Source organism: Musa acuminata, chromosome BXJ1-5 (assembly GCF_036884655.1).
Source record: "Musa acuminata AAA Group cultivar baxijiao chromosome BXJ1-5, Cavendish_Baxijiao_AAA, whole genome shotgun sequence".
Classification (NCBI taxonomy): Eukaryota; Viridiplantae; Streptophyta; class Magnoliopsida; order Zingiberales; family Musaceae; genus Musa; species Musa acuminata.
In genome coordinates, this window is record NC_088331.1 from 14907049 (window position 1) to 14978626 (window position 71578).

Below are 71578 nucleotides of genomic sequence, written 5' to 3' on the forward strand. Positions count from 1 at the left end.
CAGTAGCTAACTCAACGCAAGGAGTGCAAACACTTCAAGTGCTTCAGAAGTGTGAGCAAAGAGCAGGCGAAGGCCAGTAACCAGCTCGATGCATGAAGTACAACCTCGAGGAGGCGGGCGAAGTCAAGTAACTTTTGCCTTCTTAACTCTTAAGAGAATGGGCGAAACTGAGTACCCCAATTCTCTTATCTATCCAGCAGAGGAGCGCTGCACAAGTTCAAAGACCCTTCGAAGATAATGGAAGACAATAGTTGTCAAATCCTCACCAACGGTGATCAGTGCTACTGAGAGTAGATTGTCCGCCTCATTTCCCAACGAAATACCAATCGAAAGCGGAAGTGATGCGAACCTACTTGGATGTGACAACTAACTGAAAGAAGAGTCAATGAGCAGATTTTGTGGAGGAAGGACCCAAAACTTCAGAAGTTTGCGAGGCGATGCTCGTTAAAGCTCCAACAAGCATCCACCCAGTTCAAGCAGCATGTGGAAATTTTGAGAGACTGGCGCAGTAAGGATGGTCTTTTCCTTCATTTGGTGGATCCGCAGGAATCAACGAGGATCAATACAACTCAGCCAACCCCACACCAGAGTCAGAGTCATTGGCGAGTTGAAGCAGCATGGCGGATCAAAGGTTCGACTACTCAGAAACAGCAGCGGAGAGCAGCTGGGAGCCAGGAGGCGCATTGCAGCTGGAGCAGAAGATTGAAGACTCAGCAAAGGCAAAGAGTTGTAGTGTTCACAAAGGCTTCGACGAGGATGTCGAAGGGATAAGTGGGGGAGAATGTAACAGACAAACTTCTAAACAAGATGTTGGATGTAATGCTTATGTCTGTCCGTTGTCTTTTGGCATATTCATGCCTTGTACAGCAGGTAGAGGGGCGGCCGAAGGCTAAATAATCCCATGTTAGTTGGGTTGGTGGCATCTTTAGGCTTGTAAATAAAGGTTGTGTCATGTGGACGCGTTCGAGAGCTTTTCAGTCTGTAATGGACCATTTTACCCTTTGTTGTCCAACTATTCAGATTTTGTAAAGTATGTTTGTAATTTGCATTGTCTATGAAGTGTTTTTCGGACATGTATGCTTGTGGATCCCGATTGAGGCGTTCTCTTTAACCCGTTCTCTCTTTTGTTGGTCCTAAGGGACAATGGGAGGCTTCGGGGAGGCTGACCTTTGCGGACGGACGCGCGAGGGTGCCGCACGCCTTAGGCAAAACTAGCTAAGGTCGTGACAGTAAGTCAAGACTTCTTCCGGCGAGCTTTCGACGAACTTCCGACGGTCTTCCGATAAACTCTCGCAAACCATTCTGCGGACTCCCGGCAAGCTCCTAGACTTCATGATTTGATCTTGGCGAGTTCCAACGAGCTTCTTCGGCAAGCTCCGATCTTTCTCGGCGAGCTCCGCGAACTTCCAACGAACCTTCTGGCGAGCTTCCGAAAAACCCTTCGGCAAGCTCCCTACTCATTCTCGGCTAGTTCCGGCAGCATTCCCGATGAACCTTCGGACTTCCGTCGAACTCTTGAACTCGCAATGAATCCTTCGTGCTTGACTCCGACACTTTGTTTTGCTTTATGTCTTCATCATTATCGTAGTTAATCCTGCACACACAAGCAAAAACTCTACTCCGATCTAGACAATTATTATAAAGCGAATTGACATTCTGTTGCCCGGCACATCATTGGTTGGCGCTTCGTCCGATTCTTCGGCGCATCGTCCTCTCTTGCGGCTTGTTGCCCAATCGGCGGTTGACCTCCGCAACGCCGATATCCTTGGTGCAATTTCGCTCTTGGCCCGATGCCCGACGTCCAAAGCCTTCTGCCATCCAATATCCTGACGTGATCTCTTCTGGCGCAACGTCAATTCCTCCTGCGTCAACTGTCTAAACCTGATCGAGTAGACCTGCATCGCTCAAAATGCAGTTTAAATCATAAACACATATCAAGTGGTTTCATCATCAAAATACGAGATTCAACATATGCATGCGATGTAGATATATATTAAATATGTATATGTGTGACATGTCATATTTGGAGACCAAATCATAGAAACATCTCTCTCGATAATATTAAGTCAGTAAACATGAGGCAATTAGATTGATCCACGTGGCCTTCTATCGTTATAAGTAGGAACCGATTCCCGGTGTAGGTTGAGTTGGTCGAGTCCCTCGAGACTCACATATATCGCGATTCGCTATCTTGCTTACGACATAGAGATGTCACCGGTGACCTGAGGATATGGTATGCTTGGTCGAGTCCCTCGAGGGTATATCATCAAATCAGACACATCTTGTAACGAAAGTGTTGACTTAATCGAGCATCATGGTTGGTCAAGTCCCTCGAGACCATGATGATTCGGAGGCCGAACAGGACGGGAATCACAAGGAGTTGTGATCGGCAAGAGTTGCCTACCTTTTAGGCTTACTGTGATTGGTTGAGTCCCTCGAGGTTACACTAAGATGCTGATTGAATCCTGATCCCCACTAGAAGTTTGCCAGAGATATCCGTTTCACATGTTGAGGGTGTCGTGTGACTCGTTAGTAAAATAGTGGGAGCATATTAAGATAGAAGTCCATTTCTTGATAGTTTATTTCTTGCAAAATCTGCATGTTATTCATTTCTGCTACATCTTTATTTTCAGAAAATGTCGCTTTCAAATCCCTTACGTGGCATACTTGATGTCAACCGCTTCACTAGTCCAAATTATACGGATTGGCTTCGTAACTTAAGAATTGTTCTCACGGCGGAGAAAATCGTGTATGTCCTTGATATAGTGATGTCTGCGCCCGAAGAAGGGGCAAGCAAGGATGAGATCGCTCGCTACATGAAGTACATTGATGACTCCACTCTTGCTCAGTGCTATATGTTGGGCTTTATGACTCCTGAGTTACAGAGACAACATGAAAAGATTGATGCCAGATCCATTCTCCTATATGTTCGTAAATTGTTTGAGGAACAAGGAAGGACTCAGCGATATGAGATATCCAAGAGCCTCTTCCATACTAGGATGACTGAGGGGACACCGGTTCAGAATCATGTCCTAAAGATGATTGAGTGGATAGAGAAACTCACAGGTCTAAGAATGGTCCTAGAGGATAACTTGTGTGTGGACATTGTGCTTCATTCCCTACTCGACTCCTTTTCATAGTTCATAATGAATTTTAATATGAACAAGCTTGAGGTGACTCTCCCAGAGCTCCTCAATATGTTGAGGGAGGTAGAGAGTACTATTAAGAAAGAGAAGCCAATTCTCTACACTGGTGAGATCAGAAAGAAAAGGAAAGCAAAAAGGTCCCTTAAGAAGGGAAAGGGCAAGGGCAGACCAGGTAAAGCAAAGTTGCTAAGAAAGACCCAGCAAAGGACAAAGGCTAGTGCTTCCACTGTGGTAAAGATGGGCACTGGAAGAGGAACTGCAAAGAGTACCTTGCAGAAAGGGTGAAACAAAAGCTTGATGAAGCTTCAGGTACATTCATGATCAGTCTCCATTTGTCAGACTCTTATGATAACATATGGGTATTGGATACCGGTAGTGCTTATCATATATGCAATTTGTTGCAGGTTCTAGCAAGGCCTAGGAGACTAGAGAGAGACGAGATGGACCTCAAGATGGGTAATGGAGCAAAAGTTACTATAGTAGATATTGGTGAGGTCGCCCTACATCTGTCTGGTGGAGATTTTATTGCATTAGATGCATGTTATTTTGTTCCTTCTTTTATCAAAAACATTATCTCCATTTTATGTTTGACAGTTAGTGGATATAAATTAGTTTTTTAGAACAATGGTTGTTCGATATTATTAGATGATAAGATCATTACGAAAGGAACATTGCATAATGGTTTATTTATGTTAAACACTACTCCACATATCATGAATGTAAATGTGTCCAAGAAGGAACTGGAGAGAGAGCCACTGAGTTGTTGGAACTCATACATAGTGATGTATATGGACCCATGTCAACTCATGCCATTGTTGGTTACTCCTACTTCATTACCTTTACTGATGATTTCTCAATGTATGGATATGTGTACTTAATGAAGTACAAGTCCGAGGCTTTTGAGAAATTCAGAGAGTATAAGAATGAGGTGGAGAACCAGACTGGAAAGAGTATCAAAACTCTTTGATCAGATCGAAGAGGTGAGTACTTAAGTACAGAGTTTACTCAGTTCCTTAAGGACCATGGGATATTATCCCAATGGACACCTCCTTATACACCTCAGCTCAATGGTGTCTCTGAAAGGAGAAATCGTATGCTATTAGACATGGTATGGTCCATGATGAGTTTCGCTGACCTACCCATCTCATTATGGGGATATACCCTAGAAACCGCAGCTTACCTTCTGAACAGAGTTCCAACTAAATCGGTAGTGTCTACACCATATGAGATATGGAAAGGGAAGAAGCCTGATCTTAAGGTTGTTAAGATTTAGAGCTGCCCTGCCCACGTTAAAAGACACAACCCCGATAAGATAGAATCAAGGACAGAGCGATGCAAATTTGTGGGATACCACAAGGAAACTTGTGAGTATTATTTATATCATCTCGAGGACCAAAAGGTCTTTGTAGCTAAGAGAGCAGTGTTCCTTGAGAAGGAACACATTCTTGGTGGAGATAGTGGGAGAACGATAGAGTTGAGCGAGGTTGGAGAACCAAGCTCAAGCACCACTCTACAGCCCGAGTCTGTTTAGGTACTTAATACACAAGTTTCAACTTTACGTAGGTCTGTTAGAGTATCTCATCCTCTTGAGAGATATGTGGGACATATTAGAGGAGAGGATATTGAGGATATTGATCCTCAGACCTACGAGGAGGCTATTATGAGTATAGACTCCAACAAGGTTTGGAACCTAGTTGATACGCTCGAAGGTATTGTATCCATTGGTTGCAAGTGGATCTTTAAGAAAAGGATCGGAGTAGATGGAAAGGTAGAGACCTATAAAGCAAGGTTAGTGGCTAAGGGGTATCGTCAAAGGCAAGGTGTTGACTGCGACGAAACTTTCTCACCCGTAGCAATGCTAAAATCCATCAGAATTCTATTGGCTATTGTAGCACACTATGATTATGAGATCTGACAGATGGATGTAAAAACTGCATTCCTTAATAGGAACCTCGAGGAGGAGGTGTATATGATGCAACCTAAGGGATTCGTGTCCAAGAACTGCCCAGATAAGGTGTGTAGGTTGCTTAGATCCATTTATGGACTAAAGCAAGCTTCCCGAAGTTGGAATATAAGATTTGATGAGGCAATTAGATCTTATGACTTCGTTAAGAACGAAGATGAGCCTTGTGTGTATAGGAAGGTAAGTGGGACCGCTATCACCTTTTTGGTGTTATATGTGGATGACATCCTGATCATTGGGAATGACGTAGGAATGCTATCCACAATAAAGACTTTGTTATCTAGACATTTCTCCATGAAGGACTTAGGGGAAGCATCCTATATATTGGGGATTCGAATCTATAGAGATAGATCCAAAAGGATGCTTGGCTTGTCACAGTCCAGGTACAAAGAAACCATTGTCAAAAGGTTTGGCATGGAAAATTCCAAGAGAGATCTCATACCGATAAGATATGGGATATTGCTTTCTACGAGCATGTCCCCAAAGACTCCAGAAGAAAGGGCGAACATGGATATGATACCTTTTACCTCAGCAATAAGGTCTATCATGTATGCCATGCTATGTACTAGGCTTGATATAGCGCATGCTCTGAGTGTCACGAGCAGGTATCAGGCGGATCCAGGTTTGGAGCACTAAAAAGCAGTAAAGTGTATCCTTAAGTATTTGAGAAAGACTAAGGATCTTTTACTGGTGTATGGAGGTAATAGCCTTAAGGTTGAAGGCTACACGGACTCAAGTTTTAGTCTGATGTCGATGATAGCAAGTCGAATTCAGGGTATGTGTACACCTTGAATGGAGGAGCAGTGTGCTGGAAGAGTTCCAAACAAGATACTACTACTGACTCGACCACAGAGGCGAAGTACATTGCTGCATTAGATGCAGCAAATGAGGGAGTCTGGTTGAAGAAGTTCATCATAGATTTGGGAGTCGTGCCGGATAGCGAGAAGCCAACTTCCTTATATTGCGACAACTATGGGGCGATTACTCAAATAAGAGAACCCGGGTCTCAACAGAAGTGTTCTGAGGAGGTTCCATCTTATCAAAGAGATTGTAACCCGAGGAGATGTAGTAGTGGAAAGAGTTACATTCGAAGATAACATTGCAGATCCACTGACAAAGTCGTTGTCTCAGATTATCTTTGAGTGTCACAAGGGTCTGATGGGGATCAGACACATAGGTGATTGGTTTTAGGTCAAGTGGGAGATTGCTAGTCATAGGTGCCCAACAAGCCAATTACTTGAGTGATGGCACGTGTGACTTGATACAGAATCTTTTTGCTTATTATATTTTGGCATACATCACTTTATAACTATTGCATATATATATATATATATTGTGATGTCCTTAGATTTGGGCAATGGGAATCGGATCGTGATGAGATCACAATAATGAGATCGATTCACCTTTAAACATATATCCTAAATAATCCCGGTCATAGCTTACTCGAGAGGGACATCGTGATAACCGGACAGACTGGTGTGCTGTATACCCGTCCATATGATGGATGCAGCTGGTCTCAAAGCTGCTCGTATAGGGATACTAGGGATACAATACAAGTGCTCATTGGAGAATGAGTTCACTGATTGATCCACTTATAAAATGCTGGATGGTTGATGATGCCTTATTATCAGATAGCGATTCCAAGGATGTCCTGTATGAGTGCTCCACTCTTTGATACCATACTTATAGGTTTGGCTATCCCAAATCTAGTACAATTGGTCATTGGGAGTGGTAGTCGACCTTACGAGGGCTATTGAGTGTCGATAGAGGATCATCCACTCTCGGCGTCATGAGAGGAATATCCCATGTGTTCTTGCTCAGAAAAATCCCTAGCTAGGGTCATTCTGGTTGAGAGAGAAAGAGTTCTCCGGGAGAATCCGATTAGAGCGAGACTCGAGTAGAAACCGTATGGGTCTGACAGCACCATGCTCGATATACGGTCTCTGGGATATTAGATGGATGAGGGACTATAGGTACACGGTAACTAGGGACAGACAGGTCCAATGGATTGGATTTCCCTGTATCGTCTGGGGACTACGGCATAGTGGCCTAGTACGTCCGTAGTCGATGAGTCAAGTGAATTATTATAGAGATAATGATTCACTGAGTTAGAAGTAGTTCTGACAGGTATGACTCACGGCCAGCTCGATATTAGGCCTAGAGGGTCACACACATATGGTAGGCATTGCGATGAGTAGAGGTTCGGATATGAGATATCCGACGGAGCCCTTGTCTTATTGGATGCAGATCCAATACCCACTAGGGGAAGACCCATTAGGGTTTGACAAGGGACCTCTATAAATATGAGGGATTCAGAGTCTCATAGGCTAGAGTCTTTGCTTGCCTCTCCTATTCTCCTCCTCCTCTCCACCTCAGAATAGGTTTGGAGTTTTGAGGAGCGTCATCGCAGCCCTATTGTGTAGATCATCGCTAGAGAGGAGGACGCTTAACCTCCTTCACCCTCTCCTAAAGATCTGCAAGGAAACAGGGATATACGATCTCCCTAGGTAACACAATCTACTCTATATGCAGTTTTAATTGTCGCAGATTTTGCGCACCAATCTTTGCACGACGACGAACATCTCTTTGGGAATCAAGGATTTTGTTTTCTTGTTCTTCCGCTACGCATGTGATGTCGCCCCCAAGATTTCCCTACAGTAATCCCACTAACTTAATTATGGGTCAACTAGGCCCTTAACAGACCCAAATTGGTCCAAATGGAACAGCCCATTCGGCCCCTGAATTCCTAGTCAGTGGTGGCACTGCCTGGGAGATGGTCTCCCGGGAATTTTGGTTGGTGGTACCGCCCCTGTCAGGCGGTGGTACCACCTGAGCTCAGACTTTGAGCGCTGTCAGGCGGTAGTACCACCTAGACTAAGCGATAGTACTACCCAGTGTCAGATGGCAGGCGATAGTACCGCCCAGTAATAGTGGTGGTACCGTCAGGACCCCAAAAATCTGGAAATTGACACTTTTAGGCTCCATTTTTGAACTAATTGGGCCTATAAAAACCCCACCCTTTCCTGCATTAAAGGGTAATGAAAACTTGACATTATCTTGAGTCTTTGAGGCCTTAAAGTGTTGTAAAAGCTAGAGTTCTCCTCTTTCTTTCTAAGTGTTGAGATCATTTAAGAGAGGAGTGAAACCTGTAAGGGTTGTCTCCTAAGCCCGGCAAAAGGGGAAAAGCTGTAAAAAGGTGGTTGGCATTCGCCTATTGAAGGAAAGCCTCTAATGGATGCCGGTGACCTCGTAGGAGGAGGAAGCTGAAAGTGGATGTAGGCCATATTGACCGAACCACTCTAAAATCTCGGTTTGCATTTACTTTAAGCAACTTTCCTTTATAGCAAACTGCCTATCCTCCTTACTATGCCTTAACTACGTCTACATACGCTTTGACGTTAATATTTTCTGAGATCGACTTTAATCGTACAAAGACCTTACAAAACCGACGCTTTTCATTTGTGCACTTTACTTTGCTGCAATTCACCTTAGTCTTCTCTTGCTCTTTCATAAAAGGTTTCAAGTTCAAAGTTCTTTCGGAAAGGATTGAGTTGAAATAATTCTTGTTGACTCGACTTTAATCAAAATAAGTTTTCTAAAATCGTAAAAAGTTTTTCACTGCACTAATTCACCCCCACCCCCCTCTTAGTGCACTCTTGATCCTAACATATCTTATATATTTCAATTGCCTTTCTGTCTCCGTTTCAACTCTAGCATGAAACTCTTTGAAGACATTAATAACATAATCTTTCATCTTCATAGATAAGCCCAAATTTTTCGATAAAAATCATTTATAAAAATAATAAAATAAAGTGCACCACTGATACCATGAATGTTAATAGATTCATCAGGAGTTTTTGTCCTCAAAGGACCACATACATCTGTATAAACACGGTCTAAGACATGCATTTTTTTAGATAAAGCAGAACTAGCAAATGAAACTCTATGTTGTTTACTAGCCAAACAATCAATACAAGGGTTCAAATGTGTACCTTTGAGGCCTGGCAATACATCTCTCTTGGAAAGAGCATGTAGCTCCTTCTCGCTCATGTGTCTTAGTCGCCTATGCTACAACTCCATACTGAAGTCTTTCTCTATAGCATTCAGTTGCTCACCATAAGCTTTGGCCTGCAACCTATATGAAGTGTGACATTTTTTTCCACTAGCCACAATAAGAGAATTCTTACTGAGCTTCCATTGCCCTTTGTGAAATATGCTATCATAGTCTTCATCATCTAGTCTTCTAACTGAAATTAAATTCAGCCTCAAGTCAACCACATGTCTCACATCCTTAAGCACAAACTTATAGCCAAGGTTAGTCTTTATGTGGATATCACCCATGCTAATGATGTCTATCGTACCATAGTTGTCCATCTTGACAATATCAAAATTTCTAAACCTATATGTAGCAAAAAACTCCCTCCATGGTGTAGCATAATAAGAAGCACCTATGTCAATCACCCACTCAAGATCCTGACACACACAAGAAAAAATATTATTAGAAGGAGACAAAATCAAATAATCACCACCTTGTATTATAGTTGTGACAAAATCAAATAATCACAATCCCGCATTGTAGTTGTGATATTATCTTTTGATTCTTTTGACTTCACTTCTTTTCTCTTTTTCTTGCTATTCTTAAGTTGCTTGCATTGGTTCTTGTAATGTCCTTTCTCACTATAGTTATAGTAAATAATATCTTTTCTTAATCTTAACTTACTTCAACCCTTGTGTGAACTACTTCTATCCTTGGACTTTGACATTCCTCTATTCTCTAAGATAAGTGCCTGTGAATCATTTTGAGATGTTGCTGAATTCTTTCTTCTCAACTCCTCATTCAACAAACTGCTTATTACTTAACTCATAGTGACAACACCATCTAGCGCAAAATTACTAAGGGAAACCACTAGTGTCTCCCAACTTTCTAGTAATGAACCGAGAAGTAACAATGCCTGCAACTCATCATCAAGGGACATTTTCATAGAGGATAACTGGTTAGTGATCCTCTGCATTTCATTCAAATGCTCAGCAATAGAAGCACCCTCTTTATATTTTAGGTTTACAAGTTTTCTGATCAAGAAAGCTTTGTTGCTAATTGTTTTTCTTCTATAGAGACTTTCCAACTTTTTCTAAAGAGAATATGCAAAACTTTCAGTAGAAACATGATGAAAGACACTATCATCGAGACATTATCGAATAAACACAACTATTTTTTGGTCTAACCTCTTCCACTCATCATCTGTTATAGTTGCGGGCTTTGCACTATCCCCTTGCAAAAGTCCATACAAATCTTTGCAATACAAGAGATCTTTCATTCTTGGTTTTTATATCATCCAATTGTTTCCATTCAAGCTAATCATGCGAGAAACACTACTGGTCTCCATGTTCAAACACAAAAATTAAATCACTAAAACTCTACTCTGATACTAGTTGATGTGATATAAAAATAAATAAATTTTTACATATGAACAAATACTAGTATGCCATAACACACAGCGAAATTAAATAGAATCACAATCAAATTGAACACCAAGATTTATATGGAAAACCCCTCCAACATGAAGGGTAAAAACCACGGGGCAAACAAGAGATAATCCACTATAAGAATAATGAATATACAAATATCTGTCTTTTGCCCAAAACCCTAACAACAATCACAAGAGAATAACTAGGATACAAGGATTACGTCACTGTGCATAATATCCAAATTCTCCCTAAATAATCACAACAAGAATCTATTATAGATCTGATCTAACTTGAGATGAGAATACTGCCTAGATGATTGAGAACAGTCTCTCTGTGTTGTCCTTGTCTTCTTCTCTTTCCTTTTTTTATTTTTCTGCCCTTTTTTCCTCTTTTGTTGAATCAAGATGCTGCTGCAGTTTTCTCCCTTGCTGCTGTAATTTTTTCTCTCTCTTATTTTTGTAGCCATCATACTCCCTTATTAGATTTAGGGTTTAACTTGAAAGGTGGATAAGCTATAGACCGTTAAAATCCACTATGAACTGAACCTGTGACTGTTAGCCCAACACTTGTGACTTTGCTGGCTTGCTTTATCCTTTTAAAATCTACCGGTCGTTGTAAGAAAAAGAAATCATATAAAAAAAAAGAAAAAAAAACTTCATCCCTTGGTGGCATGTCTTATTGAGGGTTAGTTCGTTTGACTACTTCAGTTGGACAAGAACAAAGCCGACAATTCCCAAGATATTTCTGCAAACAATGTACTACTGTTAATTCTTTCTGAAGACCAAAAATCCGAAAGCAGAAACCATCCTGTCTCCCTTTGTATAATCATCGTCATTGCATCCCTGAACAGTGTTGCAGATCAAGTAAATAAATTAGACCACTAGATGATGATAAGCGTTTTCCTCGTTCTAATCTACAGAGTTTGGATACTTTATTTTTTGAGGAGTTGGTCGATGCATGCAAGCTGAGCTAAACGACGACTCGTAGAAAGTCTCAGGCCATCAGCCCTGTGATTAAGACATCACTATATTCCATTCAAGATACATTTTGTCTTCTCATCGTTTCTTGTCTCGTGAGTTGCAGTAATCCTCAGTGAAGTAATCTTTTTACTCTGCCTACTTGCAATTGATGGAGCTACAGAATCCTGTCGTCCATGAGCTCTCATTTATGGTTCTCACATTAATATCCTGCATATTTGTTCCATACTTGAAAAGAGATGCTGCCTCTCATAATCTGAGCTTTTGTTTCCATGTAATTGATTGATGTGTGATACGAAGAGCACTAGAACCAGGTTTCTGTGGACTCAAAACCAGGCGCTTGTGGGAAAGATGCAGATATGCCTTTCTCCACACTTGATATCATAATACATGTCCGTGGTTTTCTTGTCAGGGAGTTGTTGTTTTAAGATGATCACCAAGCAAAACCAGCGAAGGAAGAAGCTTGTTTCACCACCAGCGCAATCCAAGGATACCGTAGGACAACAATCAGCCTAGATAAAAGAGAAGGGGAACAGAGCGTATATATATTGATACATGTTGACACCCACAGCACATCTCTCTCACTCCTTAGCAACAGGACATGGATCTCCTTTCTTCTCCTGATAAGATTTTCCTTGTATAAATAGATATTATATTCAGAAAATCTCATTAGGTTTTATAATCATATTCTAATTTATCATGGTATTAGAGCACTTGTATTAAAGTAATATTTCTCTTCTCTTCCTCGCTGTCCAACGACAGCTAACTCATCTTCTCTCAGCGGCGCTAACAACGCAACAACATTATACTTGCGAAGTCGATGAGATCCTCCACATCTATCTTGTCGTTGGCATGCTTGCTGTCATATATTCCTCTCCACTGATGAACCTACGGTCCCAATCGCCTAGACGAGGTGGCTTCCTCTCTCTCTCTCTCTTGACTCCTATTATAGAAGTCAGGTTGGCAGAGCCCATCATAGGACTGGAGATCCATCACCACTGCTCCCTCAAACGAATCATCGGTCATAGTCACCTAGATGAGGTAGCTTCCATGACGGGTGTTGGTCACCTGGATGAGGCGACTTCTATTGTGGCCTCTGATAAAAATTAAATGAAGAATATAGAAAGATAGAAATTATAGAAGAAACTATAAAATGTATAAGATGTAATAGCCTAGTTCATTTTGATAGTGAGCTCTTGATAGCTATTTATACACACTCAGTAGGGAGGATATACACATTCAGCATGAAGGATTTTTCTCAACTGCTTAGAGATTTCCTCAACTGCCTTGAGGAAATCTTATCTGCTTATCATGCCCCCACAAGATTGAGCTTCCATCAAGGATGCCGATCTGAGATGAAAGAAGTTTACGGGCGAGAGGCTTTGTGAGTGAGTCTGCTAGTTGATCAGCTGTATGTACATGAGAAACACGGAGTTGATGTCTGACAACTTGATCTCGCATGAAGTGGAAGTCAATGGCTATGTGTTTCATGCGGGAATGGAACACTGGATTAGCACATAAGTAGGTAGCTCCAATATTATCACAATATATTGTAGGAATAACTGTAGAGTTGACGTTGAGTTCCTTGAGCAGATTTGTGACCCAATTGAGTTCAGCAACGGCGATGGCGATGGCACGGTATTCAGCTTCAGTTATAGATCGTGCAACCATCTTTTGTTTTTTAGAACTCCAACTGATTGTAGTAGCTCCAAGGAAGACAATATATCCTGATGTAGATGTTCTATCATCAAAGTTCCCAGCCCAATCAGCATTAGCAAAGGCATGGAGATGGAGTGAAGTATTTTTGCGAAGAAAAATACCATGATTAAGAGTCCCTTTAAGATACCACAAAATTCGTTTGACCGCAGACCAATGCGTAGTAGATGGTCGATGCATGAATTACGATAATTTATTGATGGCAAATGAAATATTTGGACGGGTGAGAGCCAAGTACTGTAAGGAGCCAATGACTTGTCGATATTGAGTCGAATCTATAGCAGGACTTCCATCACATAATTTAAGTGATTCACTGGTAGAGAGAGGAGTTGTAACCTCTTTCACATCCTGCATGTTTGTCTTTGATAATAAATCTTGAATATACTTTCTTTGTGATAGGAAGAGACCTGAAGATGTAAATATTGCTTCCACTCTCAAAAAGTAGCTTAAAGTTCCTATATCTTTTAGGGAGAATCGATCGACCAAGTGCTTTAGAAATGCTTGAGTCTTCAAAGGATCATTTCCTATGACAATAATATCATCCATATATACTAAAAGATATATTATGCTTCCATTGTGCTGGCAAATGAATAACGAGGTATCAGACTTGGAATTGATGAAGCCAATTGAGGTTAAAAACGAGCCAAGCTCGTTCTACCAAGCCCTTGGAGCTTGACGAAGTCCATAAATAGATTTTTGAAGTTTGCAGACATACCTCGGATATTGAGGATGAATGAAACCAGGAGGTTGCTGCATAAAGACATCTTCAGTAAGTGTCCCCTGTAAAAAGGCATTGTTAACATCCAATTGTCGTATGTGCCAGCCCTTTGAGATGGCCAAACTCAGGATAAGATAGATTGTTGTGGGTTTAACAATTAGACTAAATGTCTCTGTGAAGTTGACACCAGGTCGTTGATGAAACCCTTTGGCGACTAGACGTGCTTTATATTTGGCAACGGATCCGTCTGGGTTCCGCTTAATTCGAAAGACCCATTTACACTCGATGATATTTTGTATGTGATGAAAGGGTACTAAGGTCCATGTAGAGTTATGGAGGAGAGCATCATATTCGTCACACATGGCTTTACACTAGTGAGAAGATTTTTGAGCTTGAGTGATTATAGTGGGTTCACTGGCCTCAGTGGAGGAACTTGTTATAGCATGTAAGTCAAGGACTTGACGTGGTTTGAAAATACCACTTTTGAAGCGTATTGTCATTGGATGTCTAAGGGGGATAGAAGTAGTATATTGTGTTGGTGGTATAGCCGAGGGCAAGTCACTGTCATGGATCGGGCCAACCGTCGGCACGACAATGTCACTAGGTCTAGGAGAAAGTAAAGCAAGTGGCAATGTTGCCGAGGGTATTACTTCATTAATAGGGGAAACTTGTGAGGAAGGGAGTGGAGAAATAGAGGGAGTGAGAAGCTGTTGAACTGGAGTAATAGTAGTATGCAGATCTTGAGGGTAAAGACTGGATGGTGTCATTGGAGGTTCGTGTGATGAGATCGAAGGGATATTCCAGTGATGCATGTTTATCGGAGTAGCTTGCATGGTAGGATTATTTTGAAAAGGAAAGACAGACTCCTCAAAAATAATATGACGTGATATAAAGACTTTTTTAGTTTGGGGTTCATAGCATCGAAAAGCATTATGTTCAAGAGAGTAGCCTATAAAAGTGCAAGGCTTAGATCGTGGTGTTAGCTTATGTGACGCATAGGGACGGAGCCATGGATAACATAAACAGCCAGAAACTTTGAGTTTATGAAGGTTTGGAAGCTTGTGGAATAATTTTTCAAATGGTGACTGGTATTGTAAGACTGGAGTGAGCATACGATTAATGAGATAAACTATAGTTTAAAAAGCTACTGACCAAAAAGGTGGTGGCATGGATGCTTGATGTAGAAGGGAGAGACCAGTTTCAACGATATGCCAATGTTTGCGTTCAACAGAGCCAACCAATTGGGGAGTATGTGGGGGTGACTTGAGGTTTTGTTTACAGATTTGAGAAACGAAAATGAGGTTTCTTTTAATGTTAGATGCACACAGAACATTATCGAGTGTAAAAGTTGTGGTAAGTGAACTAAGCATTGAGGAACCAGAATAAGTAATAGGAATTCTTTTACCATCACCGATGATGATATCTTCATTTCCATCATAGTTGTTATGGATGGACAAGTTTTGAAGATCAGAGGTGATGTGATGAGAGGCGCCCGAGTCCACAATCCAATTAGGTTGGGTAGGAGTTGGAGTAGCCATGAAATTTGCCTAAGGCCACTATGATGGAGTAGAGAGTCTGGGGCGAGACCGACAGACTTTCGCAGAGTGTCCGACTTTATCACATAGTTGGCAAATGACTCGTTGGTGGCTTGTGAAGTCAGGATGCGACGGCTGAGGATCATGAAAGTTACCACCTTGATATGGATAAGGGGGGTTTGGTCTGGGCCCCATAGGGCTAGGAGGCAACTTAGCCAAATCGTTGTTGACATGCTTATTATACTGGTTGCTCTTCCTCTTGGATTTTTTATTGACCTGAGCTATAATAGGTGGTCCGGGCAACCTATCATCACGCTTCAAGTACATCTCATATTCAATCAACTTATCATAAAGTTCTTCGAATGATATTGGTGAGTCGCGTGCCCGAAGTGTTGCTATCAGTTTTTTGTACTCACCTCCTAGGCCATTGAGGGTATGGATTAGGACTTCTTCATCACTGAGAGAATGACCTATCAAAGCTAAATCATCGATGATAACTTTGATATTTTGTAGATAATCAGCAATAGTACTTCCCTCTTGTTTCGTTTTCATCAGATTGGAGAGAAGTCCGAGCATGCGAGTACGCGAGCGATTTGCCAAAGTTGTTTGTAACTTGGACCATGCTTCTGCAGCAGTCGTACATGAGGATATTAACGGGGCAATGGATCCAGCAATGGAAGCTTGAATAGCTTGGAGGATGAGGCGATCTTGACGTAACCATAGTTTGTGGGCTAGATTTGGCATTAGACTGGGTTCACCTGGGATGTTGATCATTTCAAGTGGACACTAGAGAGAGCCATCAACGTAACCTAGGAGATCATAGCCAAATAGAATATTAGAAAGTTGTGCCCGCTAAGATGCATAGTTGCTGCCTTTGGATAATTTGAAGGGAATGAGTGCTGCAACATTGATGGTGATAAGACTTTGAGAAGTGCTTAGAGTCCCTGCAGAAATAGGGACAGGAATATCGGAAGAGGAAAATGAAGACAGCCCAAATATTTTGTAATGGTTTAAGTGATCTTTACAAAAGATGTAAAGATATTGGAGGGAGGGAGGAGGAGAAAAGCAAATCGATGCGCTGCAAAGGAGGCTGCAACGATGAACTGCAGAGGAGGCTCCAGCGATACTGTAGAGGAGGCTACAGTGATGCAGCGATGCACTGTGGTGGAGGCTATAGTGATGCACTACAAAGGAGGCTGCGGAGATGGGCGAGGAAGCTGCAGCAATGAGCAAGAAATCTGCAGTGATTAGGTGAAAAGAAAAAAAAAAAAAATCTGCAGTAGTTACAGTTGCAGAGAAATTGTCGCGGCAGATGGAAGCAGCTGCAGATGGAAGCTGTAAAAACTGCAATCGTTCCTGTTGCCGCAGGAAGGCAGTGATGGCTGTGGCGATAAGGATGGCGGCAGCAGCACTTCGCGCTCGAGTGAGATATGGGAACGAGGAGGAGAGGTCGCTGGCCGAGGAGTAGTTGCAAGGACGACGACCACCACGGTAGTGTAGGCGAGGTTCTTGTGAGAGTAGGAGGTGGCCGAGCAGTCTCTGACTCCGGAACAAGAAGCAGCGACATCGGAGGAGAGGTAAGCAGCAGCACTGCCCTTTCCAACTGAATAGAAAAGAGGAGCAGTAGAAGGCTTCGGCAGAGCTACCTACATCCGCAAGGAAGAAGGCTCTGATACCATGATAAAAATTAAACAAATAATATAGAAAGATAGAAATTATAGAAGAAACTATGAAATGTATAAGATGTAATTGCCTAGTTCATTTTGATAGTAAGCTCTTGATAGCTATTTATACACACTCAGCATGGAGGTTATATACATTCAGCATGGACGATTTTTCTCAACTGCTTAGAGATTTTTCCTTAACTGCCTTGAGGAAATCTTATCTGCTTATCAGCCTCTTCCCTTATCCCTCGAGGCTCTTCCTCCAGTAGAGGAGCTCTCTCTTGACACCTTCTTGCGGCTCCTTGTGCATCGGTTCTACCTCTCCACCGTGCTCTTCTTCTCTCTCTTTCCATTCCGAAAAACTTTGACAAACTTCCCTTGCCTCCTCTACTGATCTGCTGCTGTCACTGTAGCCCCTCATTAAGGGCTCTTTATTAGTGAAGCCTCTCTATTATACCTCACTAGTAGAGCTACAGTGGTTCCCTACCTATAGAAGAGTTGCTCCTTCTCCATTGATCTTCCTACTATGACGCCTCTAGCGTGATCGCTCTTCACACAAGCATAATCCCTTTCCCTTAGCGGGGCACTAATATGCATCTCTAACTCTACGTCGAACGCTTATCTCTGCACCAAGTGTAGAGTTGGCCCCCTTGCCTAGTTGCAGAGTACCTTCAACACTAGGATATCATTGATCTGCTACCATCGTTGCCAAAACATCTTCTCCTTTGCTTTTGTTGTGCCTTTCTCCATCACCCTCAATAGCAAGAGTTGTAGGAGATATGGACGAAGTGTCCACTGTTTCTTCTCAGTAGTTGTATAGTAGGAGGCCAAGCACCCGCTGCCTTGTCCTCGGAGATCCACAATCATTCCTTGTCATCTATCATGCCTTCCTCTTCCCCCATTGCAGTAGCTGATAAAATGAGAGAATGAAGAATGAAATTGTACAGGTAAAGAGAAAAGCACGTTTCAATTAGCATCATATGAAGTCTATTTATACATGGTGAAAGAGAATATTTCTTTAACTGAGCAGAGAGATTTCCTTATGCGGTTGAGGAAATCTCATCCGCTATGCAGTTGAGGAAATCTCTTTGTTATTAGAGGAAATCTCTCTGTTATTAGAGGAATTCTCTCGGTTATCATGCCCCCGCAAGATCGAGCTCCTATCAAGGATACCGATCTTGAACCGATATAACAAAAATAGTTTACGGGCTAGAGGCTTCGTGAGTGAGTCTACTAGTTGATTAGCCATATGAACATGAGAGACATGAAATTGATGTCTGACAACTTGATCTCACATGAAGTGAAAGTCGATGGTAATATGTTTCATGCGTGAGTGGAACACTGGATTGACACATAAGTAGGTAGCTCCAACATTATCATAATATATTGTACGGGTATGGGTAGAGCTGACTTTGAGTTCCTTAAGGAGATTTATGACCCAATTGAGTTCAGCAGTAGCGGTAGTAATAGCACAATATTCAGCTTCAGTTATAGACCGGGCCACTATCTTTTGCTTCTTAAAACTCCAACTGATTGGATTAGACTCAAGAAAGATGACATACTTTGATGTGGAGGTTCTATCATCAAAGTTTCCTGCCTAATCAGCATCAGTAAAGGCATGGAGATGAAGTTGAGTGGTTTTACAGCGAAAGAGACCATGATTAAGGGTTCCTTTAAGATACCGCAAAATTCGTTTAACCGCAGACCAATGCATAGCAGAAGGCTGGTGCGTGTATTGAGAAAATTTATTGACTGCAAATGAGATATCTGGACGGGTGAGAGCCAAGTACTGTAAGGAGCCAAGTATTTGTCGGTATTGAGTTGAGTCTGTGATAGGGCTGCCATCACATAATTTGAGTGATTCACTAGTAGAGAGAGGAGTAGCAACTTCTTTCGCATCCTGCATATTTGTCTTTGATAATAAGTCTTGAATATACTTTCTCTGTGAGAGGAGGAGACCTGAGGATGTAAATGTTGCTTCAATTCCCAGAAAATAGCTCAAGGGTCCTAAATCTATGAGGGAGAATCGATTAGCCAATTGCTTTAAAAATGTCTGAATCTCTAAGGGATCATTACCTATAACAATAATATCATCTACATATACTAGTAGATATATTATATTTCCATGTTGTTGTCGGAGGAATAAAGAGGTATCAGACTTGGAGTTGATGAAGCCAATTGATATAAAAAATGATCCAAGTTCAGTATACCAAGCTCTTGGAGCTTGACGGAGTCCATAAATGGCTTTTGGTAATTTGCAGACATGTCTCGGATACTGATGGTGAACAAAGCCAAGGGGTTGCTGCATAAAGATATCTTCAGTTAGAGTCCCCTATAAAAAGGCATTGTTAACGTCCATTTGTCGTAAGTGCCAGCCTCTAGAGATGGCCAAACTTCGAATAAGACGAATTGTTGTGGGTTTAACTACAGGACTAAAAGTCTTTGTGAAGTCAACTCTAAGTCATTGATGAAACCCTTTGGCTACTAATTGTGCTTTATATCGAACAACGGACCCGTCGGGGTTCCGCTTAATTCGAAAGACCCATTTACACCGATGATGTTTTGTGTAGGATGAAAAGGTACAAGAGTCCATGTCGAGTTATGGAGAAGAGCATCATATTCTTCACACATGGCTTTACGCTAGTGAGGAGATTTTTGGGCTTGAGTAATTGTGGTGGGTTCACTAGTCTCGGGAGAGGATTTGGTGATAGCATGCAGGTCAAGAACCTGACATGGTTTAAAGATACCACTTTTTGAGCGTGTTATCATTGGATGTCTAGGAACTGGAAGTTGTGTTATTCGTATGAGTGGTGGAGAGGCATCGATAGGGGTTGAGATATGCTGATATACATCAGTGGCACCAGGTAAAGAAGATTGTTATGATGTTGAGGATATTATATCAGTAGTAGGGGAGGCTTGTGAAGAAGGAAGATGAGAAGGAATGGAGGGAGTGGGAAGCTGTTGAACCGGGAGAACAAAGGAGTGTGGATCTTTAAAAAAAGGACTGAATGGTGTGGAAAGAGGTTCGTTTGAGGGGATCGATGGTATACTCTAGTGATGTATATTTGTTGGAGTGGCCTGCATGGTAAAAGACTCATTGTTTTGAAATGGAAAGGTAGACTCCACAACAACAACATGACGTGAAATAAAGACTTTTTGAGTTTTTGGTTCATAGCACCGAAAGACATTATGTTCAAGAGAATATCCTATAAAGATGAAAGGTTTAAATCGTGGCGCTATCTTGTATGGGGCATAGGGACATAGCCACAGATAACATAAACAACCAAATATTCTGAGTTTTTGAAGGTTTAGGGATTTGAAGAATAATTTTTTAAATGGAGACTGGTATTGGAGAACTGGAGTAAGCAGACGATTAATAAGGTAGACGACAGTTTGAAATATGGCAGACCAAAAGGTTGCTGACATGGAGGCTTGATATAGAAGTGTGAGACTAGTTTCTACGATATGTTGACGTTTGCGTTCAGCAGAGCCAACTAGTTGAGGAGTGTATGGGGGTGACTTAAGGTGTTGGATGCCACAAGTTGAGAGGTAGGAAGTGAGGGCTTGATATTCACCTCCACCATCAGAGTAGACTGTTTTAATTATAGATTGAAAGAAGTTTTCAACCAGCTTTTTAAAGTGGGTGAAGATTGTAGAAACTTCTGATTTATAACGAAGAGGGTATATCCATGTGTACTTAGTAAAATAGTCTATAAAAATAACATAAAATCTAAACTTATCAAAAGAAGTGATGGGAGTAGGTCTCCAAACATCAGTATAGATAATTTCAAATGGTGTAGAACATGATATGGAGGAAATGCCAAAAGGGAGTCTATGACTTTTATTACTAAGACAAGCATCACAAGAAGTAAGAATGCTATTATTTGTAAGAGTAGGAAGATAATAACGAGAAAGTAATTTATTTTAGATAGAGAGAGAGGGATGCGCTAACAAACAGCGAGGAAGAAAGGTGGGGTAGTGCTGGTGAGCTAGCACTAGAGACGCCATAGCAGAAGGGAACAGATGTTGGCACAAAGTGGTAGTGGAGAAGATAGTTTCCACCACCGAGGAGGAAATATTTATCGCACCGATGGCCTGACGATGGAAAAGCAGTGGTAGATAGCCTTTTCTTTTGCCGTTAGAGGTGGAGAAGCAACAGTGATGAGTCAACAGCGAGAAGAGAGCTTGCTCTGGGCAAGCGGCTTTGATACCATGATAAAATGAGAGAATGAAGAATAAAATTGTAAAGGTAAAGAGAAAAGTACGTTTCAATTAGCATCATATGAAGTCTATTTATACATGGTGAAAGAGAATATTTCTTTAACTGAGCAGAGAGATTTCCTCATGTAGTTGAGGAAATCTCATATGCTATGCAGTTGAGGAAATCTCTCGGTTATCAGTAGCCTACACCCACCTCTCCATCAATAGCGATCGCTAGGCCCGATTTGCACAGCGCTCACCGGTGTCCACACAATGACCACCCCCTCATCTGCCAGTGATGGCACCTGCTGCAGCCATCTCATCCTTTAACACGCTACAACCCACACCAAAGCATATCGAGGTGCATCATCAAGGTGTCGCAGCTCTAGTAATTGACACTCCTACCCATAGTCTTTCGCTCCTTGTGCTGCACCCAGATTCAGCGACTGCTACCTAGTATCTGAAGAGACCTACTTTGACTAATCCATCTACATCGTCCTGGGCTTCCTCCTCTATCTCGGCATACCTCCGCAACCATGCCCCAGGAAGAAGCACTGCACCTCGTCGTCACTGTCCACCCTCCTACAACTGACAACTCCCAACTTGCTCCCTCATATACATATCCTCAAAATGTCTTTATCGTCTACCTCTAACACTCCAGTTATTGTTCCCGTAGGGAACCATAGCATTTCTTAATATACAGGCCTGATCACCATCAATGCTGCAACACTCATTCTCTTCAAATTATCTAAAAGCAGCAACTATGCATCTTGGTATGCATAAATTTCTAATCTCCTATTTGGATATGATCTACTAGGCTACATCGATGACTCTCTCCATTGTCCACCAGCAATGATCAACATCTCAAGATAACCCAGTCTAGTACTAAATCTAGCCCACAAACTATAGTTATGCTAAAACCATCTCATCATCCAAGCTATTCAAGTCTTAGTTACTAGGTTCATCGCCCCACTGATATATTTATGTACGACTACTACAGAAGCATGGTACAAGTTATAAACTACCTTAGCAAATCGCTCACATACTCGTATGCTTAGTCTCCTATCAAATTTAATGAAAACAAAACAAGCGGGAAGTGCTATTACTGATTATCTACAAAATATCAAAGTTATCATCGATGACTTGGCTTTTATAGGTCATTCCCTCAGTGATGAAGAAGTTCTAGTCCATACCCTTAATGGCCTAGGAGATGAGTACAAGGAATTGGCAGCAACAATTTGGGCACTTGATTCACCAATATCATTCGAAGAATTTTATGACAAGTTGACTAACTATGAGATATATTTGAAGCACGAGGACAGGTTGCCTAGACTAACCATCACAGCTCAAGTTAAAAATCCAAGAGGAAGAGCAACCAATATAATAAGCACATCAACAAAGGTATGGCTAAACTGCCTCTTGACCCTATGGGTCCCAAACAAACCCCCCTCGTCCACATCATCAACATTTCAATCATAATTATCAAGATGACAACTTCAATAATCATCAGCCTTAGCGTCCTAACCTCACAAGCTAACAAAGAGTTGTTTGCCAACTGTGTGATAAAGTTGGACACTCCGCGAAAGTCTATCAGTCTCAACCCAAACTCCCTGCTCCATCATGGTGGCCTTAAGAAAATCTCATAAGTACTCTAATTAAAAGTCAACCTAATTGGATTGTGGACTTTGGTGCCTCTCATCACATTATCTCTAATCTTCAGAACTTGTCCATCAACAACCACTATGGTGGAAATAAAGATATCATCATCAATGATGGTAAAGTAATTCTCATTACTCATATTAGTTCTATAACGCTTAATTCACTTACCACAACTTTTACACTTAATAGTATTTTGTATGCACCTCACATTAAATGAAATCTCATTTTTATTTCTTAATTCTATAAATAAAATAATATCTCAATTGAATTCTTTTTTAACTTTTTTCTTGTTAAGGATTTGAGTATGGAGCATCCTTAGTCCAAGGCTAGAATAAAGACAATATTTATGAGTGGTCGTTAGCTTCACAAATAACCTAGCCCACTATTCACTCTTTAGTTACAACTCCATTTGATGTGTGGCATTATCGTTTAGTCATCCCTTATCTTTTATCCAACAAAAGATATTTTCTCATTATTCTCTTTCTACTTTTAAAATTAGTAACATTAGAACTAATTGTGATACTTGTCTTAGCAATAAAAGTTATAAACTATCTTTTGGAACATAATCCATATCTTGCTCTAAGTCATTTGAAATTATTTATACCAATGTTTGGGGCCTTATCCCAACCCCTTCTTTTGATAAGTTTAGATTTTATATCATTTTTGTAGACTATTTCACTAAATACGCATGGTTATATTCTTTCCACTATAAATATGAATTTTCAACAATTTTTACCAACTTTAGAAAGTTGGTCGAGAATTTCTTTCAGTCTTCAATTAGAATAGTTTACTTTGATAGCAGAGGTGAATATCAAGCCCTCACATCCTGCCTCTCAGCTTACAGTATATAACACTTCAAGTCACCCCTATATACTTCCTAATTAATTGGCTCTGCCAAATGCAAACATCGATATATAGTTAAAACTTGTCTCACACTTCTATATCAAGAATACATACCACCAACGTTTGGGCAGTAGCTTTCGAAACTGTAGTTTATCTCATTAATTATATACTCACTCTAGTCCTACAATACTAGTCATTATTTTAAAAAAATTCCATAAGCTTCCAAACTTTCAAAAACTCAAAGTCTTTGGCTGTCTATATTATCCATGGTTACGTCCTTATGCCTCACGTAAGCTAATAACAAAATCTAAGCATTGTAATTTTTATAGGATACTCTCTTGAACATAATGTTTTTCAATGCTACGAACTCCAAAATTAAAAAGTCTTTATATCACGTCACGTTATTTTGGTGAAGTCTAATTTTCCCTTTTAAAACCATGAGTATCCTACCGTGCAAGCTACTCTGACAAACATATATCACTAGAGTATCTCTCTAGTCCCATTACACGAGCCTCCCATAAGATCGTCCAGTCCTTACTCTCAAGATCCGCACACTATTGTTACTCCAGTTCAATAGCTCCTCACTCCCTCAATTATTTATTCACTCTCTTCATCACAAGTCTCCTCTATTGATGAAGTAATGCCCTCGGCAACACCACCACTAGCTTTACCTTTGTTGGAAAATCTAGGGTGCCATCACATGCGTAGTGGAAGAATAGAAAAATAAAATCCCAGAATTCCCGAAGAAAAGAAGGTTTCATCATCGTGTAAAAGTTGATGCGCAAAAACCCGCGAAACCAAAAAACTATGTATGAGAGAATTACCTAGGAAGATCGTATATTTCTAAAAACCTACAAATCTGTGGGAGAGGATAAAGGAGGTCAACTATTCTCCTCTTTAGCGATAATCCACATGGTAGGAGCTGCGAAGATGCTCCTCAAATCGCTGCCCAAAACTCTTTCTCGAGCACACCATGCAATCAAAAAGAGATTGCTCCTTCTTGCTATCCACATGCCCATGATAAGGGCTGCAGTATGAGGAGGGGAGGGGGAGAGGAGAATAGGATGAGGTAGCCAAAAAGAACCCTTAGCCTATGGGTATTTGGTTCCCTCATATTTATAAAGGCCCCTTGTCAACTTAACTCCAATAGATCCTACCATATTGGATACTAGATCTTTATCCAACTACCCAAATCTCTTAGATTAGTGGGTCTCTACCCAATAATATTTTATTAACTCTTATTGGATCTCATCCATATAATCCAATAATTTAAGGGCTTATTGGATATCCAATAAGATAGGGGCTCTAGCGAATATCTCAGATCGGAACCTCTACTTATTGCAATGCCTACCATATGTGTATGACCCTCTAGGCCCAATATCAAGCTGGTTATGAGTCATACATATCAGAACTTCTTTTGGCTTCATGAATTATTATCTCAATAATAATTCACTCGACTCATCGACTACGGACGTACTAGGCCACTACGTCGTAGTCCCCAAACGATACAAGGGAATTCAATCTATTAGACCTATTTATCCTTAGTTACTGTGTATCTATAGTCCCTCATCCATCTAAAATCCTAGAGACGGTATACTAAGCAGGCATGGTGTTGTTAGGCTTATATAATTTCTACTCGAGTATTGCTCTAATTAGATTCTCTCGAAGAACTCTTTCTCTCTCAATCCAAATGACCCTAGCCAGGGATTTGTCTGAGCAAGAATACATGAGATATTCCTCTCATAACACCAGGAGTGGATGATCCTCTATCGATACTAAATAGCTCTCGTAAGGTTGGCTACCACTCCCGATGATTGGTTGTACTAGATCTGAAACTTCAAAACCTATAAGTCTAGTATAAAATATTGAAATACTCATAAAGAATATCCTTGGTGTCTCAAGTCTAAGGACCAGATACATAACTAGGATTATGGAATTGCTATCTAACAATAAAGCATCATCAACTATCTAGCATTCCGTAAGCGGATCAATTAGTGAACCCATTCTCCAATGAGCACTTGTATTGTAGCCCTAGTGTCCCTACACAAGCAGTTATAAGACCAGTTGTCTCCATCATATGGATGGGTATATAATACACTAGTCTATCCGATTATCTCGATGTCCCTCTCAAGTAACCTATGATCGAGATTATTCAGGGTCTGTGTTTAAAGGTGAATTAGTCTCATTATCATGATCTCATCATGATCCGATTCTCATTGTGTAGATTCATGAATAGCATAATATATTCATGCAATAGACAATATAAAATGATAAAATATTAAATAATAATAATAAGCAAAAAGATTGCATATCAAGTCACACGTGCCATCACTCATGTGATTGGCTTGCAAGGCACCTATGACTAGCAACATTCTCCTAGACCCAATGACATTAAAGTGTCGCTGGCTGGCCCGGCCCATGTTAGTGACTCTCCACCGACAATATCAACAACACAACCTACCACTTCTATAGACCTTAGACATCCAATGATAACATGATCCAAAAGTGGTATTTTCAATCTACGTCAAATCCTTGACCTACATGGTATAACAAAACCATTCCCTAAGGCTAGTGAACCCACCACAATTACTCAAGTTCAAAAATCTCCATACTAACATAAAGCCATGTATGACGAATATAATACCCTCCTTCATAACTCTACATGGATTCTAGTATCTTTTTATCACACATAAAATATCATCAGGTGTAAATGGGTTTTTCGAATTAACGAATCCATTGCTAGATATAAAACACGTCTAGTAGCTAAAATGTTTCATTAACAATCTGGTGTTAACTTCACAGCGACATTTAGTCCCATTGTTAAACCCACAACAAGCCGACTTATCTTAAGTTTGGTCATCTTAAAAGGTTGGCACTTTTGACAACTAGATGTCAACAATGTCTTTTTACAAGAGACTCTAACTGAAGATATCTTTATGTAGCAACCTCCTAAATTTGTTCATCCTTAGTATCCAGGGCATGTTTGTAAACTACACAAAGCTATTTATGGACTTCGTCAAGCTCCAAGAGCTTGGTATACTAAACATGACTCATTTCTGACATCAACTGGCTTCATCAACTCCAAGTCTGATACCTCGTTATTCCTATGGCAACAAAATAAAGGCATAATATATCTTGTAGTGTATGTGGATGATATTATTATTATGGGTAATAATTCTTTAGAGATTCAAGCATTCCTAAAGTAATTGGCCAATTGATTCTCCCTTAAACATTTAGGAACCTTAAGCTATTTTTTGGAAGTGGAAGCAACATTTACATCTTCAGGTTTTTTTCTTTCACAAAAAAAGTATGTTCAAAATTTATTATCAAAGACAAATATGTAGGATGCAAAAAAGATTATAACTCCCCTCTCTACTAGTGAATCACTCAAATTATGTGATGGAAGCCCTGTTATGGACTCTACTCAATACCGACAAGTACTTGGCTCCTTATAATAATTAGCTCTCACCTATCCAGATATCTCATTTGCAATCAATAAATTATCACAATTCATGCATCAGCCATCTACTACACATTGGTCTATAATCAAATGAATTTTACAATATCCTAAAGGGACTCTCAATCATGGCCTCTTCCTCCGCAAACACTACCCACTTCATCTCCATGGCTTTGTCGATATTGATTGGGTAGGGAACTTTGATGATAGAATATTCACATCATGGTATATTATCTTCCTTAGAGCTAATTTAATTAGTTGGAGTTCCAAAAAGTAAAACACAGTCACACAGTCTATAACTAAAGCTGAATACCATGTCATCACCACTGTTATTGCAAAACTCAATTGAGTCATGAATCTGCTCAAGGAACTTAAGTTGGAGCTACCTACCTATGCACCAATCCAGTGTTCTACTCATGCATGAAACACATTACCATCAACTTCCACTTCATACGAGATCAAGTTGTTAGACATTAACTACGTATTAGTCACGTACATACGGTTGATCAACTAGCAGACTCATTCACGAAGCCTCTCACATGCAAACTATTTTCATTGTATCAGGCCAAGATCAATATTTTTGACAGAAGCTCAATCTTACGAGGGCATGATAGCAGATAACCGGGGGATACAGCTGCACGTTTTCTCGTATGTTTTGCAGAGTAGTTTGTGCCATAGTCACCTGTGTCTTTTCGATAGGTTTGTTGTTTGTGTTGTGATCCTGTCCCCCATTCATGTTTCCTCTGTTTCTTACTCTTTTGACACTGTCATCGCTACTTGTTCCGTGTCCACTGCTGGTCTCTACATGACCTGGTTATCTCATCAATAGTGTAAACTCTTAGAGTAGAAATCAAGATATATTCTCTTTGATTGTCAATATACTTGCAGTGAACTGAAGAATGCTTCTTCCTTTCTTGCGTAGTTGGTTCTGTGGTAGGGGCCATCACTGGAGCTCTGATAGGCCTAGCGACCGAGAGCGGTTTGCTGCGAGGAGCTGGAATTGGAGCTACTTCTGGGGCTGTCTTCTCCATTGAAGTAGTCGAATCATCTCTCGATCTATGGAACTCCAGGGAATCAGGGATCTGGAGCATTCTCTACGTGGTAAGTCTGAATGACACTCCGAGTGACACTACTCACAAGAACCAATCAACTCGAATAACTCTTCGTTTTCAAGTGAACTCTAACTTTACTGTTGCAGCTGGATATAATTGTTAGCATACTAAATCGCTGAGATGCTATTTTTTTAGTCCGTAGATGTCCTATAGATGAGAGCAAATGGTTTAAGATAAATTATTAAAAGAATTCCTCCCATTAATATTATCTTCTAAGGAATCCTACTTTAATTGAACTTCTTTTTTATTGATTAATAACTATTATCAGAATAGAATTCAGTCATATTTATAATATATATTATTTAATTTAATATATCTTACTTAATTAAATAGGATCATATAATCTAATAGTAATTGGAACAACAGTGCAGAGTGCAATCCAGAGTCAGGTATCTTGATATATCTGAGCTGCAGATATCATACATAGACACTGAAACTGGCCCTCCGAGGTGGTTTATCCAGTACATGACCTTGGAATGCAGATGAGTGCTCTCAGTTTCCACTTCATGGAGAGTGCTGATTTCTTCGAGATCGGCGGGGGCGTCAGAGGACTGTCGATCGATGCAGTGGAGAAACTTCCGAAGGTTAAGATTGCTGCTGAAGACAATGTCGACGCTGCAGGGGGATAAAATCTGCTGCTCGGTCTTGTCTGCAGGTGGATTCTGCTGCTGGTCGAAAGTGTTATATCATACTTGAAGCTCGAGAGCTGCAGTGGTGATTAACACTGGAATCACTGCGGTTTCAGGACTTCCAAACTGGAGAAATGGTGAGGAAGTTGCCCAACTGTCAGCATATGTTCCAGTCGCCATGCATTGATAGCTGCTGGCTCGTCAGGCATGGCTCTTGTCCGCTGTGTAGGAGAGACATATAGACACACCCCTTTCCTCCGTAAATCCAAGTTGAAGTATATATAAAGTTTCCTCGACCTTTTTATTTTTCTTATCTGTAGCTACATGCTTCTTTACTTGGCCTTGATCCTTGTGGAATATGCAATCGAATCTTTTTTCTCCAGTCCAATTTAGTTTATAACGAGGAAAACTGCAAACGTGAGAGAGAAGAGTACGAGTCATACATTGCATTTGCTCCGAGGTTGTAAAACTGTGACCTGCTGCTTCGTTGGAGTTTGAGCATTTTTCATCAGAATTGCTTGAAGTTTCAGAAATTCCATCAAGTTTTTCCAGCTCGGTAAATTTCTTCGTTGATGAATAGATCATTTGGTTAACAAAGGAGATATAAGCTACTTGGATTGGTGCATATTAATACTTCATAATTGGCAGACAGATCAACCTTCTAACATCAGTTTTACATATCATTAACAGGGTCCAAGTCTGGCTAACTGGTACTTTTGCCTGTGAGAATCCCCTTTTGATTGATTGATCTGTACTGGGTTTTTCAACCACAGTCCTGAGCATTAACCAAAGTCATTTCCGTAGAAATCCGGATCTTCAAATTTGGATTTGGATTTGGATTTACAGACAAAGTGCAGCTCTTTAATGCACATGGTACAGCATGACTATATGCAATCTGAGAGTTGGTACAACAGATTGATTTATATGCTCATACTTCTCAAAGTCCATGAGATTTAATTGTTTAATGAGAACATTTCACTGTATAACAATAAAACATTGACTAGTTACCAAGCATATATAAAACCATCACAATATCCTTCCATGTCTCAGTCCTCTAGTGTCATTTTCAAGGTGAAAAGCTTTTCTTCCAGGTCTCTCGAGTTGCTTCGAGCCACTCATTCCTGTCTTTGGTGTCGAGTAAAACAATCTTCCATTGAAATAAATGATTTCTTCACTTCTGCTACTGGTTGAATTCCACCAGTGGACTCAAACAATTTCAAGCACAAGTCTTCTTGATGCTAAAAGAATTAGCTACAATCATGCTTTAAACATAATAAGGATGATAATCTCAATTTCCAGTCAGATCCACCCAACCCTCAAGGGTGGATGTCATTACGATGCAGCTGTATGCCTCATTGGAAACATTCATTGAAATAGAGGATCTTAACTCACACTACAATGCTTAAACTTATGACTTACGTTTAAAGTTTGAACCAACCAAGAGCTGAAGGATGGTAATGGGGGGACTTTAATTCTTGACATCCCAAGGAACAAATTTTCTTCTTTGACTGAACATGAACAAAGAACTGGAGCCAGCAAGCTCTCTTTAACCTGATTCATGACAACAATAAAACCATCATATTATGTATGTTAGCCCATTGATCTAATTGACATGAAGCCCTCAAGTGCATAATGTCCCTGTTTTGAAGACTGATAAATGGCTTTCACCATAATGAATCAGGGAATGTATCTCCATAAATAATGATTAAGCACTTCAAAATCATGATTAGTTATACTAGAGGCTATAAGCTCAATTATTATATAAAAAAAAAAAGCAGTTCAAGTTATTATTTATATCATAATCCTTTACAGTTTAGATTAAAGTTGGGTAGACACTGTTAGACAAGCTCTGATTCATTTTAAGAGCAAATAACCCATAACTAAATTCAAGATTGCAAAGCATGATAATATACAAGGGCCCGTTTACTTCACATGGATGAAACCAAGTGCCAAAAACCTGCATGAGACCAATATAACATCAGGCAAAGTTGTGAGTTCCATATAACCTACAAAATTAATACATCAAAATATAACAGAGCTTCTTATCAACTTGAGGGGATCTGAAGTACTAAAACCTGATAAAATCAAAATCGAATTATCTCAGCAGTAGGTCTCAATTAAAATTAGCTCACTTGGTCTTTTTGTTTTTGTTTCTTGTTTTCATGATAGAGCAAATAAATGTTCAGATGCTTTCAGGTATAGTGATTTCAGTAGACAACAACTATTCAAACAGCAAGTTCTGCAAATTTCAGTTGTAGGCAACAAGAATTGCAATTCTACTTGGTAGTATACAAGTGAATATTTTTTCGTATGGCACTTGCTACAAATTAAATAAATCTGCAAACCAACAATAAACGAACCCTGCAAAACTGTCAAAATGAAATCTACACATCCATCAAAAGCAAAAAAAAAATAAAAGGTCGACAGAGAATTATTTAATGAGCAACAAAGAAGATATTACTAATGCAACAAACTAAAGACACAAACTCAACAATTCCATAGGAGAATCCGTGTTTGTGGTCTCATCCTCTATATCTGCTGCAAGTTGAGTGCAGGCTCTGCAGCAAAATCAGGGGTGGCAGCACTAGGGAATGTGATTGAAGTAGCCACACAAACCAGCTCTAAACTTCTAAATGGTTCATCCATCATCGCATCCTGCCTCAGATCAGAGCAATTACAACAACTGCAGATGTCCAAACCTGAAATGTAGCACAAAAGTAAGAAACGAGTTCCACTTGTAAGGCAAGTAATAGCATATAGGCTAATAATAATCACCCCAAAAATGGTAGGTTCTAGAAGCATTAAGGTATTTCTGTAAAACCAGGAATCTGTATCAACTAAACCAAGTAGCACAATCTGTAAGGTCAACACAAGAAAATTTTGATCATGAACACATTAGCATATACAGGAGATTGCATTAAGCTTATATAGGTAGTCTTGTATTTCCATCTAAAAGAACAAGAAAAGAAAAATATTGCATTGATAAGACACTCCACAGACACTGGTAGCACAAATTTTAATTGCTCAGTGATGATTGTCCATGAAATTTAAAAAAGTGAACAGCTTGTTATCTTGCCTGGAAGAATATTGCACTCTCCTTTAGAATTACTTCAACTAGGAGCAAACTCACTAAGCCGCCGGTAGCTGCTTTTAACTTTGGCAAACAAAAGATGTCGTTCAGAAAAAGAAAAGTTTATATTGCAACAGGAACAACTTGCAATCGAAGGAATTAAACTTACCTGAAGGAGATAAATGAGGGGCTTAAGAGGTCCCATCTCTTCGTGAGAATAGAAAAGTCATACACATTGATTTTATTTGGTAGCTTCTTTTAACACTGGATTCCATGTGAACCAGTAAAATTGGCTGCATTGAAACAAAAAAGATGACAAACTCAAAGGAAAAGTTAGTGGTCTAGCCTAAAATCCAACAGCATTACCCAACTCCAAGAAATTATTTCACGCCACAAGTGTTTTCCAATTTTGTTTGAAAGAGTCGGCACATACTTTTGATGGAAGTGCAAGACTATGATCCATCAAAATGCCTAATTCCAATACTTTGTTACCAAATGGACATTTGGATACTTGAGTTATTTTGCAAGTTTAGTCAAGTTTGTTTTACTCCAATAGTCTGTCACCAATGGACATTTAGACACTTCTACAAGCCAGCTTGTCCAATAAATCTTGACATATGCAAGGTTAGAAAATTAAGAGCCAGATGGACATAAGCTGACACTGAAACCACCAGAAAAATATCAGTACGTACAATATACACAGACGAAAAAAAAAGAAGAAGACCAATGAACAAGCGATGTGCTAAAGAAGGGTAAGCCAAACCTTCTTCAGAGAATATTTGTAACATGGTACACGAAGACAACTAAACCAAATCTTGAACTATTTGAATACATGAAAAAATTTGAAGGGAAAAAAAGGTATTCTCATTAGATCCAACAGTCTTTTATATTGGACATTTGTTCATTTTCTATTGTTGCTAATTTCCACTTTATATATTAATTTTTGTTTCGAATTAATCTAAAGCATTTAGCTTCTAAGATTAACTATATATGTCTTATTAGATTTTGTACTTACAAACTCTCATTAACTAATAAATTTTACCAATAAATATATTAGTTTGTCTAAATTATTTTATTAACAAACCATTTTTAATCTTAAATATACCTAATAAATAAATCTATTATGAGTTGCAAGTAGGCAACAGCTCAATGGTGACATTTTGTAGCCTCCCATTCTTCACACAAAATGGAATTTTGCAGGTCAATCCCAAAACATTAAAAAAGAAAAAAGCCTTTGCTACAGTGGAGTTACTCTTTGGAGTTATCTTCAGAAAGGGATAGTGTTCATGACTAAATAATTACTCAGAAGGGCCTCATCAAAGTATAGGAGAACAGTTACTCCTTTCCAGGCTGCATAATACATGAGGATGGTTTCAACTTTCAAGGTTAGCAACATGGTTTAGCTAAATTTTTTCCACTACAAATATTTTCTCATCCACCAAAAAGAGGCTTAGATTCATTTAAGAGGCTACATTTATTATACCTCAAGTTGATAAAAACATGTTCAACCATTACAAAGGAGCCAAGATAACCTGGATGTCCCATGTAGTTTTTTCGTACATTGGAGATAGCCATATGGTAAAACTCTTCTAACTCATCATTTGAGTCATAATCAAACTCAAGAAATGCCCCTAAAACATTGTTCCCAAGTAAAATGTCCAATGCATGACAGTTAATCAGAAAAAAAGAAATCAAGGAAAAATTAAATTCAACTAATGATGTATAACCAAGGAAATAAGAGCTGAAGTAAAGAAAAAAAGGAAAAAAGAAAAGGATACCGCAACAATATTCATAATTCTAGAATCTACATTTTCTGTAGTAATCATAGCATAAGTAAACTAATTGTATATCTAAAAACATTATTGGTTTTACAATCAAAGTAGTTCATATCAACATTTAATGATGACAACAAATAGTATGAGGTAATCAGTAACGCAAATAGCTATATTTGCCAAGACAATTTATGAAACAGAAACAATAGCATGGAATTCATGATAAAGCATATAAAGAAACATTAAAGATTATTTTTAGTCACATTCTCAATATAAATCTACAATTCAAGATCCACAAGTTCATGCCATAGAGTTAAACCACACTAGTTGCACTATCCATAGCTCAAAACTCAAAAGAGAAGAGATAGAAAATAGAAGCTAATGACAAAATGGCTACCACATCCACCATTATTTTATATTTAACACCCAATCTTTTTTCCTATCCTCTGTCATCTGCAGAAATAGCTCCATCCACATATAATCTTCATGAAACCGCTCAACTGCCTTGGAGTATGCTACTCCATCTATGCCCTCTAGGGCATTCAGTGCTTGCATGCTTTCTACAATAAGTTTCTTGATAGTGGATCCAGTCTCAGAAGTTGACTTTGATGGTGAGGGAGTAACTGTCATTTTTCTCTCAGTTGTATCAGACTTTTTCTTTGAATTTTCACCTGGAGAAGTCAAACTACTAGTCTGGAGAGTGGAAAAACTATTTCTTTTTCCCCGACGAGAGCTTGATGGGTTGAAAGATTGGCTTCGTATGGGAACTGCAGACAGCACACCTGTACCACCAGATTGCTCATTAAATGATGCCTCTAAGCTCATCCCATCAATCTCCTCTCTATCATCAGTGTCCAGGGGATTATTGTTCGAAATATGTTGACAGAAATCGGATGCCGTTGTGTCTCCATAAATCACACACAATTTGTTAAACAAAGGGCATCCCTTCTTACGGAATCTCTTTGCAGACTTGTACACCTACATTGAGTCGCCATGCACCACCTTATTCACTTAATAAAACTAACTGGTAACGAATGAAAGTAAACCTGTTCGCCCCTGGAGAGCAAATTTACCTTATACAGGCGTTCCCACACCTCATCTGTCGCAGAAACAGAGTCTGTCACTGGGTTCCAGCGAACCCCTGTCTCCTTCATTAGGTTAGCAAAGTCCTTTTGTCGGGTTCTTAGTTGGTTGAACTTATTTCTGAGTTGTGTGTAAGTGTAGTTCCTTTTTGTTTGTGTGTTGAGAGTTTCCTCAATGGCACGCCATGCAGGCTTTGAAAAAGTTGTTGATGTTCTATTGCCTTTGTTAACTTCTGCCTCCATGATGTAGATGAACCTTTCTTCGATCTCATCTGGCCACACACTAACATTGAAACCACCCTCATCAACTATATCAGTATCATTCTCCTCCCCTTGAAAATCGCTTCCAGTAAAATCAGCCATCTAAAGAAAGAATAATAAACATATGCGTAAAACCTTGTACATGGTTATATAAAAACTACATCCACCAGAAAAATCAATAAATACAACAAATACACAGTAACACAATCTCAAGTAATGCACAATAAATTGACTTGTTTTTCGTAGAAAGAAATTTAAAACATATAATATGGAAAAGGAAATCAATAGTACTTGTATGACTCCGTTTTATCATAACAACCAGTGTCGAAAAAGTTATCTTCATCTTGGTGCTTTACTTGAAAGTTTTTATACAAGTAGTCTGGTCTACAGATAATTCATAACTAAAAACGTAAAAATAAAAAAGAGAAACAACTTCTCTAAACAAATCCTCCTCATACGAGTCTCTCTGTATCTATCAGCACCCCATGGAAAACTACGTTAGTCTCATTTATATGATAAACAAAATAGTCTAAGTAAATTCACAAGAAGTTGGTTGTTTAGTGATTCTTCATACAAATCTTCACTCAATGATATGTGTTTCTCCCAATGATTCTTTCGTAGATGTGCACAATAATTTTTGTAGCCTCAACAATAGAATTCCAGCAAAAAAAAAGCTAAAAACAAAATCTTTATTTACCATAGAACAATTTTGTGGCACCAAAATAAGACCACATATGAACAATGGATTTGTACCAACGACACATGAACAATGCCTACTGAAATAAATGCCAGGTCTCCAGCTTGTGAAAATATTTAGGCTTCAAAAGCAAAAATATGAGATTAAAGGAGCAATTCACACGACGTGTTACATTCTACAAGCGTTCGACAACCCAATCGAAACAAGAACAGAAACAAAAAATAATAACGAAGTGTTTGGTCAGAAATTAATCACAGGGTGGGGGCAACATCCTCTCAGGACCAAAAGCAAGAGGCGTAAATATTCGCCAACACCTAAAAACACAACCCAATCCTCGATCTCACAAACAATTGACGAATATTGCGGCATATCAGACGAACAACAGAGGAACAGAGAAGAGGAAGGCGGGTGGTACCACCGAGGAGAACGGCGAGGGGACGATCCCAACGTAGGCGATCGCCGAAGGCGAAGGCGAGGGCGGAAGGCGATGGAGGGAGCTGTGTTTCCTAGGGCATCGTTTTCGTTTTGTGTTTTTTTGCTTTTAGAAACAAAAACTTGAAAACCGATGCACGGAACATGTTTGGTAACGCTTTTCTCGACTTTTTATTGGAACTACTCCGAAACGTTGCAAACAAGAAAGAAACCCACGGGCTCACAGCCCGCGGCCCGTTAATTACAGTTACGGCCCATTAAATTAAGGAGTCATCGTGTCCTCCTCTTCCCCGCTAAAGATGACATATAATAGACGCGCAAGAAATGTCATGTCATAGTTACCTGTTATTGCTTGGAAGAGTATTAGAGACACACTTGTGCGAGTTCTTGATCTCTACGTAAAACCTAGACAGAATTAGGGTTTGTCTCAGACCATCAGGTTCCTTGCTAGGATTCCCTCGAATGTAATACCAGGGCCAAAAGCCAGTATCAGACCCCATTCACAGTCGCTTTCCCCGCTCTCCTTCTTCTTCCTGCTCTCCTCAATGATGTTCTCGAGGACATATATGATTGTGTTGCTACTGGCGTTCCCGTAGTCTCTCAGTGCCTGCCTACTTGCGTTGAGCTTGTCAGGACACAACCGCAGCTTGCTCTCCACCTTGTTCAGTATTGCAGGTCCCCCAGGATGCATTGCCCAGAACATGTCGTTATAGTTAACGTCATGGCTCTCTCCTCTTGCACCTTCCATCGCCAGCTTCTTGCAGAACGCCTCGACATGATCCTCTATAACCAGCGGCAGCTCCCTCCCCAGAAAAAAGCTGATCCCTTCCTCGGTGAGCTCACCCTGGATGGTCTTGTCGGTGTCTGGTAAGTACTGCTGGATGGCTGAGCTCAGCTCAAACATGGGGGTCTCCGTGCCAGGAATGGGATCTGTACCAAGGACAACGGCCCCTGCTCCATCTCCGAAGAGTGCGGCGCCGACGAGATCATAAGGACGGTGAGGGTTCGGCGGTCGGAAACCGACGATGGTAGTCTCGGAGGTGGCGAGCAGCACTCGGCTTCCTGGGTTGTTTTCCGCGATGTCCTTGGCAACGCGGAGTCCAGCGACGCCCCCGGAGCATCCAGCGAAGGAGATCATGACACGGGAGACAGAGGGATTGAGACGGAGGGCACGGGCGAGGTGGAGGTCGCCCGAGGGGAAGCGAGCTTCGCTGGAGGAGACGTAGACGAGGTGGGTGATGGCGGCGAACGGCCTCCCCCATGCCTTCACGCAGGATCGCGAGGCTTCGATAGCCATCTCGGTGACTGCTTCGTGGGAGATCTCCAGCCGCTGCCTCAGCGTGGGCTGGCCATCTCTTGCTAGCTCAGGGTGGTTCTCGAGAATCTCGTCGCACATCACCAGGTACCTTGTTTTGACTGTAGTTGTCTTGCCTGCACAACAAGAAGCTTATCAAATATGCTGTGGGTATCGAAATGGCTTTGTACAAAGCTGAAGGAAGCTCGCAGGAAGAAGAAGAGCTTAGGAGTTACAAAGTCGAGTGAGCTTCTTCTTGAGATCAGGATCAGTGCAGTTAGTGTTCCTGAAGTAGCCGTCGACGAGGAGATCCTGCATCACTAGTTGCTTAGGGAAGGCTTTTCCAAGAGCAAGAATATTGGTGGCTTTCCCTCGCTTGATGCTAAAGGATTCGGCACCTCCAAAGCTCCCCATGGTTTTTGTTGAGGGGAGGAGACGAAGGAGTCCTTGGCTTGCAATGCTATGGAAGTGAAGTGGGAACAAGCGGCAGCTGGTGTTGGAGTTATAAGCACTATATTTAGAAGCTCGAGTAATATGCTATTATTACATGATCTTGGCGTTGACAGTTTGGGGGTAAATGAAGTTGGTGTTTAGTTGGGGAATAATGCATGCATGAAGAGGAGTTTATAGTTAAGCAGTAGGATTGGGGTTGGTTATGTATCTAAACCGTAACCACGAGTGAGTGCAACCACTTTTTTAGATTCCTTGTCACGTAGAGAGAGAAGTATAACTATCTAAAGCTTATCCTTCCTAGGCATCTCTATCATATCAAGTCACGATTTAAGGAACGATTTAAATTCGACAAGCTGACAAGGCTAACTTTGTCTTGACCTAAGGCGTGAACAGTTGTTGACATACATCGGCCGTTTCCTCGAAATAAGTCATGATTCGAGTCAGAATATGAATAATATAATGTCTCAGTTGTCCATCAAAATTGTTCATCCTACGTTCAATGTTCTTAAAATAAGAGAGTAATTTGTCAAAAAAATGCATATATATATATATATATATATATATATATATATAAAACAAAATAATAGGATAACGAATAAAATGTAAAATACGTCTATATTTCTAGATAAATCAAATTGGATCGTAGACCGGTTTTCCATCCAACCAATTAAACCACGGATGCAGCCTGGTTTTGATAAGCTTGTCCAGTGTGATTAAGATTGAGATGTCATAGGATGACAAAGTTCGTGGAAGGGATATTTGATAAGAGTGATGGGCGCATCAGAATCGTCACCCTTCGTTCGTCTATTATTGCCCTCAACATCAGCCATCCTTTTTGCTCTATTCTTGGGAATATATTCTTTTCCGATACAGTACAGTATAAACACTACAGAGAGCAGTCACATCCTCAGAGGAGTTATCTTACTGTTTGGCCACTTATGGCCGGCGGTTCTCGTTGCCCCACCGCAACATATACTTCACCCGTCACCTCTCCTTTCATATCATGTCGACCCTCGAACCATCAAGACAAAGGCACCTGCACTCACTGCTCCGCTCGGTCCTCTCTGTACCACGCTATAATAGAAGCAAAGAAATGAAGGAAGAAAAGCAAAAAAAAAAAACACATACAAATCCATAAGGGTTCTCGGGAAGCAGTGTGAATTCCATTGGGTTTTTGAAGTCACAGGTAGCCTTTTATGTATAACTTGTTTGAAGTTGTCTGGAACACTGTGAATCGCTGGCACGTGTACATGCATGGGTTACCTTCGTACGACGAATGACTTTATTTTGGTTGGGAGGAGATAGTGAGTTGTTTGTAGGCGAAGAAAATGCATTGGCACCCGATTCATCATGGCAGCGCCTCTGTTATCACATCATTGCCACAGGTAGGGAAGCTTGTCTTCTCCTTGCACCAGTGTATCTCTTTTCCTCTTCCTGCATACTTCGTCGCTTGTCATGCGGCTCTTGGAGCATGACAACCACCACAAGAAGAACAGCCGCGCCGACCATAAGAGTAGCAGTAGCAACATCGTGTCGTCCTCTTCTTCCTCAAAGTCCTCCCCTTCCTCGAATCCCTCCGTCCTCATCCCACCTACAATAAGGAGGAGGACCGTGGAGGAGGTGTGGAACGACATAAGTCTCACCACCCTCCAGCACGAGAGGCTCCTAATACCTTTAGATCATCAAAGCTACCACCACCATCACCCAGCCTCGTCACCTTCCTTCAAGGGCATGATTTTACAGGACTTCCTCGCTGGACCACTGAACAGGCCCCGCACCATCTCGCCCCACGCCGTTGAGGAGCTACCGCTGCTGCCTCCTCCACTCTCTCCCACCCTCCCTCAGACCGCCCTCAGCTTGAACTCCGGGATGGAGTTCGAGTATCTGAGGCCTCATGCCGATTCCCACTCCAATAGTAGTTCGAATGGCCAGAACGCCTGCTTCATCCCCTTTGCAATCTCCGGTGCGATAGACGGTCCACCATCTCCCACCGCGCTCTTCTCGTTCTGCTCCAAGAACAGGTTGCCGGAGAACTCCGTCGTCGGTACAGATCGTTACCGTAGGAGAATGATCAAGAACCGGGAATCTGCCGCCAGATCACGCGCAAGGAAACAGGTTGGCGTGTCCCTTCTCTCTCTCTCTCTCTCTCTCTAAGTCTTTGGTCTTCTAGCATAAAAGATTATGGACTTGGTTATAGGCTTACACCAATGAGCTAGAGTTGGAGGTCTCCCGTCTGAAGGAGGAGAACGCCAAACTGAAGAAGCAATACGAAGAGGTAATCAAATCCTTATTTAAGTTCTGCTCACAATTACACTCCATTCATTATAGGTGTTCCAAGTGTTTCTTGCGTCTCTTTTTCGTGTTGTTTGCACTGTGGGCAGCTTCGTTCCGCAATGGCTGCCCAACAACTCAAAAGCAACACACTCCAAAGGAGCTCCACCGCGCCATTTTGAGGAAGAATGTCGGAAAGAAAGGAGGAGCGCACATTTAGCAGCAGCAGAGAGTCCTCTCGCCACGCTTTCATCAAAATCTTTCCTTCACTGCTAAGTCATGCCCTCCCCTTTCCATTTCCCTGAAACAAAACAGTCAGTCGTATTATGCTAGTGCCTGTGCAGAAATAGTATGTAACCCATATTGTCATCCTGAACTCGAGCATTCGATGAGGAGCCTGTCTACCTGCCCCTCCTCTCTCTCGCTCACGGTTTATGTAGGACTAGTTGTGGTACGCATCGAACCCAATGATGTGGTTGATGGTGATTGATATAGATGGGAACAGGGATTAAATTGATGCTGACTCGTTGGGAGTGGTGTGGGCTGCCCCTCCAAGAAAGGGGTAAAAAAATTTATTATGAATGATATGATGAGATCATTTCTTGAAATAATATATATTTATATTTTTTAAAAAAAATATTTTTTAGTTATATAGCTAAATTATATATATTAGTAATTTAATTTTTAAAAATTATAATATGTAAGGAATGTAAATTAAAATATTACTTGAGATGTTATGGTATGAAGGCCGGGTAGAGGAGGTTGATATCAGTTTCAATTGTGTTGGTATTTTTGTTTAGTAGACTTAACTAATTAAAGTGTGTGAGATGGAAATTTTGAATAGTATATTACATGAAAATGAATAAATTAAAGTTTGATATTCATCTTTTATATCGATCATAATTTTAAAATAAGTAAAGACTGATAATTTCATATTTATATTTGAGAGGTGTATATTTAATTAACTAATATACTAAAATAATATAAAATTTAAAATTATCAAAAGATGTGATTGAAATAAGGCTTCAAATATCAATGTAAATAATTTTAAATAGTTTATAATAAGATATAGATGATGTTTCAAAATGTGACCCATGACTTTTAGTATTTAAGGCAAACATCACAATAAATTATAATTTTATTTGATTTAAAAATTAAAAGTGAGTAATGAGAAATTAGTTATTATTGAATAGAGGATGACAGATAACCAAGCCAATGATGCACATTAAACATTAATTGGAATAATAACTGAAGTAAGAGTGATTTGCTAAGTGATTTGTAAAGTTAACGGTGTCATGTTGTCTTTATTCATATCCTTTACAAGAAATAAATAAAAAAGAACTAAATAGAAGTGTTATTGTTTATAAAATTAAGAGACAATTAATGTTCCCACTATTATGATGTGCATATAAAATATTCTATATAACTTAAGTATTTGTGAAACTAGTCTGAGTGATAGAAGTGCTATTATCGTCCAAATAATGATGTATTTATTTCTCCATTAGTATGAATAGATAAATTCTACATATTATATATAATATGATGAGAAGTACCAGAGTTGATAATTCAATTATGTGGATGAATAGTCGAAGTAATCATGATGTTTACTTTAGGCCAATTTGGTATGACCGGAAGGTTGAGTCAAGATCAATAAACTTTTGTTATGTATCCTATTTTATCATAGAGTTGTTAGATGATTTTTTGTTGATTATTAATATTAGATGCTAGAGTTGGCAAATGACTTTTTATCACAGTGGTTATTATAGTTGAAGTTATTTCTCAAGTTATTTTAGTTAAAGTTATTACCATAGTTGACGAGTTGATAATATAATGAAAGATAATGACCTTTGTATGTTATGTATTCAGGAGGCATCTTGTTTAATCATTTATTGGAGTTTTTATTGCTTTAATTGCTCTTTCCTTTAGATATTTGATTGAATTGAATTGTGATAATTGATCTTATCTTTTTTTTTTTTATTTTAGATATATTTCATGATCAATCAAGTTATCACAAAATTCTTCAAATGACAATGGTAAGTCATGTGCCTAAATTATTATTATTAGTTCTTTATATTCGTCTATGAGCCATTGAGAGTACGAACTATAAATTCTTCATTATTCATGACCTAATAAAGTTAAGTCATCTATAATAACTTTTAAATTTAGATTATTTTTATCAAAATAAATAAAAGACTTAGTATGCTGAGTATAAGGGTGATTAGTGAATGTGGTTTGTAACTTAGACTATGTTTCTATTGTAGTGTTGTATAAAAAGATTAATGATGCTATAAAGCTAGTAATTTTAAGGCTTGAATGGCTTATTGAATAAGCCTATCTTGATAGAACCATAATTTATGATTAGGATTTGCCATTAAGATTGACTATTTTGTTATTTCAATATTTTTGGGTGAGCAATTGAGAGAGTCATTGACATAATCTGGAAGATCATATTTCTATAGAAGGTTAGTAAATTGTATTCGTTAGGATGTAGATTAAATCACCGTTGTATTAAGGTAGATTAAATCAAATCAATATCAAGAGCAAAATCTTAACGCTCAAGAGGTGTCATCGAAGTAAAAGTTTTGGTGGTCAGAAGAGAAGCCATCGAATTAGATCTCACAAGTAGTTGGAAGAGAGTGCATGCCGAAGTAGCAGTGGACAATAGCAGATTTAGGGAGGGGCCAATGATATGCAATATCGTCGTAGGTTACAACAAAGAACATGCTATTGGTCATGAGTTAGAGAAAAGGGAGTGTCGCCTATAATGGGAGAAGGTGGTCGATGGAGAGGAGAAGACATGGGTGAGGGAGTAATGAGACACCCTAATCAATGAGCAATAATAGTGAGCAGATATGCTATAGAGCATATCTGTTGTTGCAGCGAAGACAGTGACGTAACAAGGGGATTAAGAATAATCAAGAAGTGATAGACAATGTTATAGAGATTATGATCGTTGGATCTACATATGTGGAAAATAGAAGATAACTTTACAGCAGAGAGAGGATGGCTACGAGGGAAGATAGTAGTTCAAGGAGAGAAGGCAAAATAGTCATGATATAATGAAAATTTTATTGTGAAAAAAATAATGATATCATTTGAGATAATATATATATATATATATATATATATATATATATATATATATATTTGTACAGATTTTTAAAATTATTTAATTATATGTTTAAGTCATGCATATATATATATATATATATATATATATATATATATATATATATATATAATGCTTATTGTTTCTTAAATCATATATTGATTGGAGGTTAAAATATAAAAAATATAACATTAATATTTCATATTTATTTCTATCAGAGAGGACGTTGCCATGGTGTTCTAAGCGGCGCGGGCCACCTGCGGTCATCTCGAGCGCATAACTGCAGTCCACCATGACCCACCCAGTGTTGGTTTGCCTTCCATGCATGTGGAACTACTGGAGTTTTGTTGTTCCGCTAATTCGGCTCTCCTCCCATGTTGACCACGGTGGAGCTGCGGTGCCACGAGGGGAGCGGCTTAAACGTTTCGCCTTTTGACCCAGGTGTAGATTGGCCATTCGTCACCGACATCGTGTCGAACGTTGAGCGTCACCATGAAAGCAAGTGAAGGAGGGCTATCAAAGTTGTCGCACTGTTTGATTCCCATGCTTTGACCGGACGCGGCACCCGACGGTTGGTCAATGTAGATGTGGGTCTACAAGAAAGCCAACTGGCTATTTAGGTACTCACCTGTCGAATCATCTGCATTCCGGAATATGGAAACATCGCAAAACAAATTGTTGAAGCCATCACGACCTTACACATTTCCTTTGCATCACATTCGCTGACAGATTGATTTAACTTAATCATCTCAACATGCCGCAGGCAAGACGAAGGACACCATCCAAGAACTCTTCCTTCGAACTACATATGCAAAATTCTAAATGCAGTAATACAATTGGGAATATGTCTCACTGGATTCTCAGTTGTCTCTCTCGCCTGGAACCTGAAATCGATGGTCCGCAATGCATTAGATTCCAAAGAATTAAAATCCATCAGATGTTGAATCCACAAGCATGCATATACTTGAGCCAGTCCAATGCATGATAAAGGAGGATCAACATTATAAATCGCCATGAGCTAAATATAGACAAATAAAACATTTTATGGAAAAGAAAGAAAAAGGCTAAGCAACGTAAAAGGATGACTTCCCATTCTACAAACAAGTGCAAGAACTTTATTTATATCATGCACCGACAGAAGAATCATATGGACTTTTCTGAACCCATTGGCCAAAATCACTAGCAAGAAGATCACATAAAAAGAATTTCTATTTTGGCTCTAAGTCAATTCTTTTAGTCAAGATATGCCCAAAACAAACGGACAGTTTCAAATAGTTGTATCTTTCACATACTCAGATGAAATAAGAACCCAAATCTAATGCTGCTAAAGTCCTAACAACTCTCAAAATCATTGCTTTCTGCAAACTTGCACAGTTTGATGTTCATCAACTTTCACCTTTGGCAATACATGAATCATCAACTTTCAATTTGATTTGATCCTCCAGCAACTTGCCGTCCTTTGGCACCAAACAAGGGATTCCATTGACGATCTAAATAAAGCACCAAAAGCAAGATCAGATAGTCATGAGTACATAAGATCTGATATAAGCAGTGACATGCATGATCTAGCACAAAAGTAAATGACAGAAGCAGAAATATAGGAACTTGAGAAAGTCTACAACTTTCCCTTTTTCCTTGACTCTTACAAACAAGTTCAAATTTCAAACTCCCACAGGATATTGCCAATATTATGCATATTTCAGCCACTTATATCAGGGTTTTCTGAAGGGATCGAGCATAGCAAAAAAGAAAAAAAAGAAAGAAAGAAAAACACTATTTAAAGCTAAAAAACTAGGAAATATATCATGATAATGACCCTGAAGTTTCTACAGCTAAATCCATATGATTTTCTGTACCATGTCATTGACCTTTTACCTTAATACTCTTCCAATGTTTTTCCCCAAAGCAAGAATTGGTTCATAACCAGGTTTTAACATGAAGTCATGATAACTTCTTAGAGATATCACAACTACGGAAATGGATTTTAGACGATGACAGACGGATGAACATTGGAATAATAAGTTTGACTACAACAAGTTGAAGTAGAAACTATGAGATGAAAATCTTTGTGCAGAAGTGACAATTCAATTAATCAAGGTAAAACTCTAAAGAAAGTCTAATCTATGTATGACAAACCATTAATTTCTCTTTCTGGAAATCTTAATAACGTGAAAGTCCAGTCAAAAAAGTTGGTGCCTCGAGAATCAAGTATCTGAATTCTGAACCTATACTAATGCAATAAATTATACAACTTCAATTATCCATAGTCTAGAATTTGTTTCCAACCATACGACAGCCTCTACCGGTGCAAGAGCCTAGATGACCTGCATCCTCCCCAACAGTTGTCCTCCCCTACCGCCCACATGCTCGGCCGAGAGGTTCCATGTTCCATCCAGACAATAGTATCTCAGGGGCCATAGAGGACATGGCTTGTCTCGGCCCCAATATCACGTTGGTTGTTTTGGGATCGAATTATCTCTCTGTCCGTTATGAAAGGAGTTATGAACGTATTTAGCTTTCTACAGAGAACTATTGTCTTTCTAGCTACAACTCATATTGCAGAGAAGATAAACTAGCTAGGTGCTGCAAAGACACAGCAGAAGATAAGCACCAAAATGCATCAGTGGTCTTTTTCTCCTTTCTTCTTCTGAATCGAACATCAGAGAATTGTAGGGTGATTAGAGGAGAGGGAAAAGATAATCGAGACTCACCGGAAACGAAACACCGACGGCATCGCTGACCAGGGACCGGGAATCTGGACAATGCCTGGAATGGAAGAGCAAAACTTGGAGAAATGAATGAAGCAATTGCATGGGTAGAGCCGAAACAATCTTCTTCTGGTGGAGGGAAAAGAACCTGAGGGGCTGCTTGGAGAGAGGGCAGACCAAGATTTCGGAAAGCACCGTGAGGAGTGCATTGCCGCCACCTCCGCCGCCGTCCTTGAAAAGGAGAACACGGGATACCCTCACCATTCCGCCACCACAATCCGCCCCAAATTTGGTCGCTCGTGCTATCGCCCGTGGCTTTTCGGAGCAGGACGACGTACAAATTGGGCAGGCAGGCCGAAGCCCATTCCAGCCCAAAGATTGAACTGCTTCAACATTTAAGATCCGATCCGATATGATCGGATTTTTTTCGATTTATCGTCAATTGTATTAAATGTTATTTTTATTGTCACGGTGGGGATGGATAGAGCACTCCGCATTCATTCACATATCCGTTCCCGCTTAGTTTATATTATTATATAATATAATATATATTTATTAAAAATAATATGAATAAAAAAAATATACGAGAATTGAATATCATTCATTATATTTGATTGTATTTATATTTATATTTATAAATATTATTTTTATTATTTATTATTTTAATTTTATTAATTAATTTAATAATAATTTTATTTTATTTTTTTAAAAATAAAAAATTAAATTAATTAAGAGAATATGAAAACCCGTGGGTTCTTTACCCCAGTGGGATTCCCCGTGCCTGCCCCCCATCCTATTTAAATGAGAAATGAGATAGCACGTGAACTCACAAGAACTACATGTAGGTGAAGCTGAGGATTTAGGACCACATTGCCTCTTTAATCTATTTGGGACAAGCAGTCTAATCCCAGTCTGGCTCACCAAATTGGACTGGGGTTGGGCACAATTCCTTATTATGTTTAATGTCTTTATGTGTCAGTTAGTTAGGCCCAATTAGGACTATTGAGAGCCAGCATTTTAGAATAATGTTCTGCTTATCATTTTATGTGGTTTGCAGTTTAAGGATATCTGCTATTCTTTATTTAAATCTCTTGTACTGCATTTTGTACAACAGTCCCAACCCAATGTACGTTTTGTGACATGCATCCATGGAAATCGAACAAGGCTTTTAACATGGTTGGTAGCTTGCCCTCTCAATTTTCTTCTTCTTAATCATACTCGTAGTTCTGATCCCACCAGCACATTAAAAGGTAAAGCGTGGGCAGAAAACCGACTATCAATCCAACTGCAAATGGAACTCCAAAGAAGACGAATTTGTCTTCGTCGTAATCATCATCGTCTTCCTTGTGGTTTGCTCCACTCAGAGTTGAGTTGCAGAAAAGCATGGAATTACTGTAGAGGCCGGGATTTCCTTCGAAACTTGAACAGGGGAAGCTCGAGAACTGACCTCCACTTGGAATTACTCCTTGCAAATGATTGTAAGCTACACTGAAGAAAGACATAAAAGTAAGCCCAGCGAGAGAAGGCGGAATGCTTCCTGACAAATCGTTGTAAGACAAGTCCAACCTCTCCAAGTTGACCATGCTTGATAGCTGCTCAGGAATAGAACCTGAGAAGTTGTTCCAGCTTAAATCCAACAGATGAAGATACTTCAAATTCCCAAACTCTTTCCAAATTGATCCATTCAATCTGTTATGACTCAAGTCCAATGCTGGTGGGAAATGCGTGTAACTGTTGTAGATGAATGCCGCATCGATCGGCTTACTTCTATACCAGTAAAACAATGGCGTCTCAGGGGAAGAATCGTCATCCTGCAGGAGGGTTACCCCTGAAGTCAAACTCTTCAGTTCTGTCAAGGAGACTGGGATCTCCCCATAGAACGAGTTGTTTGACAAGATCAAGCGAAAGAGATGATCAAAACCTCCGAACCACGACGGTATCTCTCCGCTCAGATGATTAGATGATAGATCCACACCTCTTAGCTCTCTGCAATTTCTTAACCACGAGGGGATTGAACCTGTCAAACCACAGTTTCCCACGGTGAGAGAACGTAGGTTTGGAAACCCTCGGATTCCGTGCCCCGGCATTTCTTCACCTTGGAAGTTTTGGGCCAAACCAAGCACTGTCAAGTTATGGCACTCTTGGAGAACTTGCAGTGCCTCCGAAATATTTGAGAGACTATTTCCATTCAGATTCAGGTAGGAGAGGGATCGAAGGTTGCTAAACTTCTTGGGAACCTGTCCACTTAATTTGTTGAGAGACAAATTCAAGATGTTCAATGCCTTGCAAGAAAAGAGAACCTCCGGGATGAGCCCTTGTAATCTATTGTATCCAAGGTTGAGCGTGGTAAGACGGACTAATCGTCCGAAGTCGAGGTCGATGCTACCGCCGAGAGAATTGTTCCATAGATCAAGAGACGTAAGCATCGAACACAAGGACAACGACGCGGGCAATCGACCCACAAAACCATTGGATTTAGCTGAGAAAACCTCGAGGTTTTGCAGGCCGTGAAACACGTCAGGAATGTTCCCGGTGAATCTGTTGTCAGAGACATCCAAATGGTGGAGGCTTGTGAGGTTTGCTATACCCAGTGGCAGCTTGCCTGACAAGCGGTTTCTGCCTAGATCGAGCACCTTCAAGAGCTTCAGGTGGAACAGCTCCGGCGGGATGGGGCCTCGGAATGAATTGTAGGAGAGGTTGAGGAAGCTCAGCTTGTCCAAAACAGCCATGGACGTCGATAGAACCCCTTCAAGACCCTTCCCGGATAAATCAAGACCGACGACTCTCGTGACACTGAGCACGCTAGAATTGGTAGAGGACGAAGAGGAGATCGGGGAAGAAGAGAATAGAGCACAATAGACTCCTGGCCAACTGCAACAGTTGGTGTAATTAGCATCGGCAAGCGGCCAGTCGTGGATTTGGGTGACGAGGCTGCGTGATAAACCATACAATGCTCCGAGATCGTTTGGGTTACAGCTATGGCTGTAGGAGCCGTAAGCACCGGTATTCTGCATGTAGAAGAGGAATAGTAGTAAGAGAATAGAGTCGTAGTAAGGATAGGTTGAAGATGCCTTCCTCATGAGACTCAGATAACAGTGGAATGGAATGGCAAGGATGGAGCGAGTTCGGAAGAAGAGTTATATAAGTCATAAAATCTGACAAAACGTGGTTTGACTTTTTCTCCCAGGCTGCTTCTTTTCTTCTTATAAGACGGAAGGAAAGTCCTCTTATTTACAAATGGACAATGAAAAAGGTCAGCAAGATAACAGGTTGGGGCGTTCCTCCCAAGCGCATAAAAAAATATGTTAGATGTGCTTGATTTCTTCACGTCTTTTTCTTTGAATAGAAGTCTATTGTTATTTTTTAAAAAACATAATCTATTGTTGATTTAAATATCTTTGAAGCCTTCACTTGATGGGAATGACACGATTTTATATTCTGCTTCATATCATCTGATTGAACTATACAAAAAGTCTACATAAAATACTTCTCAAATAGAGATGGCAGAATCCACATGCCATTGAAAAGATGATTGGACTAGAATAGGGAAGATGAAAAATTGACCTCCACTTGGAATTAGTCCTTATGGTTTTGGCAAACTCTCAAACGGAGTTCTTTATTTATTTTTCATTGAAAATTATTTTAATGAGTTTCATGGATCTAAGTTCTTAATAGTTGAGGGTAAACTATACTTATCTTCATTTCTAAAAAAAATAATGAGAAGAATCCCCTAAACCTAACTAAAATTGATTTATAAAATTTTTTTGATTCTCTTTCCTGGTCTACCCTTCCTAGAATCCAAACTTTCCCTTACCTTTCATCAATTAGATCTTGGCCTATGTTGTCTCTGTAAATTTAACTATCAACTGAATAACTATTCTTCCAATTGGTTTAAAGGCTATTGAGGCATCTGGTAGGGACACCTAATTTCTCTTATTTGTTCGTAATTATCCAACAACTCCTTTTTATACTTTTCGATAAGTATGTTGAAAGAAACAAGATTAGGTCTTCAACTATTAAAAACGTTGGGATCTCTCATCTATTTATGTAGATGATATCTTGATAACTATTAAGGCCACCACTAATTCTTACATGAACATATCCAATGTTATATTCCAACCTTATGTGCCTTAACATTAACAAGAGTAAATTTATATATTTTTTCAAGCAAGATAAGATTGATGTTAAACATAGAGTTTTTAACTCCCTCAAATTTACTAAGGAATCTAGGTAACATTGTCACGACTAAATCCCTTATATTAAAAACCAAATCATTAAGAAATTTCTCGGTGGGATCAAGTTAAGTTAGAAAAGTGACCTTGATTAATTTAATCCTAAGCTCTATCCCCTTCCACTCCACCGTTGTTAGTTGTTGGACCACCAACAAATTTGCCAACTTTATTTTTAAGAATAATAAGTTCTTTTTTCAACAAATTTGCTAACTTTATTTTTAAGAATAATAAATTCTTTTTTTGGGTGACTCTCTCTCTCATAGAGAGATCAGGTTCTTTAGTTGGAATCAGATAATGGCCCTCAAAGAATTTGAGAGTTTTTGAGAGTTTGGTTTGGTATACTATTAATACTAGGCGTATCCTCTCTGTTCTCACCAAGTCCAATATTCTTTGGGCTAGAGTCTTGAATATCAAGTATGATTTTCTTGATCCTTGGGACTTGGGTTGTGAAAAAGCTTTTCAAATGTCAAAAATAATTAACAACATTATCCACTGTGTTAAGAAAGGTCTTGAGAGGATTATTAAGTATTGTCTAGGTTTAGTGAGGACCCTTGGCTTTTTTAACAAACCTCCTAGCAAATGACATATATTTTTTAATTATGAGGAGATCAATAATATTCTATGTATTAATGACTCGCCGATGAACATATCCTATTGACTTGTATTTTTCATTCTTTTCTACTAGGTAAGATTATAGATATACAGTTATCCCCTGAGTCCAATGATAGATAGTTGGGTTTAGAATCCACAACTTCAAGAGTTAGTGGCTTCTATGAGCATCTATCGGTCGTTAAGGGATAGATATATAGACTATGATAGAGATTGGGATGGTTAAAAGATTGTTTGAAATCTGAGTGTTCTACTTAGGATCAAAATCTTTCTATTGAAACTCTTATCGGGGCAATTGTCTACTTCATTATGACACTTCATTATGACTTTCTAATATTCAATGAAATGTTGATCGGTGTTTTGTTTGTCACATTCGGTTATACTCTGTTAAACATATTCTCCTTTCCTATAGCTTTGCTAGAGCATATTGGGACATGCTTCAATCCAAACTCAGTTTTGGATTCTTTTTCATGCGTAAGTGGTTCAATGTGATTAGTCATGGGAAGAAGAAGAATGGGGGTATGATAGGGGAAAAAATGGCGATGTGACACGCCATCTGTTAGGATCAGAGCGGCACTAAGAGGGGGGGGTGAATTAGTGCAGCGGATTAAAACTTCGATTTTAATCAAAATCTTTCGTACGTTAAGAACGAAACTTGAGAAATTTAACTTGAAGGCGTATTCTTAAAGTTACGCAGCAAAAGTAATACAAACTAAAGCAGTAAGAAGATTTGCAGTAATGTAAATGACAACAATAAAAAGCAAACCAGAGATTACGCCGATTTTTAGAGTGGTTCGGTCAAATGACCTACTCCACTTGCGAGGCCCCTCTTCGATGAGGCTCCCACCTTCCACTAGCAAGTCTCTTGAAATGGAAGGGTAAACACCCCTCTTACAACCTTTTACAAGCAGCTCCACCTCTTACAAATTTTCAATAAGAAAGAAGGAGGAGAACTTTCTAGCAAATTGAAAACAAGACTTGCTAAGACTTTCTAAGACTTTTCTCTCAATCAAAATGCTTCTCAAAAGTTGTAACCTCAGTTGAGATTTGAGGGGTATTTATAGGCCTCAAGAGGATTCAAATTTTGGGTTTCAAAATTTGAATTCTTTTAGGGTTCCCGGTGCTGGAGGTTCCACCGCCCAGCCAGGCGGTGCCACCGCCCAGCACTCGGGTACTGGACGGTGCAACCGCCCAGCCAAGGAGGTGTCACCGCCCAGCACTCGGGTGCTGGGCGGTTCCACCGCCCAACTAGGCGGTGCCACCGCCTACAGTGATTTCAGCCCAACTACAGTGTTTTCAACCACTAGTTGGGCTTCAATCTTGGCTCTCTAGTTCGCTGGTTTAGCTTAATTTTTAGCCTAAACCAACTCTGACTTTGGGCCCAGTTGGCCCCTAACCAGGATATAGGATTATCTCTTAATCCTAATCCTAATTACAAGTGGACTACATAACCAAAACACATCCTAAGCAAATTTTCAACCGCGAACGTCGAGTCTTGTTCCGGCGAGCTTTCCGACGAACTTCTTCCGACGGACTCCCTGCAAGCTCCCAATCTTTGTGATGACTTTTAACGAGTAGCCGAGCCTTCTCGGTGATCTCCGCGAGCCTCCGACGATTTCTTCGGCAAACTTCCGACACGTTCCCGATTTCTTCTCGGATGGTTCCGGCAGCATCTCCGATGATTCTTCGGTCTCTTAAACGTCCATCGAGCTCGACTCCGGTATCCTTGCTTTATGTTTTCTGGTTATCGTAGTTAATCCTGCACACTTAACTCAATAATATGGATTAGATCAATTAACCCACCAATTGATTATATCATCAAAATCCGAGATTCAACAATCTCTCCCTTTTTGATGATGACAATCAATTGATGACGGAGTTAAACATAACTCCCCCTATCTATATGCCATATTATGAGAAGATAAAAAAAAACACTTGAATTCCATCCCATTGGATTCAAGCATAACCCGATAAGTTCTAATCGTAGAACTCTATCGTTATCCTCATTAAACAATAGTAAGTACGAAACTTTGATGAAAATCTTTTTCAAGTCGAAAGATAAGAGACAAATTTTACTATGACAAGAGATAAAGATTTTCAACTTGAATTGCATGATTATACATTTTAGACATGCATTCAATATGATCAATCAATCTTACGATATTTTCAAGGATTTTGCAAGGCATATAAGATAATCATCTATCGATCACTTTTCTCAAGGATTTTGCAATTCATATTTTGTCATGCTATTAAGAATGATATAAGTCATCACTTTTCTCCCCCTTTGTCATCAACAAAAAGAGACAAGCCAGCTAATTGATGATCATAGAAAAAGGTATAGCATTTATCAAAGTTCATCATTCAAATTTGCCAGAAATAGTTTATCCAAAAGACATCATCATCTATGCAGACAGTAGTTATCTAAAGGAAAGATCAGTTATCATACAATCGATGACAAACATGAACTTGTTTTTAAAAGCAAACAGGACAGAATAAAAAGATACATCAATTTAATCCTTAGGAGGTAATCCACAGTGCTGATACATGATATCTATTTTTTCATTCATCTGTCGTAGTGTCTTCAAAATTTCAACTTGTTGATTCTGAATTTGTTCTTGCTGTGATTTGATCTGAGATAGCTCCGCCATAATGAAATTTTCAGAGGAGGAAACAGGAGCTGAAGGTGCTGCTCCAAAGGGACTAGGAGGAGGAGATTCACTTCCCATAAGAATTGGTGTTTCAGGTTGTTCTATTGGTGTAGGTATTGGATCCGTCCTTCTAGGCTGCCTAACCCATATGCCATTGCTAAAAGTGCACCTAAGTTTTTTTAGCAGGTTTTTATTTATTATGTTATATCGATCATTTTGAATAGATTCTTCATCGGGTGGAATGCAAATGTCATAGGCACGAAGAATTCTAGTGATTAACCTCCCATATGGCAATATAGTATCTTTAGTCATAATTTCCTGCATGTGTTGGCGAATCAAGTACCCAAAACAATTATGCTGACCGGTCATAATCCAATACATGGTTCCTATTTCTAATTGACTTACTTCGTCAAGATGAAATTGTTTGGGGAATATGATGCTTGTGATAATGTGATGAAGAATTTTAGAGTTGAAAGGCATTAAGTGTTCACAGCTCTTGGGTAGGAAGTCAAGGTTTGGATTTGCAAAAATTGTTTTCACGGCTTCGGAATAGGTTGCTCCTATTTTTTTGACGTCCCATTTACCCTTAAAATAGCATCCCCTGTCTTTTTCAGTTATGCCAATTAGCTCACAAATGGTGCTGTCAAAAATTCTAATGGGTGTTCCTAGAATGTAAGTGCTTAGGCTATCATTGTCTTCATATAGGTTGGCATAGAACAATTTCACTAACCGTGGATAGATTGATTCATCTATTTGTAGTAGAGGTAGAGCTTCTAGTTGAGCAAACCACTTAATGGGATCTAAGTCCTCTAGTTCATCCAAATCAACGTATTTTCCCTTATGGACACATCGTGTTTCAAATTTTGGAAAGCTAAGGGCTACCTCTTTTGATCTAAAAAGGTCATGGTTATATGAATCTCCTTCAATCCTTATTCCTTTTGATCTCTTTGGTGCCATTTTCTAGACAAGATAATGATGAAATTGTGAAAAATAAGCAAGAGAAAGAGAAAAGATAAGAGGGATTTCAAGTGTTACCTTGTGGAGATTATGTTGAGAGATGGAAAGCTTGGACCACCAAGAATCCTTCTCCAATGTTTCTAAGAGGTAGAATGAGGGTTAGAGGGACTGGGAGAGGGTTTTGGAGAGGTGTTTCTTCGGGTTGGGGGCGGTGTCACCGCCGGCCCTAACCCCTCGGGTTAAAAGGGTGACTCGGTCGGTGTCACCGCCAAACTGGTCGGTGTCACCGCCTGGCGCCCGAGCGCCAGTCGGTCCAACCGCCGGATCTGGCGGTGCCACCGCTGGCATCACGCGGAGGAAAGAAAAAAATTTTTCCCTTTCTGTTGTTTAGCTTCTTTCCTCAAGATCATAATTCATACTTTAATGGATCATTTTGAATTGTAGAAGAAGGAAGAATTCAAATTTATAAACGAAGGGAAAAGAACGAGTTTTTTTTTTTTTTTTTTTTTTTTTTGTGAAGTTCATTTTAGGGACAATTTAGCATGCCTAATTCCCTTCGGATGAATTCAAATTGGTCTTCATTCAAAGCTTTTGTAAATATATCTGCTAATTGATGCTTTGTGTCAATGAATTCTAGAACAACATCATTGTTAAAAATATGATTGCGTATGAAATGATGCCTAACGTCGATGTGCTTAGTTCTAGAGTGCTGAATTGGATTTTTAGTAAGGCATATGGCACTAGTATTATCACATTTTATGGGAATATTTTTAAAGTGAATTCCATAGTCTTCTAATGTATTTTTCATCCAAATTACTTGTGCACAACATGCACTTGCAGCAATGTATTCGGCTTCCGCCGTAGATAGTGCGACTGAATTTTGTTTCTTAGAAGTCCAAGAAACAAGTGCATGTCCTAAAAATTGGCATGTTCCGGATGTACTTTTTCTATCTATCCTGCATCCGCCAAAATCGGCATCTGCATAAGCTATTAGATCGAATTTTTCAGATTTTGGATACCACAATCCTAAATTTGGAGTTCCTTTGAGATATCTAAATATTCTTTTAACACTCTTAAGATGAGATAATTTAGGATTAGATTGAAACCTAGCGCAAAGTCCTACACTAAACATAATATCTGGTCTAGTCGCAGTGAGGTAGAGTAGACTACCTATCATTCCCCTATATGTTTTTTGATCGAAACTTTCACCATTTTCATCCATATCTAACTTAGTCGTAGTACTCATAGGGGTGTTTATTGCTTTTGAATTATCCATGTTAAATCGTTTTAACAATTCTAATGTATATTTCGATTGGTTAAGAAATATACCATCACTAAGTTGTTTGATTTGTAATCCCAAAAAGAAAGTTAATTCACCCATTAAACTCATTTCAAATTCAAGACTCATACATTTGGCAAATGATTCACATAGTGATTCATCCGAAGAGCCAAACACAATATCGTCAACATAAATTTGCACAATAAGAAAATTATTTTCAAAATGTTTAATAAACAATGTAGTATCAACCTTGCCTTTGGTAAAATTATTTAAAATAAGAAAGGAACTAAGCCTTTCATACCAAGCTCTAGGAGCTTGTTTTAAGCCATAGAGAGCTTTAGTCAATTTGAATACATGATTAGGAAGAAGAGAATTTTCAAATCCGGGAGGTTGTTCGACAAATACTTCTTCGGAAATAAAACCATTCAAGAAAGCACTTTTAACATCCATTTGAAATAGTTTAAAATTATTACTACTAGCATAGGCAAGGAGCATCCTTATGGCTTCTAATCGAGCCACGGGAGCGAAGGTTTCATCGTAATCGATACCTTCTTCTTGGTTGAAACCTTTGGCCACTAATCTAGCCTTGTTTCTAACCACGATACCATTTTCGTCTTGCTTGTTTCTAAAGACCCACTTAGTACCTATGACTAAGTGGTCACTTGGTCTAGGAACAAGCTTCCATACCTCATTCCTCTCAAATTGGTTCAATTCTTCTTGCATTGCAATGATCCAAAAATCATCTTTTAAGGCTTCGTCAATGCATTTAGGTTCAATTTGAGAAAGGAAAGCGGCGTTAGCACAGAAATTTTTGAAAGAAGAACGAGTTTGAACCCCTTTTGATGTATCTCCTATAATTTGCTCTTTTGGATGAGCATCTACATACTTCCATTCTTTTGGTAAAGAAATTTCGGAAGAAGATGCATTCAAAAGGCTATTTTGAGGAGAGGGTTCATTTAAATTCAAATTATCAAAACCAAGATATCATCAAAATCATTTTTCTTTAAATCGGAAATTTCATTAAAAACTACATGAATAGACTCTTCAATTACTAAAGTTCTTTTATTAAAAACCCGAAAAGCTTTAGAAACGGAAGAGTAACCAAGAAAGATGCCTTCATCGGATTTAGCATCAAATTTTCCTAAAGCATCCCTTTCATTTAAAATAAAGCATTTACAATCAAAAACTTTAAAATAGGAGATGTTTGGTTTTTTGTTATTCCATAATTCATAGGGAGTTTTGGATAAGGATGGTCTTATTAGGACTCTATTCATGATGTAGCAAGCCGTATTTACGGCTTCGGCCCAAAAGTACTTAGGTAAACTATGTTCATTCAACATAGTTCTTGCCATTTCTTGTAGGTTTCTATTTTTCCTTTCAACTACTCCATTTTGTTGAGGATTTCTTGGAGTTGAGAAGTTGTGATTGTACCCATTACTTTCGCAAAAATTTTGAAAGCCACGGTTTTGGAATTCACCACCGTGATCACTCCGAATTGATGAAATCATGAAGCCTTTTTCATTTTGAGTGAGTTTACAAAATTTAGAGAAACACTTGAAGCAATCACTTTTGTGAGCTAAGAAATAGGTCCAAGTGTATCTAGAGTAGTCATCCACAATCACAAAGGCATATTTGCTTCCACCTAGACTTGTTGTATCAATTGGTCCAAATAAGTCCAAATGGATCAATTGTAATGGTCTAGTAGTGCTAATTTGATTTTTTGGTTTGAAGCTTGTTTTTATTTGTTTGCCTAGTTGACATGCATCGCATACTTTGTCCTTAATAAACTTTATATTTGGAATTCCTCGTACTAATTCTTGAGATGAGATCTTAGATATTGTTTTCATGCTTGCATGGCCTAATCTCCTATGCCAAAGCCAAGCATCATCATTTACGGCGGAGAAGCACATTTCATTACTTAGTTCATCAAGATTGATGGTATAGACATTATTTTGTTTTAAAGCAATCATAGTCATGTTATGATTTGGTTTTTCAATAATGCACATATTTGATTCAAATCTAACGATGTAACCTTTATCGCATAGTTGACTAATACTCAAGAGATTATGTTTCAATCCATCAACTAGTAAGACATCATCAATGGAAAAATTAAATTTGTTACCAATAGTTCCCTTGCCAATGATTTTTCCCTTGTTGTTGTCTCCGAAGGTAACGTACCCTTCTTCTTTGCTAGTGAGCATAGAGAAATGAGATGGATCTCCAGTCATATGTCTTGAGCATCCACTATCGAGATACCATCTCTTGCTCCTAGCTTGTGGGTTTGTCTACAAAAGAGGATGATTTTTAGGTACCCATTTGATTTTGGGTGCCTCAAAAATTGACCCACTAACTTTGTTATTTATGATTGAATTCTTTATAGTTCCTTTAGGAACCCATATTAATTTTTGTGAACTAATTTTCCTAAATGGGCATTTGTAGGCAATATGTCCGGATTTGCAACAAAAGTTGCATTTCACATAAGAGGAAACATGTAATGTAGGTCCTTTTACGAAAGTGGTGGGATTTTGATGTAATCCTTTTACAAATCCAATTCCATTTCTATTTGCGATGTGACCCTTGTTTGCAAGGATCATATCTAATCCTTTGCTACCAACCTTAAACTTGTTTAAGGTTTCCTTAAGAAGCATATTTTCATTTTTTATTGCTTCTAAGTGCTCACACTTAGAGCATGGAGGAGTTTGAAGACTATCAAACTTATCTTGTAGCAAAGCATGCTCTTTCTTTAAGATACTTAACTTCTTGCTAACAGTTCTACATTCATCAAATAATTCATGAAAAGCGATAGACAGTTCTTCAAAAGATAAATCTTCATTAAATAAATCACATACCTCTTCTCCTAACGCCATTAGCGCGTAATGAGCAACTTGCTCGGTGTTGGACTCCTCTTCTTCGGATGCACTTGAATCATCCCACGTTGCCTTGAACGCCTTCTTCTTTGATGTCCTCTTTTTGGCTTGAGGACAATCGTTCTTGTAGTGTCCCGGTTTTTTGCATTCATAGCAAATCACTTGGTCTTTCTTTTGTTCAAATTTATTTTTTGTATTATTTTTAAATCTGTTCTTTCTTAAATATTTTTTAAACTTTTGAGTCAAAAGTGCAATGTCATTGTCACTGTCCTCATCACTTGATGTTCCTTTCAAGTGGTCTTCTTGTGATTTGAGTGCCATATCCTTCCTGTTCTTTGGAAGGGGGTTCTCGAGCTCGTCATGAGCTTGACATGTCATTTCGTAGGTCATTAGAGACCCAATGAGTTCTTCAAGAGGGAATGCTTTAAGGTCTTTGGCCTCTTGAATGGCCGTAACTTTTGGATCCCAACTTTTAGGGAGGGATCTTAAGATTTTAGTTACTAGTTCAAAGTTAGTAAAATCTTTACCAAGAGCTTTGAGTCCATTGATGACATCCGTAAACCGGGTGTACATGTCTCCGATGGACTCACTTGGTTTCATTCGGAAAAGTTCGTAAGAGTGCACAAGGATGTTGATTTTGGACTCTTTCACTCGGCTAGTGCCTTCATGAGTGACCTCAAGAGTTCTCCAAATATCAAAAGCCGAATCACACATTGAAACACGATTAAATTCGTTTTTGTCTAATGCACAAAACAAGGCATTCATAGCCTTTGCATTTAAAGCAAAAACCTTCTTCTCCGATTCATTCCATTCACTCATCGGAAGAGAAGATTTTTGAAATCCATTCTCAACAATAGACCAAAGCTCAAAGTCCATAGAAATGAGGAAGATCCTCATGCGAGTCTTCCAATATGTGTAATCCGACCCATTAAACAAAGGTGGTCGTGCAATAGAATGGCCCTCTTGCATGCCGGAATAAGCCATCTCTCTTGGGTATTAAACCAAATATGAGAGATAACCTCGCTCTGATACCACTTGTTAGGATCGGAGCGGCACTAAGAGGGGGGGGTGAATTAGTGCAGCGGATTAAAACTTCGATTTTAATCAAAATCTTTCGTACGTTAAGAACGAAACTTGAGAAATTTAACTTGAAGGCGTATTCTTAAAGTTACGCAGCAAAAGTAATACAAACTAAAGCAGTAAGAAGATTTGCAGTAATGTAAATGACAACAATAAAAAGCAAACCAGAGATTACGCCGATTTTTAGAGTGGTTCGGTCAAATGACCTACTCCACTTGCGAGGCCCCTCTTCGATGAGGCTCCCACCTTCCACTAGCAAGTCTCTTGAAATGGAAGGGTAAACACCCCTCTTACAACCTTTTACAAGCAGCTCAACCTCTTACAAATTTTCAATAAGAAAGAAGGAGGAGAACTCTCTAGCAAATTGAAAACAAGACTTGCTAAGACTTTCTAAGACTTTTCTCTCAATCAAAATGCTTCTCAAAAGTTGTAACCTCAGTTGAGATTTGAGGGGTATTTATAGGCCTCAAGAGGATTCAAATTTTGGGTTTCAAAATTTGAATTCTTTTAGGGTTCCCGGTGCTGGAGGTTCCACCGCCCAGCCAGGCGGTGCCACCGCCCAGCACTCGGGTACTGGACGGTGCAACCGCCCAGCCAAGGAGGTGTCACCGCCCAGCACTCGGGTGCTGGGCGGTTCCACCGCCCAACTAGGCGGTGCCACCGCCTACAGTGATTTCAGCCCAACTACAGTGTTTTCAGCCACTAGTTGGGCTTCAATCTTGGCTCTCTAGTTCGCTGGTTTAGCTTAATTTTTAGCCTAAACCAACTCTGACTTTGGGCCCAGTTGGCCCCTAACCAGGATATAGGATTATCTCTTAATCCTAATCCTAATTACAAGTGGACTACATAACCAAAACACATCCTAAGCAAATTTTCAACCGCGAACGTCGAGTCTTGTTCCGGCGAGCTTTCCGACGAACTTCTTCCGACGGACTCCCTGCAAGCTCCCAATCTTTGTGATGACTTTTAACGAGTAGCCGAGCCTTCTCGGTGATCTCCGCGAGCCTCCGACGATTTCTTCGGCAAACTTCCGACACGTTCCCGATTTCTTCTCGGATGGTTCCGGCAGCATCTCCGATGATTCTTCGGTCTCTTAAACGTCCATCGAGCTCGACTCCGGTATCCTTGCTTTATGTTTTCTGGTTATCGTAGTTAATCCTGCACACTTAACTCAATAATATGGATTAGATCAATTAACCCACCAATTGATTATATCATCAAAATCCGAGATTCAACACCATCCCCCCTGAGCGACACACTGCCCGAGGCTCGCCATACCCTGCAGCAGCTCGGCCTCCCACGCAACCCCAGTGGCAATGTCAGATGCCACCAAAAGTACAGTCCTGCCCTGCAGACAGCTACGTCAGGTAATATCAAACCTCCTCTATAAATACCCTTGAGTCCAAAGCTCTAGGGGGGATCACACACTCAACACACGGAGGTTTCTCTTCCTCCAAAACCCTCTCCACATCATTGCTAACTTGATCGTCGGAGGGGGCCGGGCCCCCGGCCCGACCTGTGTGCAGGTGCGAGACGAAGTCGCCTCTTCTCGGCGCTGCGGCGGGGATTCCTCCCGACCTGACCAGCCGACCCGACCTGCCGACCCGAACCGCCGACCCGACCTGCCGACCTGAACCGCCGACCCGACCTGTCGACCCGAACCGTCGACCCGAACCACAGTGCTCGGCTGCCAAGAGACCCCGAGAGACGTCGCCCGAGATCCCCGACATCCGGACCCCGGAACCAGTCGCGTCGACCCCGAGACCACGGCTTAAAAAAGTTACTTACCGTAACAGGGTAGATTTGCTTATGCTAGAATCAGTTCTGATATTGTCACCTCCTCTTGGTTCTACGGAAGAACATGAATGCTTTTAAGTTCAGCAAGTGCCACTCGCATCCTCTTTCCATCATGCTGAAAGTCTTGTCTTCCCTTAATAGCAATGATTACCAACCTAAGTAACTCAACCCCCCCTTGCATGCTTTTGCAGGTTTGGGCTTCTGCTTTGTTAATGGCAAGGATCCATCATCTTCGAAGGAAGTAACATCCACAAGCATCAACCCCTTCTCCAGGCCGAGGGTTGGACGATATGAGATGTTTTCGTAAAAGCTGTGATGAGATATAAATATAAATAAATTTTTATATATTAACAAATATTAACAGGCTATAACATACAGTAAAATTAAATTGAATCACAATCAAACAAAATATCAAGACTTACGTAGAAAATCCCTCCAATATGAAGGATAAAAATCACGGGATAAATTAGAGATAATTCATTATAAGAATAATAAATATACAAATGTCACTCCTTTGCCCAAAATTCAAACAATAATTTCAATAAAATAACTAGAATACAATAATTATGTCATTGTACACAATATCCAAATTCTCTATAAGTAATCATAGCAATAATCTATTGTAGATCTGATCTAACATGAGATAAGAATATTACTTGGATGATTGAGAATAGTTTCTCTGCGTTGTCCTTATTTTCTTCCCTTTCCTTCTCTTATTTTTCTGTCATTTTCTCATCTTTTTTGAATCAAGATGCTATTGCAATTTGATACCTTGTTGTTGTAGTTTTTTCTCTCCCTTATTTTCATAGCCACCACACCCCCCTTATTAGATCTAGGGTTTGACTTGAAAGGGGGGGTGGGTTGTGGGCTATTAAAGCCCACTATGGGTTGAACTTGTGGGTTGTCAACCTAACAATCTCCCTCTTTAGCCCATAAGGGAGGATATCCCATAACTCCTCAATGTGAAGCCATGCCGACCAGTTGTCGGTATATCTCTTGTATTTTTTTTTTGGTAAGGTCTTTATCAACATATCTACTCCATTGTCATATGTGTGAATTTTCTGAAGCTACAACTACTTCTCTTTAAGTATATTTTTAATTTAGTGGTATCTAACATTATATGCTTTGACTTGGAATGCGAAGTTGGGTTCTTACACAAATAAATGACACTTTGGCTGTCACAATTTATCACATAGGTTTCTTGTTTCAACCCTAATTCTTATGAGAATTCTTTCATCCATAATATTTCTTTGCAAATCTCCGTAGCAGTAATATATTCTGGCTCTATGGTGGAGAGAGCAATACACATTTACAATCTGGATTGCCATGACATAGCTCTCCTTGCAAAAGTAAGTACAAACCTTAATGTGGACTTCCTCGTATCAATATCTCTTACCATATCTGCACTTGTGTAACTTGTCAACATAGGTGATCCACCTCTAAAGCTTAAATAAACCTTAGAGCTCTCTTTAAGATATTTAAAGATCTACTTTACTATTGCTCAGTACTCTTTGCTTGGATTTACAAGAAATCTGCTAGTAACACCCATTGCATATGCGATGTCCAACCTCATATATACCATCGTGTATATTAAACTTCCAACTACTAAAGTATAAGGAACCTTTTGCATTTTCTCTTTCTCCTCATCATTTGACGAATTTTGTTCTGAGCACAACTTGAAGTGACCTGCAAGAGGAGAACCAATTGGCTTTCAATTGCTCATACTGAACCTTTCCAATATAATCTCGATATATTTCTCCTATGACAACTAAATCTTTTTGGTTTTTCTATCATTAAAAATTTACATGTCCTGTATTTGTTTTGTTGGTCCAATGTCCTTCATTGCAAAAGACTCATTCAGTTCCTTCTTTAACTTGTCAATTATAGACATATCTTTCCCAAGAATAAATATATCATCAACATAAAGTAAGAGAATAATAAAATTCTCACCAAACCATTTGATGTACACATTGTTCGGAAATCTTAGGAGCGACGTCACATGCGCAGCGGAAGAATAAGAAAACAAAATCCTCAATTTACCAAAAGGATGTTCGTCATCGTGTAAAGATTGGTGTATAAAAATCCGTGAAACAAACTACGTATAGAATAGATTGTGTTATTTAGGGAGATCGTATATCCCTATTTCTTTGTAGATCTCTAGGAGAGGGTGAAGGAGGTTAAGCGTCCTTCTCTCTAGCGGTGATCCACATAGTAGGGCTACGACGATGCTCCTCAAAACTCCAAGCATGCTCTGAGGTGGAGAGAGAGAGGCGAATAGGAGAGGCAAGCAAAGGCTCTAGCCTATGAACCACTGAATCTCTCCTATTTATAGAGGTTCCCTGTCAAACCCTAATGGATCCTCCCCTATTGGGTATTGAATTTATATCCAATTACCCAAGCCTTTTAGATTAGTGGATCTCTATCCAATAATCTATTATGGGCTCTTATTGGATCTCATCCATAGAATTCAATAATTCAGGAGCTTATTGGATATCCAATAAGACATGAGGCTCCGGCGGATATCTCATATCCGAACCTCTATTCATTGCAACGCCTACCATATGTGTGTGACCCTTTAGGCCCAATATCGATCTGGCTATGAGTCATACCTGTCAGAACTCCTTTTGACTCAGTGAATTATTATCTATATAATAATTCACTCGACTCATCGACTATGCACATACTAGGCCACTATGCCGTAGTCCCTAGACAATACAAGAGAATTTAATCCATTGGACCTATCTATCCTCAAATATCATGTACATATAGTCTATCATCTATCCAATATCCCATAGACCGTATATCGGATATGGTGCTATTAGACCCATACGGTTTCTACTCGAGTCTCACTCTAATCGGATTTTCTCGAAGAACTCTTTCTCTCTCAATCTGAATGACCTTGGTTAGGGATTTGTCTGAGCAAGAACATATGGGATATTCCTCTCATGACGCTGAGAGTGGATGATCCTCTATCGACACTCATAGCCCTCGTAAGGTCGACTACCACTCCCAATGACCAATTGTACTAGATCTGGGACATCCAAACCTATAAGTCTGGTATCAAAGAGTGGAGAACTCATACAAGACATCCTTGGTGTCTCAAGTCTAAGGACCAGATACACCACTAGGACTATGGAATCACTGTATGACAATAATGCATCATCAACCATGCAGCATTCCGTAAGTGGATCAATCACCAATGAGCTATCCCCACACGAGTAGCTATGAGACTAGTTGCATCCATCATATGGACGGGTATACAACACACCATTCTATCTGGTTATCTCGATGTCCCTCTCGAGCAACCTATGACCGGGATTATTTAGGATCTGTGTTAAAAGGTGAATTAGTCTCATTATCGTAATTTCATCATGATCTGATTCCCATTACACAGATCCAAGGATATCACAATATATATATGTATATATACAACAATCAATATAAAGTGATAAATGCTAAAATATAATAAGCAAAAAGATTGTGTCAAGTCACACATGACATCGCTCACGTGATTGGCTTGCTAGGCACCTATGACTAGCAATCTCCCATTTGACCTAAAGCTAATCACCTATGTGTCTGATCCCCATCAGACCCTTGTGACGCCCAAAGACAATTTGAGACAACGACTTGTTAGGATCGGAGCAGCACTAAGAGGGGGGGGTGAATTAGTGCAGCGGATTAAAACTTCGGTTTTAGAAAATCTTTCGTACGATAAGAACGGAATTTGAAAAGCTTAATCTTGAAAGCGTATTCTTAAATATGCGCAGCAAAAGTAATAAGGAACTAAAGCATATAAGAAGGTTTGCAATAATGTAAATAGCAATAATGAAATGCAAACCAAGGATCACGCCGATTTTAGAGTGGTTCGGTCAAATGACCTACTCCACTTGCGAGGCCCCTCTTCGATGAGGCTCCCACCTTCCACTAGCAAGTCTATTGAAATGGAAGGGTAAATACCCCTCTTACAACTCTTTACAAGCGGTTCACTCTCTTACAAATTTTTAGCAAGAAAGAAGGAGGTGAACACTAGCAAATTGAAAACAAGACCATCTAAGACTTTTCTAGGGCCTTTCTCTCAAACACTTGCTGCTCAAAAAGTTGTGTTCTCAGCTGAGAATAGAGGGGTATTTATAGGCCCCAAGAGGATTCAAATTTGGGCTCCAAAATTTGAATTCTTGTTGGGTTCCCGATGCTGGCGGTGCCACCGCATGTCAGTGGCGGTGCTGTTGAATCTCGGATTTTGATGATGAAGTCAATTGTCATTTGTTATCTAATCTATGTGTTGAGATAAGTGTGCAGGATTAACTACGATGAGAGTAAGACAAGCAGCAGGTGTTGCGCCGGAGTCAAGATCATGATCACGTTGGGAGTTCGAGAGTTCGACGGAAGTTCGGACGGTCGTCGAAGGTTCAGCGAGAACAGATCCGAGAAGTCCAGAAGCTTGCCAAGCGAAGCTCGTCGGAACTCGCCAAGTGGATCGTCGCAAAGTCCAGGAGTATGCCGGATGTCCGCAGAAGGATCACCGAGGGTTTATCGGATGATCGACGGAACTTCGCCGGAAACTCGCCGGAAGAAGCGATTGACGCATCGGAGCAAAGCTACAGAAGTTGTCTTAGAGTTAATCGTAGTTAGCACGATGATTAAGCTTGAAAATGGGAGGTGATCCCATTAGCTTAATCTTGGGGCAATTGGGCCCCTGAAAAGATTCAAATTGGGCCGAATGAAGCGAACCATTCGGACCCTGATTGCACCAGGCGGTGCAACCGCCCAGGCCAGGAGGTGCAACCGCCAGGGCTGCGTCTCCCAGCTAGACTGGGCGGTGCAACCGCCCCAGCCAGGAGGTGCAACCGCCCAGAGCTCAGTCTTCAAGCTAGACTGGGCGGTGCAACCTCCTCTGTCAAGAGGTAGCACCGCCAGAGCTCAAGTTTCGAGCTCTGCCAGGCGGTGCAACCACCGAGCTCAGTCTTCGAGCTCTGGCAAAGAGGTGCATCAGCCTGAGCTCAGTTTCGAGCTCTGCCAGGTGATGCAACCACCGAGCTCAGTCTTCGAGCTCTGGCAGAGAGGTGCATCAGCCTGAGCTCAGTTTGGAGCTCTACCAGGTGATGCAACCACCGAGCTCAGACTTCGAGCTCTGCCAGGCGGTGCAACCACTGAGCTCAGTCTTCGAGCTCTGCTAGGCGGTGCAACCATCGAGCTCAGTCTTCGAGCTCTGGCAGAGAGGTGCAATCGCCTGAGCTCAGTCTTCGAGCTCTGCCAGGCGGTGCCACCTCTCCAATCAAGAGGTGCAACCGCCTGATCCCAGAATTCTGGGATTTGATCGATTTGATCGTTTTGAGCTCCAAATTTGAACTGGGTTGGGGCCTATAAATACCCCACCCATTCAGCACTGAAAAGATACTGATCTACACCGAATTCTTGATCTTTTCAGTGATTCTAAGAGCTCAAATTTGTGTAAAGTCCTAAAGTTCTCCTCCTTCTGTTCTTCAAGTCTTGAGTTGTAAAGAGAGGAGAGAAAGGATCTGTAAAGGTTGTCTCCTGAGCCTGTCAAAAGGAGAGAAACTGTAAAAGGGCAGTTAGCCTTCGCCCATTGAAGGAAGGCAGCTAGTTGACGTCGGTGACCTCGTCGGAGGAGGAAGCCAAAAGTGGAGTAGGTCAAGACTGACCGAACCACTCTAAATCTCTGGTTTGCTTTTACTTTGAGCACTTTATCATTACTGCAAACCTCCTACATTGCTACTGCCCTCTGCGCCTTTACGAACAAGTTTCTAAGCTCTGATCTTTCAGAATATGCATTCAAACGTAAATCGTGTTTTCGTACGATCTTCACATTGCAGCTTACGCTTACATTCGGATTCCATTTATAACTGCAAATTGCTTTCTACGTAAAACGCTTTTCAAGGTTCAAAACTACTTTTAAACGCAAAACTACATTTAGACGTAAAATTACGTTTAGACGTAAAACTGCGTTTAGACGCAAAACTGCGTTTAGACGTAAAACTGCGTTTAGACGTAAAACTACGTTTAGACGTAAAACTGCGTTTAGACGTAAAACTGCGTTTAGACGTAAAACTGTGTTTAGACGTAAAACTGCGTTTAGACGCAAACTGCGCTTAGACGCAAACTGCGCTTAGACGCAAACTGTGTTTAGAGGCAAACTGCGCTTAGACGCAAACTGCGCTTAGACGCAAACTGCGCTTAGACGCAAACTGCACTGTGATTCTGCTTTTATATCGAAATCATTTTTTATCGGATGAACGCAGCTTTCATTTTTTAATTGCTGTAAGATTTCCGCTGCACTAATTCACCCCCCCCCCCCTCTTAGTGCTCTCGATCCTAACAATTGGTATCAGAGCGAGGTTAACTCTCTAAAGGATTAAAACCCAAGAGAGATGGCATACGCCGGAAACCAAGAGGGGCATTCTATTACACGTCCACCCATGTTCAGTGGAACGGACTACACCTACTGGAAGACCCGAATGAGGATCTTTCTTATTTCTATGGATTTTGAACTGTGGAACCTTGTTGAAAACGGATTTTCAAAGTCTTCTCTTCCAATGGTCGATTGGAATGAGTTAGAAAAGAAGGCTTTCGCTCTTAATGCAAAGGCTATGAATGCCTTATTTTGCGCACTTGATAAAAACGAGTTTAATCGTGTTTCAACTTGCGAAACTGCATTTGATATTTGGCACACACTTGAAGTGACCCACGAGGGCACAAGTAGAGTGAAAGAGTCAAAAATCAATCTGCTGCTGCATTCTTTTGAACTTTTCCGAATGAAACCGAGTGAAACCATTGGCGACATGTTTACCCGTTTCACGGATGTCATCAACGGTCTAAAAGGACTCGGAAAATGTTTTTCGGATTTTGAACTCGTAAATAAAATACTAAGATCCCTTCCTAAAAGTTGGGATCCTAAAGTCACTGCTATTCAAGAGGCAAAAGATCTGCGCAACTTCCCTCTTGAAGAACTAATCGGGTCATTAATGACCTATGAAATGACTTGCAAAGCTCATGAAGAGCAAGAAGACATCCTTCCAAAGAACAGGAAGGATATGGCACTTAAAACTTCTGAATGCCACTTGAGAGAAAACTCAAGTGATGAGGATTGTGATGATGACTTAGCACTTTTGACAAAAAGGTTTAAGAAATTCTTCAAAAGAAACAAGTTTAAAAACGATGTGAAAAATAAACTTGAACCCAAGAAGGACCAAGTGATCTGCTACGAATGTAAAAAGCCGGGACACTACAAGAATGATTGTCCCCAAGTCAAAAGAAGAACATCAAAGAAGAAGGCTCTTCAAGCAACATGGGATGACGCGAGCGCATCTGAAGAAGAAGAGTCCAACACCGAGCAAGTTGCTCATTACGCCTTAATGGCCATCGAAGAGGAGGTAACGGATTTATTAGATGCTGATTTATCTTTCGATGAATTATTAAATGTCTTCCATGATTTATTTGATGAATGCAAAGTTATAAATAGAAAATACAAATTGCTAAAAAAGGTACATGATAGTCTTACTTGTGATTTTAATAAGTTAAAAATCGAATATCATGATAGTTTAAATTCATGTATAAAATGTCATGATCTAGAAATCTGTCAAAAAGAAAACTTGCTACTTAAGGACACCTTGAAGAAATTCGAGGTTGGTAGCAAGTCATTAAACATGATCCTTACAAACAAGGGTCATGCTCCCAAAAGAAGTGGGATTGATTTTGTGAGGAGTCCTCACCAAAATCCAACTACCTTTGTAAAAGGCCCCATCTTACATGTTAGAAGCAAATGCAACTTTTGTTGCAAGTTTGGACACAGGACACATTATTGTCCATTCAGGAAATTGAGTCCAAACAAATTGATTTGGGTTCCTAAAGGAACCATGACAAATTCTATGCAACATGATAAAAAATGTAGATCTATTTGTGAGGAACCCAAAAGAAAATGGGTACCTAAACATCATCCTTTCTTGTAGAAAACTAAACCATCGCAAGCTAGGAGCAAGAGATGGTACCTTGACAGTGGATGCTTAAGGCATATGACCGGAGATTCATCCCAATTCTCTAAGCTCTCTAGCATAAACGAAGGATATGTCACCTTCGGAGACAACAACAAGTGTAAAATCATTGGCAAAGGAACCATAGGTAACAAATCCAACTTTTCTATTGAAGATGTTTTGCTAGTTGATGGTCTAAAACATAACCTCCTGAGCATTAGTCAATTGTGTGATAAAGGATATATTATCAGATTTGAATCTAATGCTTGCGTCATTGAAAAACCTCACAAAAACATATCTATGATTGCATTAAAACAAAATAACGTATACACTATTGACATCAATGATTTATGTAATGAAACATGTTTTTCTGCTTTAAATGAGAATGCTTGGATATGGCACAGAAGATTAGGTCATGCTAGCATGAAGCTAATCACTCAAATATCATCCAAAGAACTTGTAAGAGGAATTCCTCATATCAAGTTCATCAAAGATAATGTATGTGATGCCTGCCTATTAGGTAAACAAATTAAGAGTAGCTTCAAATCTAAAAATCAAGTAAGTGTTGAATCTCGGATTTTGATGATGAAGTCAATTGTCATTTGTTATCTAATCTATGTGTTGAGATAAGTGTGCAGGATTAACTACGATGAGATTAAGACAAGCAGCAGGAGTTGCGCCGGAGTCAAGATCATGATCACGTTGGGAGTTCGAGAGTTCGACGGAAGTTCGGACGGTCGTCGGAGGTTCAGAGAGAACAGATCCGAGAAGTCCAGAAGCTTGCCAAGCGAAGCTCGTCGGAACTCGCCAAGTGGATCGTCGCAAAGTCCAGGAGTATGCCGGATGTCCGCAGGAGGATCACCGAGGGTTATCGGTTGATCGACGGAAGTTGGCCGGAAACTCGCCGGAAGAAGCGATTGACGCATCGGAGCAAGCTGCAGGAGTTGTCTTAGAGATAATCGTAGTTAGCACGATGATTAAGCATGAAAATGGGAGGTGATCCCATTAGCTTAATCTTGGGGCAATTGGGCCCCTGAAAAGATTCAAAGTGGGTCGAATGGAGTGAACCATTCGGACCCTGATTGCACCAGGAGGTGCAACCGCCCCAGCCAGGAGGTGCAACCGCCTGGGCTGTGGGGCTGAGAGGTGCAACCGCCCCAGCCAGGAGGTGCAACCGCCTGGGCTGTGGGGCTGGGAGGTGCAACCGCCCCAGCCAGGAGGTGCAACCGCCAGGGCTGCACGGCTGGGAGGTGCAACCGCCCCAGCCAAGAGGTTGCACCGCCAGAGCTCAAGTTCCGAGCTCTGCCAGGCGATGCAACCACCAAGCTCAGTCTTCGAGCTTTGACAGAGTGGTGCATCAGCCTGAGCTCAGTCTCGAGCTTTGCCAGGTGATGAATTCACCAAGCTCAGTCTTCGAGCTATGGCAGAATGGTGCATCAGCTTGAGCTCAGTTTGGAGCTCTGCCAAGTGATGCAACCACCAAGCTCAGATTTCGAGCTCTGCCAGGTGATGCAACCACCAAGCTCAGTCTTCGAGCTCTGCCAGGTGATGCAACCATCGAGCTCAGTCTTCGAGCTCTGGCAGAGAAGAAGCAATCGGCATAGCTCAGTCTTCGAGCTCTGCCAGGCGGTGCCACCTCTCCAGTTGAGAGGTGCAACCGCCTGATCCCAGAAATTCTGGGATTAGATCGATTTGATCATTTTGAGCTCGAATTTTGAATTGGGTTGGGGCCTATAAATACCCCACCCATTCAGCACTGAAAAGATACAGACCAATACCGAAATTGTGATCTTTTCTGTGATTCTAAAGAGCTCAAAAGTGTTGTAAATCCTTGAGTCTCCTCCTTCTGTTCTTCAAGTTTTCAACTGTAAAGTGAGGAGAGAAAGG

At 40.0% G+C, this 71578-nt stretch overlaps 5 protein-coding genes and 1 pseudogene across 6 annotated transcripts; 2 read left to right on the plus strand and 4 right to left on the minus strand.

Annotated features, from left to right (window-relative positions):
* Positions 1–16725: 16725 nt before the first annotated feature.
* On the plus strand, positions 16726–29327 carry LOC135673906 (NEP1-interacting protein 1-like; annotated as a pseudogene).
* A 2128-nt stretch (positions 29328–31455) lies between these two features.
* LOC103985286 (L10-interacting MYB domain-containing protein) lies at positions 31456–36526 on the minus strand. Of its 2 annotated transcripts, XR_010513469.1 has the most exons (6): positions 36383–36526; positions 35001–35372; positions 34325–34905; positions 32325–32448; positions 31861–32239; positions 31456–31784 (listed from the first exon to the last, which is right to left on the minus strand). XR_010513469.1 is itself a non-coding variant. In XM_009402941.3 (3 exons), exons 2-3 carry the CDS (start codon positions 35370–35372, stop codon positions 34336–34338), a joined length of 942 nt encoding a protein of 313 aa, XP_009401216.2. In that variant the 5' UTR covers positions 36383–36526; the 3' UTR covers positions 34160–34335. The 2 variants fall into 2 exon arrangements, 1 of the variants encoding a protein (XP_009401216.2); XM_009402941.3 differs by lacking the exons at positions 31456–31784; positions 31861–32239; positions 32325–32448 and having other exon boundaries at positions 34160–34905.
* A 129-nt stretch (positions 36527–36655) lies between these two features.
* On the minus strand, positions 36656–38161 carry LOC103985293 (type III polyketide synthase B). The gene is made up of 2 exons (XM_018825993.2): positions 37930–38161; positions 36656–37830 (listed from the first exon to the last, which is right to left on the minus strand). Exons 1-2 carry the CDS (start codon positions 38105–38107, stop codon positions 36827–36829), a joined length of 1182 nt encoding a protein of 393 aa, XP_018681538.2. The 5' UTR covers positions 38108–38161; the 3' UTR covers positions 36656–36826.
* Positions 38162–39410: 1249 nt separating this feature from the next.
* On the plus strand, positions 39411–40913 carry LOC135675000 (protein FD-like). The gene is made up of 3 exons (XM_065185266.1): positions 39411–40261; positions 40344–40421; positions 40528–40913. The coding sequence occupies exons 1-3, from the start codon at positions 39602–39604 to the stop codon at positions 40597–40599; spliced, it is 810 nt and encodes a 269-aa protein (XP_065041338.1). The 5' UTR covers positions 39411–39601; the 3' UTR covers positions 40600–40913.
* A 3394-nt stretch (positions 40914–44307) lies between these two features.
* On the minus strand, positions 44308–46565 carry LOC135675001 (uncharacterized). Its single transcript, XM_065185267.1, has 4 exons — positions 46383–46565; positions 46238–46292; positions 44923–45016; positions 44308–44410 (listed from the first exon to the last, which is right to left on the minus strand). The coding sequence occupies exons 1-4, from the start codon at positions 46496–46498 to the stop codon at positions 44376–44378; spliced, it is 300 nt and encodes a 99-aa protein (XP_065041339.1). The 5' UTR covers positions 46499–46565; the 3' UTR covers positions 44308–44375.
* Positions 46566–47389: 824 nt separating this feature from the next.
* LOC103985291 (phytosulfokine receptor 1-like) lies at positions 47390–49328 on the minus strand. The gene is made up of 2 exons (XM_065185268.1): positions 47801–49328; positions 47390–47722 (listed from the first exon to the last, which is right to left on the minus strand). Exons 1-2 carry the CDS (start codon positions 49312–49314, stop codon positions 47443–47445), a joined length of 1794 nt encoding a protein of 597 aa, XP_065041340.1. The 5' UTR covers positions 49315–49328; the 3' UTR covers positions 47390–47442.
* Positions 49329–71578: the final 22250 nt, after the last annotated feature.

Coding starts and splice junctions, on each gene's coding strand:
- LOC103985286 (XM_009402941.3), bottom strand. CDS start 35,372: ATGGCTGATTTTACTGGAAGCGATTTTCAAGGGGAGGAGAATGATACT. Junction 34,906..35,000: donor TGTGGGAACGCCTGTATAAG/GTAAATTTGCTC, acceptor GACTCAATGTAG/GTGTACAAGTCTGCAAAGAG.
- LOC103985293 (XM_018825993.2), bottom strand. CDS start 38,107: ATGGGGAGCTTTGGAGGTGCCGAATCCTTTAGCATCAAGCGAGGGAAA. Junction 37,831..37,929: donor GAAGAAGCTCACTCGACTTT/GTAACTCCTAAG, acceptor CTTGTTGTGCAG/GCAAGACAACTACAGTCAAA.
- LOC135675000 (XM_065185266.1), top strand. CDS start 39,602: ATGCGGCTCTTGGAGCATGACAACCACCACAAGAAGAACAGCCGCGCC. Junction 40,262..40,343: donor GATCACGCGCAAGGAAACAG/GTTGGCGTGTCC, acceptor ACTTGGTTATAG/GCTTACACCAATGAGCTAGA. Junction 40,422..40,527: donor TGAAGAAGCAATACGAAGAG/GTAATCAAATCC, acceptor CACTGTGGGCAG/CTTCGTTCCGCAATGGCTGC.
- LOC135675001 (XM_065185267.1), bottom strand. CDS start 46,498: ATGGTGAGGGTATCCCGTGTTCTCCTTTTCAAGGACGGCGGCGGAGGT. Junction 46,293..46,382: donor CTCTCCAAGCAGCCCCTCAG/GTTCTTTTCCCT, acceptor CTTCCATTCCAG/GCATTGTCCAGATTCCCGGT. Junction 44,411..44,922: donor TGATTCATGTATTGCCAAAG/GTGAAAGTTGAT, acceptor CATCGATTTCAG/GTTCCAGGCGAGAGAGACAA.
- LOC103985291 (XM_065185268.1), bottom strand. CDS start 49,314: ATGAGGAAGGCATCTTCAACCTATCCTTACTACGACTCTATTCTCTTA. Junction 47,723..47,800: donor AGCATGGTCAACTTGGAGAG/GTTGGACTTGTC, acceptor GTCTTTCTTCAG/TGTAGCTTACAATCATTTGC.